Consider the following 68,823-nt stretch of genomic DNA (forward strand, 5'->3'; position numbering starts at 1 on the left):
GGGCATCCCTTTTCCCTTCCAGTATTTCTATAATATTTACACTAGAATCAATCAGTGCTGCTCAAACATTTCACTACCAAGAGTTGATGACAATGTGCTGGAGGGGGGCTCGCAAAATTTAAACTAAGCCAATTTAATTTAATGTAGTCTTTTCAGTCGCTCGATTTTTCTTTAATCTTCAACACATCTTTCAGTTGATTCTTGTTCTAACAAAGGACTTTTATGAAACCGTCTGTTTTCAATTACAGGCCAGAAAGAAACTGGGTTGTTAGACAAACCAAACAAATAAATGGTACGTTTTTCTCACTGTGACAGGATTATGCATAGTCTGTTTTTATTGCTAACAATCTCAGTATTAGACTGTTTTTTTTTTTATTATTATTTTATACGACCGAGTGATGAAAACACCTTTAAATAAGTTGAAATACCACAGACAATACAGTCCATGAGATTCGATTGAATGAACCTTGATGGTTATTTGCTGTACAGGGTGGTAGCTAACTACTGAGATTTCAGATGTATTTTCAATTCATTTTCATTACATATTAAGTTTCCATCCTTTGCATCTGATCTTACCATGTGGATTTAAAATAACTTATTACATAAATCACTGCATTTTTATAGAAACTGCAACTGATACAGATAAAGGTATGATTAACACTACAACAACATTAAAAATGCTGCAGCTCTTTTAGTTTTGCACATACAGTACAGTGCTCTTTTTCAAAGCAGCGTTCTGTGCCGTGCTGTGCTTTGACGATGCTCTACCGCACTATTGGTTTTTTTTGGAGCACAACATTTCCTATGGATCCAATTCAATATCTGCTGCTGGTCTGGCAGACTTAAGGTCTAAACTCAGGCTGCATTCCAGTGCAGGAAAGCCTGACCCTTCCCCGATCGGCACGGCCATCGAAATAAACGTCTGGGGTCGGTTACTCACGTGTAAACAAGACATCACAGCAGTGAGGCCTCAGTGCAGCCAGCAGACTGGAGGGGTCTGCCCTGGAGTACCCCCTCTGTCTCCAGGAGGGTCAAAGCAGTTTCAGTTCACTTCTCCTGTTTATTTAACCAGGGTGGACCCCGGGGAGGCGAGTCCCATTTCTAACGTCTGATCTGCCCAACTGTTTTGACAGAGATGTCTGAGGAGAACCCAGGAATCTGTAAACACCCCCCACCCCCCCGGCACCTGCAGGAACCGCAGTTACAGACACACCCCTTCACTGGGGATATGTAACCTCAGTGGGGGAGGGTCATTATAATTGTGAAACTGTACAAGATAAACCAGAACTGGAGATAGCCCTACTGCTGTGAGTCTGGGTCATTGTGCTGCACTCTGGAGATAGCTGTGGTGGATATAGCCATATATTTCTAGTTTGCTTTCAAAAGGTGATAAGCATGAAAGCCTCCGTTCTTCGGCAGCAAGCTTTTTAATCTTTACAAGTGGCAGACAATATCTCACCTGCAGACAAGCTGGGTCACACAGACGATACGAACCGTCTTCACTTCGAATTCATCGCCAGTCAGTTTGTAAGCCTTTGAGGTAAATGCTGTCTCTGTAGTCTCTTGATAAGTGGAAGTTTAAAACCATTTCAGATTTTTTGGGCGTGATATTATTTTTACAAATGGTATCGACCCCTTTTTCTTGCTTTTGATGAAAGTTCTGAGGTTTCTCAATGTTGTTAATAAACACTCTAAACAAGCTGATTTTTACAACAGCATTGCTCAGTTTGGTGTACAGCAGATTCCCAATAGCAGTTTAAGTTCACATTATGAACTGTGCAAATGGCTTTCTCTACAGCTGACTCTTGGACTAGATATATCTGTGTGCATGTAATGCTGATAAACGTGCTGCTATTTGTAAATGTGGCCAGCTCTTTCTTGACCATGATGAATGCTGAGGTTATACACAGAAAACAGTATCTGATCTTCCATGTAGGTTAAGCACTGCCTCTCTTTAAAAAAAATCACATCTTAAAATCAAAACCATGTTAAGAAACTGGAAATAAACACTGTTTATCTACCACATGGAATACTTATGGAAAGTCTTGAAACATATTTAATAAAGAATAAAACATCATAAAGGAATATTGAGTAAGCAGGGGAGTGAGTGAGGTGTGAAGAGTTGTGTTTCCCGTCACTGGACTGGAGCCAGGACACTGCTGCCAGTGTTTAGAGAGTCCCATTGATTGGATTGTCACAAACCTGGCTAGATCAATCTGTCATCATCCTCTCACACCGAACTGCCTGCTTCAGGTACAGACTTGGTGTTCAATGCCTGCCGGTTTACCAGGCTGGGGCTATTCTTATTCTCACACGCACAGAAAAACATTCAGGACAAAGCAACAAAGTGCCAAGCGACTCTGAAGCAATTCCCGGGCGATGGCAGGATGCTACTGAAAACAGCACGCATTGCTTGTTATTCAGTGTTTCAGGAAAAGAAATAAAGCGAGCAATGCTGGTGGCGAGCACAGGTCACAGGCATGTTTTCTCTTCATGGGAAATGAAAAGCGGGCAGTGTTGATGGATGGGCAGGTAACCTGCTCTCACCCCGTACACTGGCCCCAAAAGCAGGTGCCACTACCCCTAAATAAGACCCCCACTCCATGAGGGGCCTGCTGGCATGTGGGCTCACTCAGCACTCAGGATCAGAGCCCTATTAACCAGGCAGCCCCCAGCCTCTCCCTCATTAGTTCTGAAGAAGGCACGGTACAAAGGCTTGATTGTAAAGAGGGGCAGAGATCAAGGTAACTGGAGAGTGGTTCTAATTAGCCTGGTTATTAACCACTTGATTTAGAACGATAATAGACATACTGTGGCTCTCTTAAATGGCTCTGAGACCAGTGTGAGAGCTGGCCTAGATTTATGACTGATTTTTTCTGCAATGCTTTTTGCAAGTTACAGTAAAAAGTTTTGTCAGTGTTGTGTGACTCCTCCGTTAGACTGACATTGCAATTGTGTGTTCAAGTTCCACATACATGTCAAGTATGTTTTCTAAAGACATTACATTGGTAGCTACTGGCTCCAACACATAGAATATTGGTTCAATATTGGTTATTAGGTTTTGGAATAATGCATAGTACTTACTGCATTCCTAGTGACTGTTTATTAACATGTAACATAACTTCAATTAATGGATAATTAAATATAAATACCTACTTATGCCACGCAAAATAAAGCATTACCACAGAATGGTATTGTACAGATATGGGGAGATTCATTTTTAAATAAAGAGAGAGTGACAGCAGATAAAGAGGGAAAGAGAGCTACCCAGTGCAAATGTGCTGACATGCAGGCCTTGGAATTAAGAAGACCCTGTAGGTCTATTGAAACAGGGCCCTGGCCCCCAGTGGGAGAGAGAGAATGAGCACAGAGGAGAGAGAGAATAACAATCCATCAGAGGGGAACTGGGAAAGAGAGAACTGGCAGAAAAGAATGAGATTCACCCCTGCTGGAGCATCACAAAGGTATGTGTAAGTGGAGGAAGAGGGCAATTGTGTGACAACGTCCCCGGTCACCGGGCCCTTCAGAACTCCAGCCCAAGGCTATGCGGGCCAAGGCGATTTTGTGTTGGGTGAACTCAGATTGTTGGGGCAGACTCTCCCCTCAGCTCTCTGCTGGGAGTGGCCTGGGAGCAACCTGGATTTATTCTTCTCAATAACTCTTCCATCTTGTCTCATAAGCTAGTTTTTTTTTTCATTGCTTTTAATCCAAGATGGGGCCGTGATCTGAGAGTGCAGCTGAGATAAATTACAGGGCTGAGAACATTAATGTCAAGCTCCACAAACATCCACACAATGCTTTTGAAGCGAAGACCTTTTTAGTGCTGAAAGGGAAATAAAACTACAGCATCAATATTGAAAATCTATCAAGACTCAATGTTTATTTTTAACATTGTCCACTTGGCATAGTTTTAATGATCTTGTGTTTTGAAGTGTATTTTTAGTTGTGTAATTCCTTTACTTCCAGCGCTGGAGCAGTATAGTAAATTAGTCCCATTGTGTTTTGCTGGACAAGTCAATCCAGCCTCCTTGGTCGTGGAGCCATGACCTCCCACTGTACTGCGTTGAGAAGAGTGTAGCTTGGATCAGGTCGTGAAAGATAAGAAGGTTTATAGGAGAGCATGGAAAATTGTGATTTACGGGTGCTGTTGGTCTCGGCGATGAGAAAGACTCACTGTAGTCTACCAGGGCAAGCAGGTCCATTATTAATAGGCAGGGAATCTTGAAGACAAGCAGCTCCAAGGAGGGCAGCTTGATAGCGCACATGCAGACACAGCCAGAGACAGATTATAAATCTAGTAAAGGCCAAGGAGGGGTGGGGGGGCAGCAGGCTCACTCGGCACTCAACCAGGATTAGATCCTCATTAACTAGGTGGCCCCCCAGTGCAGTAAGTGGTTGTCAGTGGGAGGGAGAGAGGCCACTCACTGAAGTACATGCAAATATGTAGTAACTTGTTCCACAATGCATTTCCAGTATAGTTAGAATGTATTATTGTGTTGTTATTGAAGGAGTACAGGAACCTGCTCTACAGTGTCTCTCCCCAGGAAGGGGGCGCTGTGGAGCGCAGCAACAATCCCCTGGTTTCAAACAGAAAATCGCTATAGAAAACTTTCCTAAAAGAAATCCTGCAATTGAAAAACGCAATATATCTAGCTTTGGTCCACCTCTTCTCAAAACACAAACCCCTGCCTACGGCCAAAGCTAACAGAACGAACAGAGTGTTCTTCAAGAAGGTAGGTAAACGTGGGTACCTGCAGCTGAAGCTACCTTAAGAGAATGTAAGCAAGCTGAAAAGACAACAAGATCTGGCAACATAGGAGAATGAATATAGTACAGAGGCACCTAGGAATCATATTGAAGTATGACATTGAAGGTCATTGTGGGAAACATCTGTAACATGTAGAAGAAAGACATTCCAAGATTATCAGCAGGATTGTCTACAGCATAAAACAAAGAAATCCATCAAGATGTAAATATTCTTTTGAGCAATAAATGTGTGGTCCAATTTAAGGAGTATGACACGTGAATCCGGATTCCCTGAAAAGCAGATCATGATTTGTTTTAATCTGTAGACCCTAAATAAGCATATCTCTTCTGAAAAACAACAAGACGTTTTTAATGATCCTACACTAAATCAGGACATCTCTTTGACATAATTTTAATGGTGTGTATTTTCTGGTGATATCCTTAAACAAAGGCCTTTCTGTGAAAGATCTCTTGTGTATCTGATTGACGCATCCCAGAGACAGAGGAAAGATGAAGGCAAATCCCAGGCAGGTTTATACATCCCTCCCATTTCTAATTCCTTCTGGAAGAGAAGGAACAGAGGCTGAAATATGCAGTGCGGAATGCATCTTTTTTTGTTTTTTTGTACAACAAATCCAAACACAACAACTAAACTGCAACACGACAGATAGCTGACACTTGTCATTAAGCAATTCTTTCTAAAGGCTGGCATAGTAACCTTTCGATGACCAGTCTGTGATCAGCATTTGTTTTTCAAATCAATACAAATCCAACGTTAAAGGTAGACTGATGAAAAACAAAATGACTACTACTGCTATCACCCCTAAAACAAATAGAAATGTCATCCACCAGCTAGCAGTGATGGACAATAACAATCAAAACAGAAACAACAATCCCGCCAGAGCAAAATCTATTATTTCAAAAACTTTAGGAATAGTTAAAGAATAAAGTTTGTTTTAAGGTATATTCTTCTTTCAAGAGAGGGGAGACAGAAACTAAAGATCTCAGACCAAACCACTCCAATAAAATTACTTTCATGTCTGCTTAAAAGACAGCATACTGGCAAAGGTCACCCTTTTTTCAATTGCAATAACTATTGCAGATGCTCCTCAGAGGGCTATACTGCCTTTTACCTGCAGTCCTGCTCATGTTTGTGTTGAAACGAGCCAGTAATCCAGGTGGGACTACATATGAAACAGCATGTGATGTCATTCATATGAAAAATGCTGATTTGTTCTCCTGATTTAAGTCTTGAATCAACACTGATATAAAATGTGATCCCTTATACTGTAGATGGCTTGATCTGTAATTTATTTCAGCTGAAATGATAATGCATTTGTTAATCAACCAATTGGAACATCAGTGGTAGAGCCCTTTGGAACCCCCTATTTTACAGCTATTCAATGTCAGCCTTGACCCTTGTGTCACAGGAACATTTCATTAGGGATCCTTCACGAGGATGAAAGCCCCAAGGAGTACTGTATACCAGGCAGTGGGGATCCCATAGTTGTCCGGTGATTAAATACCATCTCCCCTCTCTAAACAGCGTGCCTTGACCCTTGACTATTTGAAGTTTGTAGACTTGACATCACATTTTTTGATCCTAAGATAAATGCCACAGGAAACCCTTACATCCAATAACCCATCCCAAACCAAAGAGGACTGCTTGCTTTATGGCTGTGTAATCCCATGTCCCATATAAAGTAAGATGAGCGAATTAGGAAGGGGTGGTATGAAGGATACAGCCTGACCTTTCTGCTCGTGTAACGCACACAATAAAGTAACCACACCAGAAACAAGCAACTCGGGAGTTCATTTCGGAGCGCACAAGTTTTTATTCAATTTTAGAGTTGTAATTTTTTTTTTTTTGGTTGGTCTTTTAGAAAACAAATGTGCTACTGAGGATTTGGAGTAAACAGCGTTGATAATCCAGACCAGTGTGCTTACTCTTAGGAAACCGAGTCCTATTTATTTATTTTTGTTACAGATGATGTTAACATTACTGACAGGTCCTGAGGGAGTCACCGGTCACTGAAAGTGGCACCTCCAGGATCGACACTGCCCTCTTTAAGTGTTGCAGAACAGTGTGCTGTTTGCCTTTCATAACAAACTCACTCCTGACTGTTGCCTCCTGTGTGGGCTGCTGTATTATTTTAAGTTCAGTGTTAAAATGAAACTGTGTTTGGGAGGTGTTTGTATGCAATACCCAGACCAGGCATGGACTTCACTCAGGATGTCTCTTGGTTGCTCTGGGATTGGTAAATTCATAAGTCTAGCACTGACACATCCGTATGAGCACAGCATATCAAGTGTTGTCTAAACAAACCAACCCATTCGCTGGAATCATTAGCAAGTCATTAACAAGCAAAGTAATGATCTGCATAACGACAGAGATATAAAAGATCCACCAAATACAGTTTGTTTTAATCTGTTCAGACCGACACACCATCATGACACAGGGTAGTTTATGCATTTAAGTCAGTGTTGTGCTTTGAAATATTGGGTCTTAATTACACATCGTTTACTCATGCTGGAATAGTTTAATGGTTATCAAAATGTGTTTAAACTCGTCAAATCAGACTTCTTTAAATAAAGAGTCACGCTTGCAATAAACCTGCAGTGCATACACCCAGGCCCTGATTAGCTGGAAGAAATTGTGCAACAATGCTTGTTCTTTGCTCACTTTGGCAACAGAGCTGATTTATTAATTCCTTTCTGCAGTGTTATTCTGTGGTGGAAAGCAGGTGATTTATCATCTCTGATGATATATAGTGCTGTCTCCACTGTGCCACTGTACATAGCCCTTTAAATTACATGATGTCTTAAACCACCGAGACCATCCACTGTGCCACTGTATACAGCCCATTAAATTACAGGATGTCTTAGACATTGCACTCCGAATCTCCAAGCTTCACTTTGGTTTGCTAAGCAATTGCATGAACTGCATGCATACAATGTGGAGTGGTTTTTGGCCAGGAAAAAATGAAAAAAAAAACACCCAATGAAGCCAGAAATAATCAACCCAAACGTTTGACTTAAGGGTTTGAAAATAATTTCAGATTTCAAAGAACTCTTTATAAACACTCTTCAAAAAGAACATTCCTTAAAAAACATTCCTTAACACAGTTTAGTGAATCTGGTCCATTGCACCCACACAGCACTGATACCCGGACCTCAACTGGAGTTGTCTGTTTCCACTAGTGCACCCAAGTATCTTTAAAACCAAGTGCAACTAATGCAAACTGTCATAAATGTATACAAGACCATGCAGAATGATGGGGTTTAATCATGTTGCTAGGTACTGGCCAGACCGCTATGACAAAAACGGCTGCAGGTTAAGGGGTTAATATTGCACCCCTGTCGAGAGCACACCATGGAGAATCAATTGTGTTTGCAAAAACTATCTTGGAATGTATTTCTCCTTGGCATTTTTTCTCCTGATCCATAAAGACTTAAAGCAGGTGTTGCAGATTTAAGTCTTCCACTTCTGATCCCCCCCCAAGGTCTCTTATTCGGGTTTACACACACCCTTCTGTCCCTCATTATCCAATCTTTGGTAACTTTTTTAACAGGAGCTCCAATTGTAGTTATGAAAACACGTCATGTGCACTCAGGACTTTACTCTCCCTGAAACTGAATGTGAAAAATAGTTTCCAGATTCCTTATGCTTTTTGGGGAATATCCGTATTAGGATAATAGCCACTGTGTTTTCCATGAAGATTAAAAACCTCATGTTGCGCTTTTTAACACGACTCCTGTCTCAAGAACAGTAACAACACTCTAATGATAGCAGGTCTAACAGGAAATCTGCAGCAGTAGCTGGCAACTAAACAGGTTTTCAGATGCCAATGATGTGATGCTGTGGTTCCAAACTGGAAGGCATGAACTAATAGGCATGAAGTGAAGCTACATGAAAGGGACATGTCAAAATGAGATGGGTATTGCATTGCATAGTTCTGCATTAGGTATACCTCTACAAACGTGAAACCATGTCGAAATGGTTCGTTATGGGAAGAGGTGAGGCCTTTTTTTGTTTTTTTGGTATAGAACCTCCACGTGCTATTGCTTACTTGTTTGAAACCAGCCCTGGTGTGTTGCTGCTAGGTTGCATGCTAAGAATGAAATAATGCAATATGAACATGGATTGAATATGGTTTGTTTAAAAAGCTTTTGTAAAATGACTTATAATCCATATGTGTGTCAAAGCCATCATGACCATCTATTGATTCATAGCGCAGGCAAATCATTTAAACCAGGGGATGTAATTCTACCCACAGACGAGACATCCAATGAGAATATTCCTTTGCCCACTATGTCAAAAACCGACCAATCAAACCGGAGCTAAATAACTTGATGGTTTCTGACACAATGCTGAGCTATCATCCCAATGCAAGTTCCCAATAACTGTTTGTTGTTATGAGGTTTAATCTTTTGCCTCCAGCTACATTTTGGATTGGTCTTAGTAATACAATAAATACTTTATTTATTTACGTTTTTCCCCTCAAGAGCGGATCTAGTATCCCTGTCCGGTTTAATCCTATTCAGAATACAATGACTCTTCTACACCTCGCTGTGATCCAGACAAATTCAACCCAAGCATTAGTTCTGAAATACTGGACCTCCAGTTTAAACCTAAGGGATTGAGGCATCAAGCCTTGAATATCTTTTAGTTACAGGGTTCCGTTTGCAGGGTCATTAGAAGTGAGTAGAGTAAAGCTAAACTGAGCGTGTCTCTATTCCCTATTGAAGCGTGTAAGACCCTACCACTATGTGCTCTAATAGAAACAAAGCGGGACTTTCTCTTTTATTTTTTCCATTTCCAAGATGCCTGGGATGCTTGATCAATCAACGACACGGAAAGGAGAGGCTGGCTGGCTGGGCTGAGGAGCTGCATTAAACCAGCTGTGAGATCGTGATTCCATTTTTAGGTTATTTTCTGATTATTACCCCCCTCCCCTGCTCTTAACTCCCAAGGATGATTCACTTTGTCTGTTTTTATAGTTTTCATACACAGTCAGCAGTTTGATCTCGAGGGGCTGTGGTCCATGCACATTGAGACGGGTGGGATCAGGGTCCCGTAATGAGACGTCCAGCTACCCTGCTGGTCAGACCAGCCTTCACTCCTAGGGTCATTCCAGTTTTTGAATTACATGTCCTTGTGTCCCACTTTGCATTCAGAGGTGTGTCTGTTTGTTTTCCAAACCCAGCCTGGATCACTCAATGTGAGGCTAAACTGGAGCAACACCTATTGCTCAACCCCCTGCTTGTCTCTCTCAATTTGGGGCTAACTGAACAACACCCCTTATAAATCCAGGCTGGGGCTATTATTCTGCACTCTAGACTCATAACCTAATATAGCATAATGAGGTTACTCTACCAGCAACACCTGTGCACCACCTGTTGTCAAACTTTCACTAGGATTCGGTAGAGACCAGAAGTTAATTGCCGAGATTTCGGTTTCTGATTGACTTGGAGTGTAAAAAAACAATGTAACATTCAGAAGGAAATTGAACTTCTAGTGTTAAGGTAATTATCTGCAGCTATTTGGGTACCAAACCTCCTTCTTGGTCTCTTAGAAACAAGTTACTGAGAAGATGCTATCAGCACTGCCATATGAGAGCCACGGCACAGGGAACTTAATCCTCCAGAGGCAGGCAGCGTGGCCGACCCTTCACCTCTGACCTTTCACCCCAGCTGACCAGCCAAGTGTGAAATTTCCATACCTGCCTGAAACTGGAAGAACAAATTCTTGAAGTCCTGTTGTCTCCTGTATTTCCAGGACACCTCACTTCAAAACAATTGAAAGCCTTATAACTACAAGGCACTTACCAGCTCAGCGGGCCCTATCTTAATTAAAACATGTAAGAGTTTAAACTTAGTAACAATATGGCAAACCAAACTGCTTTATAGAAACTCCACCACTGCAATACTGACAGCCTACACCCTTTACAGAAATATACCTTAAATTACTGCACAAGAAAAGCCACTAATAGTGCAACTGCCCTTAAAAGATTCCATTAAACATGAAAAAAAGTATAAAACATTGTCGTGCCTAGATTGCCGGTGGAGCTGTTTTTTGTTAACCGTTTCCCACTAAATTAGGAGAGTAATTATCTTAATGGCGAGATGTTTAAATATCTGGTAGAACTAAAGGCTAGTTTGGGATCTTCATTTACAGTGTCATAGAAACATCAGACAGCTGGCATTATGGGCAATTCCCAAGTAGAGTTAGCAAAGTTCCCATAGCTTCCCATCTGGGGAGAGGAGACTGGACCCCATGACAGTAAAAACTCAGGGCAGGGAGGGAATATGCACTCACAATTGTGAAGTTGTAGCAATACTATTCACAAAGCTTTAGCTTCAGCTTGCTGTCAATTTAATCCATCACTGGTCAGAACAGTTTACAGAATAATCAAACTATCAAGAGACAAGGCGCTGTGAAACTTTCACCTTCATATTGTGTAATTAAACAATCTTCAAATCAGTATAATCTCCATAGTTTTGACCTCTTTCACACATAACCAAGGGTGACCGTCTAAGGCAAGGTTTACTCGTGTGAGTCCTGTATAAGATAACAACAAGCAGAATGATGATACACACTTTGGAATTCATCAGTGAAGCGCTCCATCACCTGTGCAGGCCATTTACGTTTTGCCCTTGGGATGAATCATTGGAATGAGCTGAAACGCGGTTGATTTTTTAACCATTTCACCATCACACCTATTATTACAGGCTTTCACTATGATTTTACAATGCTTGTGTTAGAGAACATCAGAACATTTGTGAATGAAAGGAGGCCGTGCGGCCCATCAGTGCTTGTCCGGTTCCTAATAGGGGATTGATCCCCAGACGCATGCTGCCAGGTCTAAAAGGACCCCCGTGATTCAGCATTGCTAGCTTGGCTCCTCCTTCTCTGTCCTGAGTTTGTATTCTAAAACAGCTGCACCATTTCAACACATGGCCCGTCAAACATTCTGAACTGTAAACCTTATTTTTGTGTCAATATGCAGCACTTCTCTAAGATGGGTTACCTGCACTGGCTGTGCTGCGGGCTGGAGCCTCTCCAGAGCAGGTGACAGGCTCAGTGATGATTAATGAAGCAGCAGGAAGTGTATCTGGAGCAGAGCTTTCCTCGGATCCCTTTCCCAACTCAGCAGGGTTGTTTAGGTCGGGTCTCTTCACAATGGGATGGTGCACAAAGATGCAAGATTGATCACCACTGCACAATGAAGCCCCCTGCATATATAATTTTATCTATGCAGGTCATGAAGCATAGTTATATTTTCTGATACCCCTAATTCATATATGGATGCAAAACGTATCTGACAGTAAAGAAGTACAATACAACTACTGCACCATGATGATTCTATCAATCTGCAGTACGTATCTGTGGTGTCTGTCCGCCTGGTCTCTAGTACTGTAGCTCATTGTTTTCTATAGAAAATGTTCTAGTCACTGTTTTGCAGTTGTGTGTTTATCATTAGCAGCTGGGCTCCACAATAACTTGCGTCATACAGGCTCTCCAGTAGGCACCAGATGGGAGAGGGGAACTTGCTAAACAGACTCCGGGTTAGAAGTGGCGGCCAAGGGTTTGAATGTATTAGTTTTCAAATGGTTTACACAGGATGAGCTTGCTGGGAAAAAGCATGCAGCGAAGGTGGGAGGTTCTGGTACCGGCTGGGTCTTGACTTGGTTCCAATCGTTCCCAAGGCAACCCTGCCAAGGAGCAGGTCGGAGTTCACTCCCCACAGGGATAGCGTGGCACCTGGGTTTGATTGCCTGCTGGGCTGGCATGCTTTGGTAATCTGTGTGTACGTCATGGAGTTCAACATGGGACACAGCACTCCTCTCTGTGTTATTGTTGGAATCGACCAAGGTTACAACTGAGTCTTAAACAGTTTTTGATTATCAAATACCGCCTGAAGTTGGATGTTGACGTTCTTGAAAAAAAAAAAAAAAAAAAAAAAAAAAAAACATTTCTGCTTCACAGTAAATTAAGTTAAAAGTAAAGTATTACCTACAAATTCGAGAAAAATAAGAGCTTAGCAGAATGATATCTGTCTTTCTATCTACGTATGTCTTTCCACGGTGACATTCGAGCAATGTTCCAGAATGACAGTACAGGTCTGCATTCAATTAAGGGATTACTGCATGCTAACACAAGAGCATTTTTTCTAATGCAGCAGCATGTCTCAAGGGAAACAGCACGGGTTATAAAGCAGCTCTATATCTTTTTAATTGAAAGTGCACAGTATCTATAATAAACTACTCAGAAGTTTAGTTAGTTTCGGTGTGATTGAGTATTTACAGACACATTTAATATATCATTTTTTTGCCCCTGCGTGTCAACTGTGGAATGGCAACTGAGATCTGTGGCATGGGCCAGCAAGAAGAGAGAGGGTGTGAAAGTGTCTCGCTGATTGGGGAGGGCTGCGCTGTGTGATTAGAGTTGAGATCAGCTCTGCGACACATCAACACCCTTCCTGAATGCACTTCTCAGATTGCCCCCCCCCCCCCCTTTCCATCCTAAGCCCCCTCAGTGACACAGTGATTAACGGGCATCAGGAACAGGGGAAAAACAAACAAACAGGAGCGGGGAGTGGACTCCAGACGAGGAGGGGGTCACCTTGCCAGCGACGGAGTTCCTATGACGGATTGTGTGGAGGTCACGACCTGGTCTCATTGTGAACAGGCCTGATCAGTCAGGATGACGCTGATCGTTACCACACAGCTTCACTCTCCCTGTCTCCTGACCGGCCTGTTGTTTGCTTGTTTGTCTTTTAAATAATCATGCTAATTGTCTTTTTAATACAGACTGACCCTGGCTCAAGGTGAGGGATGAGATCCACCCTTCCATTCATTACAAAGCAGTTTAAGACATTTCCAGTTACTCCCTGGCTTGCTAGATCACATCGTAGGAGCCACAGGGTGCCCTGTTCACAAAGAGATTAGAAAGAGTTCATTGATTCCTCTCTCAGAGACACTGGTGATCTACAGGGATGCTCCCCCTCTCTGTGCTCCACGCGCTGGCTGCTTAGAGTTGAGTGTTTTGTGGTTTTGGCTCCCGTTCAGGGTGTAACAGTTTCAGCTAGAGGAATGAGAACTTTAACACAACACGCCCCTTCGTGCTACCACCTCACCAGGGCTGGGTGAAAATACTTAGCAGTTAAGCTTGTAAATCAGTAGCCAGAGAGCAGGAGAAAGTTTGCAAACTGCAAAAACAGCAAGACAGGCTTATTTACGATAACGTGCAATTTGTGAAAGGGAAACAATTCAAGCTGTTCATATTTTGTAATATTAACAATTTTATTTCCCCCATAACATAAGAAATAGGTTGAAGTGCACTATGTAACTTCATAGCAAACTAATGCAGTTTCACTTTGCCTTGAACTCCAGGGATGGTCATTAAAACAAATGATGATTCGGCCACACAGATACTGAATCAACAGACAAGCTGCAAGTACCGGTATATGCTTTCTATTTCCCACATCATGTACAAACCATGCCTGAATTACAATAAAGTGATATAGTGAATCCATCAGTGACAGTACGTTAAAAGCTCTGCTTTTTGAAAACCAGAGAAAAATGAGTTTTGAGAAGCAGTGACTGCATACGAGTAAGCTCCATGGAGTTACACATGAAGCTGTAATTCAATATCTTCTGTTCAATCTACTTACTTGCGAGATTTTGATAACTCAGTATGACTCACACTGATGGTTTCAATGAAACAGTATTTAAACCCCTGAGGTGTGGATTGAAGCAGAGATGTCCTGTACACAAGGCGCACTCATTCACCTCCAGGCCAGCTGCAAGCGCACACAGAAGTGCTGAAAGGCATCTTTGAACTTGGCATTTGAACCCAGGAACATTGGGGTTAAAAACCAAGTGCATTACTGCCAGTTTTCCACTTGGTAAATCAGGAGTTTATACTGGTGACACTTAATGAACACTTTACAATGCAGATGATTGTTAGTATTTAATAAGAGTAACATCTGGATAGAGTTTATACCTTTAAATGCATTTTATAGGGTATTATTCCAATGACATAAAAAATAGGTACTGCTTCATAATGAAACCTAATGGAACATCCTAGCAGTAACACAACATGTTTCTTTGGAACGCTCACTTCTACCTTTTATAGAATACATTCATTACAGATACCTTATCTTCCAATTTTAATTGATCTTATATGCCAACGTCGATTTCTAGAGGTGAATAAAAAAACGGTAAAAATGAAAATATAAGAATTTACCTATATGAAACTAGTAAGATACCACACAGAACAACAACTCAGCTGCTCCTTCCTGGTAATTTCTTTCTAGGTAGTTTTACACAGAAGAAATTGTTCTATTCCTTTCAGAAGATTCACCCTAGTCTTTGCACTTGCAGATACTGGAGACTAGATTTGGATCTCCAGCTTTGACATTTTGTTGTTGCTCATGAATTGGTGTTTAGATGGCTGTATGGACGTGTTCATGTTTTTCCAGTATTTTGTAAGGTAGCCTTCTGGCCAGGTTCCTCTTGTAAAAAGGAGATTGCAATTTCAAAGGGTTTTAATCTGGAAAAATAAAGATTTATTATTGCAACCTTAATTTGTTAATATGATATTAATGAAGGGCTATTAGACTTAAATTACTGAACCAACAGGAGCCTCGAGTGTCTGAAGAGGCCTGAGGTGGGGATTTAACCCAGGAATACTCCCAAAGCCCTCTTACTAACCACTGGGCCAAGCAGAAATCAGCTGAAACTGAATGCCCCTTGATAAAGGAAACAAAGGTGCTGTGAAATCAGAATTGATCAGCTCTCACCAAAGAGGAAGAACGTTTGTTTCTTCTGAAAAAATTCAGATAGGGTTTTAAGGAAAGTTTACAGTACATAGTTCTGAAATTTATTCCCTTACAAACCCTCAGGAAAAAAAAAATATATATATTTGTGATTTGTAGGTATTTCCTGTAACACTGCTAATATTATCATAAATAAATAATACATTACTTTCGCTTCCATGAAGTAGAGTGGAGCAGAAGGCATCAGAGCAGGGAACACTGTTCAGGAATGCTATTTCAATATGAAGTCCATTGTGAAACGCTGAAGTTTTAAAGATAGACTCAGGTGCCAGTGTCATCTGCTTGTTGTGCAGTAATGTTGAAAGATATTTCCTCATGCGGTCTCAACCATCTGTCTGTCTGTCTGTAGGTCTGTACATCTATTTTATATGGTACCTAGTCTATGGTTTTATTCAAAACGATGTACCTCCCCACATTTATCATGATAAGTGTTATCACCTTCTGCTTCAGGATAGCAGAAGGAAATCAAGGGCCTGAATCAATTGGCTTTTTAGATGGTTGCAATTAACGGGGGGAATTTGGAAACATATTTAAACATATTTATTTAAGACTCCATTGATGTGATGATATTGCTAATTAGATCTATTCCTCCACATTAGCTCTGTTACACAAGCTTGCGCATTCCCCTCCAGCTAAAAGGTTAAGTGAATTAGGGCATGGGGTCCCTCGAGAGGTATGGAAGGATGTGAATGGCTTTAAGATGTTCAAGTCATTAACTTGTCAGGGTCTCTTCTCAAGGCATAAAAGTGGTACAGAAACCCTGAAAGGATTCACAGAAATGCATGACTTCATCTTTGTGCCGTATTATGTTGATCAGTTAATGATACTGAGATCAGCATTGGACCACACTCGCTTCGACTACAGAGCCTGCTCTTCATTTGAATGGTAAGATGTTTATCTTTGAACCGTAATGTTTGCAGATCACGTCCATTCAATTTGTTGAGCTGAGATGCCAACTCATTACAACCCCATTGATATTAAGCGTAACAAAAACCCAAAACACTTGTTCCCCTTTTTTTGCAGCTTATAGCTAATTGAATTTGGGCCATAAACGTTTATGTACATAGATAGATAAAAATGTGGTGAACCAGACAGACAGACAGATCTTGTTTCTTCACTTCCTCACACTTTTTTCTCCTCCAAACATAAACTTATCCAGAATTGGGAGGCCCTCTTCTCCTTGAGGTTCTGAATTGAGCAAATTCACACAGTGCCGTCCACCAAGGGAGGGGCGTGGACTGGACCACTGAGTATCCAAAACACAGACACACACACTGACACACACTAAGACATAGAGAGACCCCTACCCCAATCCTGGATCCAACAACACCACCCCCATCCCTGTCACACACACATACACACACACTGACACACACTAAGACACACAGAGACCCCTACCCCAATCCTGGATCCAACATCACCACCCCCATCCCTGTCACACACACATACACACACACTGACCCCTACCCCAATCCTGGATCCAACAACACCGCCCCCATCCCTGTCACACACACATACACACACACTGACACACACTAAGACACACAGAGACCCCTACCCCAATCCTGGATCCAACATCACCACCCCCATCCCTGTCACACACACATACACACACACTGACCCCTACCCCAATCCTGGATCCAACAACACCGCCCCCATCCCTGTCACACACACTGAGACAGACACAGACACACACACACCTGCTCCGGCACCCTCCATAAGTCACCTGCAAAGACTTGCCTGTTTGGAATTCTTTATCTTGAAATCTGTCAAGTAGAGAGAAGCTCCCCTCTGCCCCCCTGTTCAGCTGTGATACGCACTGGTAAGCAAACTGAAGCAGTGATAGAAACTGGATTGCGTGCACTTCCTCCCCAAAGATCCCAGCACACAGAAACATCAGCCAGATTCCTCTAGTAGTTCAGTCTTTTAACATGCTGTTTAAACTGGAAACTTTTCAAATACAGTACTGTGTTTCTGCAGCTCTCGTGCTGGGCTCTGTGATCCCCACTTTCTGTGTCTCCTTCAGTCCATTCCAGTCCAAGATCTCGTTCCAACCATGCCCTAATTTACTGAATTGGGCTGTGCAGCGCATTGTTCTGAACAGAATGGTTTTTATTGAACCTTGGTTTTCATTCAGTTAAGTATTTAACCTTTTCATGCATGGAAACCATTACGTGGTTGAAAGGGTTAAAGGACCTGGTTGGGTCAAGTTCCTCATCTGGGATGGGCTGAAAGAGCCACCAGTAATCAGTAATAAGCGATACTTTTTGTTTGTTTATAAATCATTTCAGTTCACAGTTCTAGTGAGAAAAGGCAATTTCCACTGTGAAACCTGCTTAATTTGTTTCGCTGAAATGACTGGCTTGGAATTTACTATCATTCAGTAGCGGTGGTCTGAGAGGCACAGCCCCACTTATATCGTAATTTAAATTCAACATTAACCTAATGAAAGGGCAGAGAGGCCGGGGTCGTTAGCTGTTCTGACTGGACCCTCCATCAAACAGCCTGGAGGAACCTGTCTTCAGTCTGGATGGTAAATGCGTGCCAAACAATAAGCTACTATGGGTGAAAATCTGGAAGTAATTTGTGCTACCAAATCAGAGTTATCCAGCAGCAAAGCATTATTACCATTGACCTCTGAATGCTTAAATGACATTGACCTTTGAGGCACCAAACACAAGTACAGAGTATTTACTTTATCTAGTGCGATTCGAAATGACCAGAAACAGAACTGATGAACCCAGTGGCTCAGGCTTATTAACCCATTATGTGCCGTTGCCCTCATTTGAGGACAGGCTACTTTGTGTTTGTTTATTTTTTTTAACTGGAATATACTTGTTATTAAAAGGTTCTTTTTAACTATATTGTTATGATAATTTATTCTGATTTTGTTAACCACAAAATGTAATGCATCAAATTACATAAATTACACAGCTAGTGCTCTGCTTTTTCAAAGAAAAAGGAATTTGGAACTTGGTAAATCCACTTTAAACCTGTGTAGCTAGTGACTCTTGTGTCCCTCTGATAATATCAGATTCGAAGTAGGCCAGTGTTATTGAAAAATGTACTACCTATTACAGTATTATGGTGGATAATTCCTATGAATATTTCACTTGATTACATCCAGTGACGCTTGTTCATTTCCATCAACAGTGCGAGTCGGAGTTCTTGCTAGTTATATTGCCCAGCATGCTTTAATCCAAACTCTTAAACGCAAACAAGGAAACTGGTTATCCGCTGGCACTCCCGCGACTACTGTAAAACATACTCCACTCGAATCTCTTCAGTGTGGAACTCTACCCCTGCTTTCAGAGAGCTCTTTACATTTCAGGCAGAGGCACTGATAAAACTGCACCTCGAGCACTCACCCCTCCCCTGCCCTATTTTGGTCAAGTCAATGGACCCCCATATGCCCCCCTGCTGTGCCCGAACTACTTAACTGCACTCAGCTTTATTCTGTAGGTGAATGCATGTCAGCGTATTTCACATGAGATCAATGCAGAGCATCTGCTTATCTTACCTAACAATCCTGACCCCTTTTAATCCATTTCCACAAACTGGTTATAGCTGCAGTATATCACACGGCACTCCCACATTTCATACATGGTAAGCTTGTAGCTGCAGTACAGGAGAGTTTATTGGCTCTTTGAGTCTACTGGGTAATTGACAAGGGTAAGGCAACATGAGCTAGTCAGACTGATGCCTAGAGCTAGCGTGGTTACATGCACAAAAGAAGCACAGAAGTTTTATGATCTAATTTTATCAAAAACAGCTCTTGCAGAAAACCCTGAACTCCTGCACACTCCCCAGTGTCTTATCTAACCAGATAGAAGTATTGAACTGTAAAAATGATATTTTCATTGTCCTAAGATGCAGATGTCTCATACTGAGGGAGGGCTAACCATCTGCAGGTACAGTACTGAGTGATCCCCTGGCATCAGTAAATTTCAGCCACTAAGAGTCTGAATGAAAAGGACCTGAGTCTCTCAAGCAGTTATTGCAGAACACAGTCAATCAGTCCTTAACCTTTACCCTGGCACAGGTTCCAGGAGCTGTGAGTGCCAGGGTCAAACAGAGAGATTCTAACAAACAAGCCAGCATGCACGAAGACCTCTGCCACATGTAAAACCATGTTCAGTCTTACATGAAATCATGTGGTGCATAGAAGGGTGAATCACAGCAGATCAGGTTTACCATGGTTTAGCCTTCTGTGTTTTCTTCTTGTACAGAAGTTGTCCAATGAATTTACATTCCCAGGTAGTTTTACAAACTTTTTCTCCGCCTTGAACCTTGCTTGCACCTACCCGCCTCTCCAGTCTGTTTGAATGGTGCTTGCTCCCGCCTCTCCAGTCTGTTTGAATGGTGCTTGCTCCCGCCCCTCCAGTCTGTTTGCTCCACTGCAGCGTGCAGTTTGGTTTTTATAGGGATACTATTTGATGACACGTGTAGCACCAGAGATGACGTTTTATAGTAACAACCTTGTGTTGCAGATGGTTGATGCTATTTTATTTATTTATATTATTTTAAAATGTTAAGTTAAGCGACAACAGGTAACTGGAGGGGAGCGCTATCAAGAACAGGCACAGTGTTGTAATCTTTATGACTGTGTGCCTCCCTCTTGTCATGCACTCATTGTTTGTGTGTGGGTGTCCAAGCACAAAAGTCTATGAACCTCAAAGCAATTTCTAATTTTTTCTATAAACTTTTCACTCGACTGCTTTAAGAGACATTTTCTGGAGACAGCAATAATGGATACAATAATGCACTCGTACATGAGGCTTTTCCTGGACGTTTATCACACCCTGTGGTGCAGGGTAGTCTTGCTGTGATAGTAAAGTTGCTATTAGACCATCTACTATGGAACAATGTAACAGTAGCCTAAATTACATAGGAAACCTGCATATGTTTCTGGTGTACATTCTTAATATGATTATAATAACAATTTACATCAGAAGTTCATAGTTTTAAGATTCATAGTTTTACTAAAATACACCAAAAACCCCACTGCATATAATAAAACGAAATAAATAAGCGGGCAGCATTATGAAAGAAAGAATGTGCCCATAGTTGCTGAAACAATCTCTGGGAGCTGCAGATTACAATGTTATGCAAGACATTTCGTCCAACTACCCATTGTCGTGACTGATCCAGCTGTGGAATGCATTGTCGTAGGTATCCCATACCGTTCCAGTTTCAATGCTCCGATTCTAACAGTGCTGCTGTGAATGCACGAATAATCTATTATCATGTACATCTGTTTAGCATTCATTTGACTATGTCGCTGTTGTAATTGATTATCAAAAAAAAACAAAGATGTTCAGCAGATAAGATAAGTAATTAAAAGAAAAAAAGTTTCAGCATTCCGTTCCGCAGTGCGTATTGTGCGCGTTTTCCTAACCTCTATTCTAATTGAGACACTTGCTTGGAACTGAACTCTGGAAATGCGCTCGCGGGGGTCAGCGGGTCGGTTTAAATTGAAGATAAGTGAAAGGACTCGGTTTTCTCGAGGGAGGAATACGATTCAAAGAAAGCTTCGCAACATCCCTTTTGTAAGTACACAAGAAAGTATTCCTTGCTTCAAAGCTTGGTTGGAGGCGTGCCCGTCAGCTTCCTCAATCCGAGCGAGAGGAAAGCGGGGTGTGTCAGTCACTCAGTCTGGCTAAAACTAAGAAGCCACGCAGACCTCGCCGCAGACTGCCTCACGAGTGTTGGTTCTGGGGACACCCGGTCAGTCAATGCGCTCTGTCACCGGAGCCACTGCGGGAAACTTTCGTTCACTGTATGTGTATCCTGGGAACTGCGTGAATTAAAATATCACTATTTTGACACAGAAGCATACACTGACTGAGAAGTGCAAGGATATTATTTTTTAAATAGCATGTACTTTGGAAGAAATATGAAGGACTTACCTGCCTCCCAAACTCTTGTGGTGGCTGTTTTGATGATGCTTCACGTTTTAAAGACAGACTCTTCCAAGTTAAACGTGCCACGGCTGCGCCTCTCCTACAAAGGTACAGTATTATTATTATTGTTATTGTTATATTATTATTATTTTGTTTTATATTCATTATCTTTGGTATTGTTTGCAAATAGACTGTATACAAGACAAGAGTGTTTAAACAATTACATCTATATAGTAAGCTTTAAACTATATATATATATATATATATATATATATATATATATATATATATATATATATATATATATATATATAATGCTTAGATCGAAAACCGATCAGTGAAAATATATTCTGAAGAGTATTACGCAATATAAAATATGTCTATATTTCTCAACACGCCTTTTTACTGTTGGATTTTGTGTTCATTTTAGAGTCTTATTAATAAACTTACTGTAGCCTATTCATTACCAGAACCTGATGCAATAACAGTGTGTGCTAATTCAGCATAGAGAAAACAGTGTGCCTATCAAAGCAACGCAAACTAAACGAAGGAGCAAAAACCAATCAATATTCTATATCGATACAAAGTAAAAGCAGATGAAAATAAATAAACACGCACACACACACACCCACGCGCGCACGCCCACGCGCGCACACACACGCACGCACACACACACACACATATATATAGAGAGAGAGAGAGAGAGAGAGAGAGAGAGAGAGAGAGAGAGAGAGAGAGAGAGAGAGAGATGATCACATTTGCAAGCAGCACAGCACAGGCAGCAAATACATATAGGATACAAGGGTACAGAATATAAATAAGACACATCAAATAAAATGATTGCCTTATTTAAATCGTACCTGCTAAAAGTGCCTGGCTTGCCAGTACAGTGCGCATTGCTTCCGTCGCTTTAGGAAAGAAAATACAGTGTTGCTACAGACAATACCAGTTAAACAAACCAGCGCCGCAGGACAACCGGAACGCCTCTGTCTGTCATCCACTTCCAGCTGTTCACTCTTGTTCAAGCTTTAAATCAGGAGCTCTTTTAGGCTACAAAAATATCCATTGCGTCTGTTGCTCGTCTAGCACGCTATTATATTTACAAATAAGTTACAGCAGGGTTATAGGGGAAAAAATACTGTTGTGAACTGGTTGTTGAAATACATTATTATTATTATTATTATTATTATTATTATTATTATTATTATTATTATTATTTACAAAGTTGGACTATAAAATGCAACTATTTCTTTTGTTTGTACAGCACTCTGAATATTATTATTCTAATATTATAATAAATAAGGGTGTCTGTTAATACGACAAACCATGCCAATGTGCGCGCGCAAATGAGTATCATAAATCTCTTTAGTGTTTGGCTTTGTACTGGGGGCTGTTTGTTTAAAAACACTCGAGCTGTGTCTGATCTGTTCCATCCATTATGCATCCCTTTGCACATGTCATATCAATACAACAAGGCCTTCAGAAGTTACACACCTCACAAGCTTCCATAGAAATCTAAATGGACACTGTGCAGTACGCATATCAGTATATATATATATATATATATTACTATATATATATATATATATATATATATATATATATATATATATATATATATATATATATATATATGCAGGGAATATTATTTTAACAGGTTTACTGTAACAATTCGATTTTCCGAATTCATTTGGATGCTTGTTCTCTAATTCCCTGTCCAGTGATGTGGGTAGTGTTGTGCAGTGGGTGTTGTTAATCACATTATTCAATCGCTTGCACACCTACTGCACTTTCTGCCTTTATAGGGCTCTGACCCATAGTCAGCACCTATGGGACACCTAGTGGCTGCATTATTACATTACCTAATGACCAACTGGACACCAATTACATGTATATCCACCAACGCCACCTGCTAGATATTTTACATATTGCACTCCACTTTGAAATGAACTACTCCAAGGCCAATATCTCAAGGAGTGAACATTTCTGCAGGTAAAAATTATCCACACTGTTTAAAATAAATAACGTTAGTTACATATTTTTTGTATCCCTTCCAAGTATGTTCTGCTATAGAAATACTGCTGTAAGTGTGACACAATACCTTTACTATGGAGCTACCTTATACCTCTAATACTGTACATGGGCAGTCCTACTGCATTATACTGCATAGAAAAGTCACTCTGTTGCACAAATGAAATCGTATAGCTACTGCAATTTATTTAAAGTGTACTGCACTACTTTTTCTTGCACGCCGTAGTGTAACCAGTCACATCGCAGGATATAGTTAAAAACATCCCTTACTATTTCCTTCGAAAAACATCTTCAATACATCAAGAGTTTAAAAAAGATTGTGATCTAATTTGCCCTCGTTAAAAATGACAACACCTTGTCATTCTTCCTTTTTATTTATTTTTTACAAAGTGTCAAACTGAAATGGATGGTGCTTCTGGGAGATCCCCTTGTTTTTCATTGGAAGTGGGAAATGGCTCCTGAAGACATTATGGGCATTAAAAAAAGCCGTAAAAAGTAAAAAGTTTGAGGCCGCTTTGGTGCAGCAGGCAACCCAGTCCTGCTAGTCCTTCACTGGGCTTTGGAGCGTTTCCTGAACCCCCTCACCTCCTGTTGATTATTGCACGCTCCAAAGTGTGTAAATCAGGGAGAGACGTTTGCTAGTCCCACTTGAGGAGTAAGTGGTTTCACAGGTAGCGGTTTCTGAGGGATGTTTGCTGGTCCCACTTGAGGAGTGAGTGGTTTCACAGGTAGCGGTTTGTCAGTCGGTTTTTATACCCAGGGTCAGAGTGACTTGCACTGAATTTAATTTCAAAATAGATCAACAAGACGCCCTGTCCTTTGAAAATAATGACATACCGTCTTGCCCTGGTCTTTCATAGGCGCTTTAAAATGCTACTTGTAAAAACAAACAGACTGATTGTTTCAGTCTCCAGTGCCGCCAGTCTTTCACCTTTTACAGGCACCAAATTCACTCGTACGCTGCACTTGCCCTGCACTCAGCTCCTCATTCTTCATCCAAAGTGTGCAAGAGCTTTCACTGACACCCAAACGAATGCCTGCTTTTCCTGTCTTCATCATGGCTTTGGGATTTCTCCAGGGGAGGTGAGCAGACGGCGCAATAGTTTCAAGCTTATTTATGTTTCTCAGCTTCTAAATTATAAACATCATATTTCTCTCTCTCTCTCTCTCTCTTTCTGCTTCAGGCTGAGTCTTTCCTCATGGATTTCAATGCCACACCCTCTGCAAATTCAGTGCCCTAACAGATACATTTAGATTACATGCATTAAACTGAAACTCGTTGGAGGTCCCATCTCCATACTCTACTTCCTAAACACCTGGTGATACTGCCCTTCAAAAGGTCTAGTAGAGGACTAGTTTAGGATCAGGATGTCCGCCGTTTTACATTACATGCAGTGACTATTGCAGTTCCACCGTTTTCCAGCAGGGCTGCTGCAACTGGTTCTGTGTAAATTTCATTAAAAGAGACTCATAGCAAGTAATCCAATGAAGTTTAAAGCCTGCCCCAAACCACGCTAACACAAAGCTTCTAATCTTCCAGACCTGCAGAAGGATTAACAGATGGGGCTGGATGAGTCTCAGGATAGTTTGTTCAGTTACCCGATATAGTCACCTGTTTCTTCGAGAGGAAATGGCTTACTCTAGATGCTTGCACTGGTTTAAATCTACAGCTGTGGTCAAAAGGGTAATGTACATCACAAACACAGTCACAACAGGCACTGAAGCGCATGGCTTACAAAATTGTTTTCCAGTCTGCTTTTAAACCATACCTGTGTTCCTGACAAATAAAGCAATACTACAAGAAACTAAACACCTTTTTAAAGTTCATACTGTATTCATATTTCCTTATAAATGCCTCCACTGCATTCAGTGCTGTATAAACAGTTTGCTGCCGTCACCTATCTTTTATATTACAGTTTGTCTTTCATGCTGTCATGCTGTGTCAGAAAGGTCAGTCATTCAAGGACAACATGTTCATTTTACAGCGCAAAAGTAAAGCTGAAACAAGCTGCAGACAGTGCGTGGGATACAAGCTGTAACAGCTCAGGAGTTTATCCTGGCAAGCTTTAGATCTTAAATGAATAGGGAAAAAATAATCAAATCTGCGGGATATACAGCACATATGGTCCTTTTGCCATCCAGTTTGTTTAAACATAAGGTGAGTTTATGTAGAGTAATTGCAATTGAACTTAAAATCATGCTGCCTGTCCCATGTCCATAGTCTGGGCCACACTGCCTGAGAGTCACTTATCACACTGCCTACCAGTTCCTGAGGATTAGTGACTAGGCCACCTTGCTAATGAGTGTCTAGTATTCAGAACTCCAAGACTGGTACAGTCCCTTATTGCTCAGGTGCTCCTGTGTATTTTCCCCGTTTTTCAGGGCTGCCATGTGTTTTTGAAATGAAAAACCGACAGCTTCCCAGGCTGCTAGCTAATGCAGGCCTGCCTACCGCTGACAGGACTTGTTATCTCAGAAAACAGCTTTGTGTTTGGGCAGTGCAGAGCCCAGCTCCCTGTCTAAATACAGAGGAGACAGGATGCAGTGACAGACTTTTGAGACTCGGGTGGAGTTACTGGTTACACAATTTATTGTAATGGAGTCAGTTCATAGTGTGGGTGTTCCAGACTGTCTATATTAACAAGTGAGTAATAACATTTTGCATTCTTGAAACTTACCATTTTTGTAGTCTGGTAGCACCCATTTCCTCATGCAGAACATTTATGAGATGGAATATGTAGAGCAACTAACGGTCTTTCTGTGTACCCAGAAGAGGGTAGATGTAAAGTAGAGCTTGTAAATGATGCAGGAAGAAGCCTTCTGTCTGTCTGTCTTGATGCCTCTGTCCATTATTCTATTATTCGATGAAACCCTCTGTCTGTCTGTCTGTCAGGACGAATTTAATACCTATGTAAGGGGAGGGTTAGACAGGGCTGAAGACTAGAGCCCACCATGTATTCATTGTCAAAATAAAGAAGCAATATGGAACTCATTATGTGTAACCCTTTCAATGAGCTTACAGCAGAAGAATTGATTTGTCACAGTTCTGAGTTGCTGACAAAGCACGGCAAGGGAGACAGGGCTGGGAGGAGGACGTGATCTATTTATTAAAGTAAGAGCTGCCTTCTTAGAGCCGTGGGTTACCATTAGCCCAAATTGCCTTCCTGTCACAGTGTTTTAGTTATGGCCCCCGTGTTCACCAAGGTTAATTTAGACAACACCGAAAAAATGCATGCAACCGATGCTCTGGAGAGCAATTAAAAATCTGTGACGCCGAGGAGGGTCATAAAAGATAAGAAAACCAGCTGTTATAGGGGCAGGAGATATTTACTTGACCACTACAAGGTTTTTTTAATTAAGAAGGGTGTGTTAGAGCCGGGAGGCAGCGTGTTTCATTGCTTAGAGCTGAGGGTCTTCTATTGGTTATAGATGAACTCTGAGAGGCAGAGCAGTCCAGTCATGATATCCCAGGTCTGAAACAGTGCTTTCAGTATTGCATGTTTTATAAATTGCTTCTTTGAACATGGAATTGCATTTCTTCCCTGGTTGGGGAGTATTATCAACAAGCAAAGCAAAAAAAAAAAAAAAGCAAAAGGAAAGTAAACAACAAGCTTTACAAAATGTGTCAAGTTGGCTCCAGAGGAAAAAAAACTAAACAAATAAGACTAGAGAAACAATGAGTGTGCCTCCTGTTTACTGTTAGACTGCTGCCTCCTGTAGTTGCAGAAATCTCCTGGTAAGAGCGCTGGCCTGCAGCCTTCAGAGCTCATTTCTGAAGACCGTTGACAGCGGCTTCTATTCCCAAAGCTTCAAAACTCAGGATTTATTTCTGCTTTCGTGACTGAAATAAAGTTTGATATTCATCAAAGTGCTTCAGACTTTTGTTGTTGACCTCTTTATTGAACACTGATAAAGACTTCTCATCAAAATACTTTTTTTTCTTTTTTCTTCCTAGTTTTTTCTTTTTAGTGCCGTATTTCTTTTTTTAACTTCAGTGTTTGCTTTTCTTTGTTGAGGAACAAAAAAAAAAGTACATTCGCTTCGAGAATCTGGCATATTAAGTTTGCGTTTCATGAAAGAAGCCACAATAAAAAAAGGGCTTTAAAGTCATCAATCTTCTATACAGAGCGATTCCATTCCGATTCCTGGGGCGGATTCCATTTTAGCGATATCACCGGAAGGTTACATTTGCAATTATGGGTTAATATTGTATTTTTCACCAAATGCAAATCATGCCCTGAATTTTTTTAAACTGTAAACTACACCTGGTTGTATCACATTCACTGACATATTGTATTCCAAGGTGTCCCTTTTTAACTCAATTTGAATTGTTTTAAGTTATAGATGGAATGATCAATAATAACATAATAAATAACATGTCAAGCCAAACCTTTTCACTTTTTTGCTCCAGAATCCAGCTCTACTGTTAATAAGCTCCTGGCCTGCTCAGTTTAACTGACCTATACAAGTTTGTGAGTGGCAGGTCCTTTGAACTCTGGCTGGCCTTCGAGGGTGTATAAACAATGCCCTGACCTCATACCACGGGAAGGGAAGCAGTCGGGCGCAATAGAGCTGAAGGGGCTAATTGGCATCATTAGTCAGCCTGGCTTTCCACACTTAGTGAGGCTGGCCACCGCGGGGTGGGCAGTGAAATTGGCTGAGCGATGGGATGTGATCCCGGAGGCCGAGCACAGCAGGAGACACGCAAACAGCGCCGACACCATTCCCTCCAGCTCCCACGGACCCCTGGTTAACTAGCTTCGCTCTGAAGGAGAACCTCGATATCCCAAGTTTCTTAATTCATTAAATAATCAAATAAATAAATAAATCGTGTCCCGTTCCCAAAGTTGAAACACCAAAAACAAATACTCTGTTTCCATGGCAATTTCTATAGTCAGATACTGTATGGTGGCAAGTTTATTAGGTTGAATTTTATATAGTGCTTTGTAGCATATGTAAACGGAAGAGGTTGTGCCATTATAAAAGTTTACTGCAGTATAGCACAGAATACACATATTAAAAGTGTATTTAAGTATATTAGAAGGTGGCAGAGAGAGTGCATGTACAGTATTAGATTTATAAACCATCACATACTAAGATACTCAGCATCTAACAAACCCAGCAGATCCCAACAGTTACCATATCTTTGAGTTTCCGGGAAAATGTGAGACTTTTGTTTGACTTTCAATAGTTACATATGGTGGATAGGATATTGGACTTGGAAGAAGAAAGCAAGAGAGAGACACATTTTAGCAGAACCAGGAGGTAAAACTGAGGGAACACAAAGCCACTGTGTGGCTTTGAACTTGGTTTCAGGAGACTATGTTTCAGGCCACTGCACAGCACTCCACAGGAAACTTGGGTTTGACACAGCAAAGTTGTCTCAAACTAGGTCTCCCGGTCTCCTGGAACTAAGTTTCAAGCCTCAGTTCCTGAAAAAGTGGCTTTGTGTTCCCCCAGCTTAAAAGCTTAAACCTCAGTCTGAGTGCTCTCCTCAGTGTGAAAATGATGCGCGGAACCCCTGAATCTCTCTGTCACACAGGTCTCCAGTGGTGTGGGGAGCCAGTAGTTCACCTTGTCACCTGCCCTAATACTTCTTTATTTCCCCAGGCGTGAGTACCAGGCAGCTCTCACTGCCTCTGCAGTGGCCGCCGGTGTCAGAGTCTCGCTGAAACAATATTATCACAGGGCTCGGATTTCAGGGCATGGGGCGAGTGGGAGACAGAACCACACAAATTACTGGCTTACAGTGAATTAAAGAAGCAAAGAAAGCCAATTACAGCAGCCAGGGATCAGACTGAAGGGGAACTGAACTGTTGTACATGTAATCAGCTAGACAAATATACTGAGCATGGTGGCTCAGAACTGGGGAGTGGAAGACAGAAGGGTAGTATAGTTGCTAGAGGTAAGGGGCTGTGAGTAAGTGGCTAAGCAGTTAGTCAAGAGACGTGGGGACAGTGTTGCCTAGTGGTAAGAGCTGATGGACTGGGAGGTATAGTGGCATAGTGGTATAGCTGAGGGACTGGAAGTGGTTAGTTGAGAGACTGGTAAGCAGTGCAGTAGCCAGACTGGGAATTATACTTTTTCAATTGCCTCAAACAGATATTTGTGAAGAATTTTGCCTTTGAGTCCAATTTCAGGAAGCCGGGCTTGGCTTGGTGGTTAGAGATGAGGAACTGAGAAATCTGTCAGGACTCATAGTTATAGCTGAGAGACTGATAAGTAGTTTATCCAAGTGGGATCAAGAATCAGATTGCTCAACAAACTTTGGAGGTACAGTGATTTAATTATAAAAATAGACTAGCGGAAAAAGTTTCTGCCGGTCCACTTCCTTTCTGCTTTATCAGTTCCACACCCTTGCGCTCGCACAGTTGTGCTAACCAGCAAGAATCCAGGCAAGAAAAGGGCCATCTGCTATGTTTCTCCCCCTGACACGGGGATATAGAGATATAATTCAACCCTGACAAGCCTGCAGAGGGCGCACTCAAACAGCCTCATGCTTCACAGGCCTGAATGTCTGATTGGCCTCACATCGCTGATCACACTGAAATGCAAGACAGGAGTTGGAACAAGTCAGGGCCAAGAAGCTGGGCGTCAGGAACACGTGTGACAACTGCAGTTAGCTATAATAAGGGTTAGGCATTAATCGATTCCAGATGGACTGTAAAAAACCCTCAACTTCATGCCTCCATTCTCTGCGTTAGCAGTTCTATCTTTATTTTGTGTTGGAGGTGTAGCATATTAAGAGGAAGGCGAAGTATTGACAGAATCAGAAACCTCATTTATCAACAGCTGAGGGTGCTGTTGCCACCGGAGTTTGAAGTTCTCTGGCTGGCTGTCACTCTGTACTGCACTGGGGGTTTGCAGAATGTTTCCATTTTGGAGATGCTGTATCCTTTCGTTAAGGAATAAATATGATCCCCACCCCACCCCCACTGAAAGCATACCTTTCACTGAGCTCTCCTGAAATAAGATTAAGTTGCTAAATAAACTTAGCAAGCTTTGCGAGCATACTGTAGCTGACATTGGGAAAGAATACAATGGAACGTATAACGGGAACAGACTTTTTCCATGCTTAAGTCTATATCTTTAATTATTACCGTATAATTGTTTAAGCCTGTAAAAAGGCAAGACAACTTTGGAGACTATCTGCATACCTCAGTGATTTGGTCTCCAGTTTGTAGAGTACCTAGTCACCCCCTGTCCTCTACGCATCCCAGTTGAGGAATTCCTTGTCCAAGGAGGTCCATCAGCATTGCTTTTCCATGTTTCTGCACTCATTGGTCATTCAAAGGAAATGATGAGGACATGCTGTCCAGCACAATACAGATGAACTGCACTATAAATGACACAATCTGTTAAGAAGCTTGTGCACGAATAATGCAATAACATTCTTAACGGCAAGCACACGTTACCGGAATGGTAGCATAAACATCAGCGGGGTGCCTATGGTGTTGCAAACCTTCCACGAAAAGAATGCAGCATGAGGCAGCACTTTAATCTATAAGAGGTAGCCCTGTGACACGCATAGAGAAGCATTACATTGGTCCATCTCTAGATCTGGTGTGGCATCAGCGATCTACACATCAAGATTCAAACTCAGTTCCCGAGAAAACAAACGTGAAGGGCTGGGTGGAACATGACGCCGCTCTGCCTCCCCCCCACACACAGATTCTGGGTGGTTATTAACCCTCCTGGTTAGGTAAAGGGAGAAAACAAGTTATTTGTAATACCCAGTTAGCCACGGTAGCTCTGACTCTCAGAGTGAAACATGCAGAGGTCGTGACAGGTGTGGAGAGACAGAGAGGGGGGCTGCCTGGATGATGCGGGCAGGAGACATTGAGAGGTACTGCCGTCTTGACAAGGTTTCTCCGTGTCTGTCAGCACTGCCTAACAGCACAGCACGGTAGCCCTCTATAAATCAAAGGCTGAGTCTTTATTGACAGCGTGTCACTGTGTCTGTCAGTGCTGCACTGGAGAGCCAGAGGTAGTAGCCCCTCTGTGGGTTTGAGTGAATTTCTGGATTGAGTTCTACTGACATGTAAATGTCAGACTAGTCTCAATCTCTAACACTAGCTGCCTCTGTGAATGTTCTCGCACATATTTATACAGCAGAGTAGAAATGTAATATCTTCATTAGTGACTGGCCAGTAATCCATCTGTCTGTTTTTCTGAATCTTTCTGCTTTATGAAATTAAGTGACATCCATCTGTTTCATTTTCCTCTCACAGTTTTGAGCAGCAGCATCTCCCTTTTAGCAAGTTAGCTGGCAATTTTAAAATTACATCGGTCCAATCAGAACTAAACAAGAAATCCTAACGACACTTGAGAAATGTTCCTTTTTTAAAAATACTTTTCCTATTCTTGACACGGTTTGTCATTTCCACCTTAAATCCTTGGTTTCCCTGAAAGAACTTTCCCAAGCACATGATTGGCTGCTCGACAATTCCTGTCTGCGGGCAGTCCCCAGCAATCTGTCCTGACCACACTTCAAACAACATCAAGACCACACCATAATCACAACGTCCACAAAACAAACCCACACAAGGAGAGATTCCAGAACACTGAGTACTCATATAGGGGACTGAGCCTACCCTGCGAGGAGCCAGCTTCACTACAGTCCAGTGCTTAGGGCCATCACACTGCATCTGGGCTCTACCCTGATCCACTATTTCCAGAAGAACTGTAGTCAATAAACAGAACTAAACTCTGAGTATTTTTACTCATTGTCAGCCTGTCCACGGTCTTGTCAGCACTATTGACCCTTTTAAAAAAGACCTCACAAGATGATATGTGGAATTCCGTTTTTTTGTTTTTTGTTATCGGAAATTCGGCCATTCTGGAATAGATTTAGAGACTGGGTGAGGGAGAGGTGTGATTTTATTATTTACTTAAATTTCACTCAACACACCTTTGCATGCTGGGATTCAACGATGGCAGATGAGAATGGAGCGCACAAGCAGGCTGTATTCACATGCATTGTATACACAATGCTGCAATAAGCACTTTGTGAACAAAAAGGTTTTCATAGCCTGGGGTGACTCGCAATTGAACTGGAATGTGTACACTGTACACACGTTTTTCAGTATGCTCTTCAGCCATACACATTCTCCACTTAAGCACATCAAAAATATTATGCATTAATACATACAAAGTTACCACCTTCCATGCTGCAGACCAGCCCTTTCTCCATGCTCTGAGCTGCTCAACCCCACTACCTTCCACACTGCAAACTTACAATGTGTAGCTGTGACCAAACATTTTGCAACACCTAGAATTTTATGATTGAGACATAATTAAAAAAAAATAAAGAAATAAAAAAATACTAGATGAACATAATTTGTTTACTCTCATGAACTCAAAGAAACTACAAAATGATATCGCAAAAGTCTACCGGAAGCCATAATAGCAGTACTGTATTTCACGTTAGATTTTGAAATGTTATATATTTATTTTTTCTTTCAAGTGCTATGTAATTTAATATGTTAACATTATTTCATTTGACTTTGTTTAGGAAAATTAGTTAATTCTATAGTGTGTACAGCAGAATGGAATGACACTGCTCTGGGCTTTAGCTATTGGAGCTGTGCAGCAGCACTAGGTTCTGTTAGAATACAGAGTGTTATTGTTCTTGACATATTAATGGAGAGGAGGGGAAGATTCAGCAGAGATGGGCTAGAGATTAGGTAGGATGCATTTGACAGGCTTCCAATCAATGTTTTTGTGAAAAGGAAAGACATTTCTGACTTCCACTCTCTCTGACGTCCTTGCATTAAAAGTAAAGACACAGGACAGGTAGTCTCAGGTTATGAAATTAAGTCAAAGAACATTCTGATAGTGAAAACTAAACACCCAAAACACCCACTCAAATATTTAGTGAATAAAAAAAACAAAACAAAAAAAAAACAGCAACTCTGAAGTTGTTTTTCAGAATTCAGAATTTTAAGTTTTCTTAGGGACCAGTAAAGGGTGTTCCTCTCCTTTCAGAGAACAATTTAACAAAATTGTAGTTGGGAGGAAAGACTAGACATAAAATACACATTTTTTAGCAGTTACTTTTGGCAAACCTTTTTTTAATCACTACTGTAAGTAAACATTTTGCAATATTTTGAATAATTACAATCCTTTATATATTTTCCCGGAAAAAGTGCAATTTGTTCTTTTTTGAAAAACATACACATTTTAAAAAACATTAACTTTCGGTCAAGACCTATTTTTGGGGGGATCACGACAAAAAACAGTAAACAACAGCTCAAGGTCCTCCCAATGTTTCTCTGGACTCTATTCCCTCGAGAGACCTCGCAAAAGAAAAGCATTACTTTTTTCCTTTTGACTCAACCATCTTGCACCCAGTATCTTTCCAACCACAAACCTCAACAGCTACAGAGGATCATTTTACAACTTCAATCTCTATAAGATGAACAGCTGCATGAGTCAGCCTTCTGAAAAACAAGCTATACTTTAAAAATGACATCACACTTCAATCAAATCATCCAGATACTAGCCAGCCACGTATATTGCTAAGGCGTTTTTGTTATTTCGCTGCACTGTAGTACAATATGATACATGCAGTAGAACAATGTACTTATTCCCCAGGACCAATTTATTAAAATACCACATTGCTAATAGAGGGGGGGGGGGGGGGGGGGGTTTGGGGAGTCCAAAGACCTCACAAACCCACAGAAAAATTCACAGTGACATCACAATGCATATTACAGAATGCTCTTTGTGGGTGGAATGTATTTAGTATGGAACTGGTGCCTATAGAACATCCAAGAGCTCTTAGCATGCCCTGCCAAGATACTGCAGCTGAAACACTTTCTTTTTGTTCTTTCAGATCTCCTGGCCACAAACAGGTCATCCATATTCATTGGACATGGAGGCTTTCTCAATTTAAGCTCCATGTTTCTGGATGAATATCACGACCGGCTATTTATTGGAGGGAAGGATGTTCTGTACTCTCTACGCCTGGACCCCAACAACATTGACTCGAAAGAGGTACCGACCTTCCCCTGTTCTAGGCTGTAGCTAACCAGAAGGAAAACAATTGCGTCATGTACGCTACATGACCAACTGGATCTGTGTCAACCATAAAATAAACACGGCATGTTTCATGTGTAGTGAGCTTGCCATGAAGACATGATATCTGTGGTTACACAATTTAGTTCAGGGGCCATGTTTTCACATACAGGACATAAAGCGGCTTAGAGTCCAACATAAGTATAAGCAGGTGGCCCAACTGATATGACCCGATTTACTCTATGATGGCTCGGGTCAGACTTGTAAGTGTAAGAGCACTCTTACTTGCGAGAGCGTAGAGTCAGTAAATCAGAGCAAGGGACTCAAAACCACCACACAATTCATCTCAGCTTGAGAGGGACCCAGGACTCAATGGCATAGTGTGTTCTGGCCAGAACTGAGATGAGCTTGCAGAGCTGGGAGGGGAAGTTCTCATAGCACCTGGTGACAACATGCCTGACTGTATTTCTGAGTGTCTTCCATGAGCAATACATTTACAAATATATGCATTGTGTGATTCACTGCCATTAAGGATTCTGTTCCCAGATGGTGAGATGAGATGAGGTTAAAAGCTCTATAACCACGAATGCAAACAAGCCTGGCTCTTTGGCAACGTTAGTTTAGACACTTGTTTGCAGTGCGCTGGGTCGTCCATTTGCACCCAGCCTGCCCCTGTTACATAAACAAATGAAAAAAACACAAAACATTATTTTAAGCTATACCCTACAAAGGTCCTATCCTTTCATGCTTCGTCGAGTTCGATACTAAGCTTCTGTGTCAGCAAAAAAGGAAAACAAAACGTCAAGAAGCAGAAAAAACTAAACAAAAAAACGAAGAAATCAAAGACAAATGTATTATTGTATTTGCTATTGTATTTGCTTTAAGAAATAGCCAAATCTTCAGCCACTTAAACATGCTTACTGTATCTCAAACAAAACAATCCTCCAGCCTTACTCACTCCCTGAAAAAATTCTCAGGCTCAGTCTGGGGTAATGATGTCACCGTCTCTCTATGGGTTTGGACATTCCCAATTGTGAGCTTGTGCCGTCCTTCCAAATGGTCTGAAATTTGGGAATTAAAAACAAAAAAAACGAATTTAAAAATGGTTTAAGCCATTTACCTTTTTGGAATGGTCTTGAGCCTGAAACTCTCCATGCGTCTGCCTGTATCGTCAGTTTTCCAAAAAGTGTGCTGGACTACATTTCAGTCATCTGTGCAATACACACATCTGTGACTGTGCAGATGCACTGTTATTTCATTGTCTCTGGAAAGACAACCATGTAAACAAAATCATTGCAGGTTAAGGGTTTAAAACCTTGACGTAATTCTAGTTCTTTCCTCCTAGGCTGTGCGCTGGCCACATAGCTTTCCATCCAACGCCGCTCTCTGACTTGATGCTAATTGGCGTACGTCAAGCCTCAGTTTGACTTGTTTAAACACCTTCTTGGGTGGCAGGATGGAATAAGCAGCTGCTTCGGTTCAAGGTTTCGAGAAGCAGGTCTTAGAACTCCTAAGGGACCATGAGGCAGATTTACTTTAAAGCATCAGGGGTTTTCTAAACTAGCTGCTGTCACAATACTCTCAAACCGTCACGCCAGTACCCCTTACCCGCTGTGCTCTTATACTGAGACCATGCACATCCATTAATCATCCACTTATTTGCACCTGAAGTGTCATCGCTGACTGGCATGAGGTATTTCTGAGACCACAATGCCTCCTTGTTAAATCTCCTGATCATACTTAAACTCGGGGATCCGATTATAAAACATCTAGAAATGTGTTTCAACCATCATTATTATTAACAAGAAATAGCAGTTTTTCACAATATCGCTTCAATGACACATTGCTAGTGTAAATCTTAATCCACTTTCACACCAGCACACTCTATTTGGGTCGGACCTGGTGCGATGTGGGTCGGCTGCACGATTACAAACTGATTTTGATAAAGCAAGGTTGACCTCACCAACACGCGTACGCAATTCTGGGTTGAACCGTCAGAACAAATTTTGATTAGAGCAAATGTTTCTTCATCCCTACTGCAACAAACTACTGTCGCACCTGACCTTACTCACCTTCTAAAAGTTTATGACAATATATTTGCGTAGCAATTGTGCAGTTTAGCCATGTTTGTCCCACAGTTACATACATTATATATATATATACACACACACACACACATATATAATATATATTTTTTTTTTTAACCATAGTTCACCATGGTTTGTCTTGTTTTGTAATACACTTTACCACACCTTTTACTGTGTAAAACTGTTTTATGGATCTGCGTGAATGCAAAGGCCAGTGTGGGCCCCAAGCCAATATCGGATATTGCAACCAGGCTTGCATGACTCACTCTCCACTTTTATTAGGTGAGCCACTGGAGACGCCAGAACATGCATTGTTGATCGTTCTGTTTTGTGAGGTGAGAAGTGCAGTCTGTCTATAGCAGGAAGCCCAGTAAGGAAGGAAGAAGGCTCTTAATAGTAACACAGGAGAACAGTATAGGCCCTGGTACTTCCATTAACAATGTAGGGAAAAGAGGAATGCACAAACAGGGTGATTCACACTTGGACACACTACCTTGATCAAAGCTGACAATGGCATGCCATGGCAAAAGCATGCCAATGTATAGTAAAGCATTAAAAAAGCACAGTGAAAGTGTGTTGAAGTACAAACACCGTGCAAATACAAATACAATAAGTGGTAGAGACCATGGTAAAAGCATGGGCAAAATTACTGTGCAAACATACCTTCTGGAATTTGTTCATGTGTAGAGTTTTGGTTAAACTGAACAGTGAGGAGCATCTTATTTTTGAAGGTACATAGCTGTTAAAAATATTCTTTTTTAAATGACAGGGGACTGCATCACTCTGAATAAAAGCCTTCTTTCTCAGTAGGGATTCATCTCAAAAGATGAACTAATTGTCCAACCCTTTTAAGCTTAGGAGTTAATATAATAAATGGAATTCATTTGGAATCATGTTGATTTTGACTTCCAGCTCCATTAACATGTCCTTGATGAGGTGTAAATTCACTCTGTATTAAAAACAGGTCCACATCTGCTCCATTGCTGTTTCTGGTTAATCCTAACAAGCTTGGGCTTGTGAAAGAAATATATGGATAAGGTCGGGAGCTCCCTTGGTGGTGCGAATGATACAATTATTAATAGACACGTTGTGTCAGTGCATTGTTTGCAGCACACGCATGAACCTGCGAATGCGTTACAGCTACTGAGATAACCGGGGCGGAGCTGCGGCTTGGGAACATGAAACAGGATCGCTCAGAATTAATCCTAATTAAACAGGAGACACAAATGGAAAGCAATGCAAGAGACATAAGTGGAAAGCAGACAGATAGGACAAGGAGAACAGGAGATCTGCTACTTAAGAGACTGAAACAAAATCCAACACACACAAATACACACACAGGGCCGTTATTACAGGTTGGCATGCGCTGTAGATTACAGCAATGCAGACCATTGACTTATTTCACAGACACACCCAACCAGACATGGACAGGATAGGGGCTCTGTCTCTATAGCCGTATCCCTACTGACAAAACATACAGACAACTAACAAGTTACACTCACACAGAGATTGGTGAGAGTAGGGAATGGGCTGCCTAACTTGACAAAGTTTTGAGATCAATCAGCCACTAGAATCTGCGCAAGTTTAAATTATTCTTATGTTTCAAGGAGAAATTCCTGGATGGCCAACACATTGTCCACCAATCGCCAGTGTCTATATAATACCTTATCCACACTACACGTGCATTATATAGGTAATCTGAATAGGTTATAAAGGCCATGGAACACCAGGCCACTTCTTAAGGCAAATTGTTGAAGGACAAGCATTTTCAAGCATCTTCCCCAACGAGCTGCAGAAACCAAGAATGTTTGGATTGTGTTACTTGAGCTTTGCACAGGGTAAAAATTGCTTAAGAAAAATGTCACTTGCATTATGTTTTTGCCTAAGTTGCCTGAAAGAAAGAGTTGAGAAAGAAAGAATTGCCTTAAAGTTGTATGATGTTCTATAGCTTTAAGGTACTTTAATAATGCTAAATAAATACAACACTTGGCAATAGATAGGGTCAACTATCTAGCAGGTAATGCTGTTTACAAGTCATTCTATTCTTCTCTATCTTTAAACATGTACAGCAAATATGTATCTTTAAAAGCAGAACATCTTAAACAAACTGAAGTCCAGAACCTCTTCAGTGTGCCTCAAGCATGGGAAATGTATCCGAAATATTCCTTTGCATCTTGAACAGAGTGGAGCATTTAACGTGGCTGGTATTAATTCATCCACAACCACAACCACCCAATTTTGAAAATCCTTAGATAACTGTACACACTTTTTATTGGCAACATAAAAGGAAACATTTTGCAATGTGTTTTATTTTTCATACTGGTGGTTGAAAAAAGAAACAAGGACCAGGGGTCACAAATGGAGTTTAGACAAGGGGGCATTCAGAACAGAAAATAGGAGGCACTTTTTTACACAGAGAATTGTGAGGGTCTGGAATCAACTCCCCAGTAATGTTGTTGAAGCTGACACCCTGGGATCCTTCAAGAAGCTGCTTGATGAGATTTTGGGATCAATAAGCTACTAACAACCAAACGAGCAAGATGGGCCGAATGGCCTCCTCTCGTTTGTAAACTTTCTTATGTTCTTATGAATGGATGCCAGCAGTTTTATATCAGTCACCAGTTTTATTCGCACAGAGGTTTCAATTAAGAATTAGAATTCTGATCTGTGCCCGGTGTTCTACGGTAAAAACAGCTGTTGCAAAGAAACCTCAAAAACTGGAGCAGACATTTTTCATTAAATCAGTTCACTATTAAACATCGCAGCTGTCAGAACTGGAGTCAAAGGGATATTTATTTCATGTTAACTGATTTGGGATAAATGGGAGCATTACCTAATAAAAAAGACCCTCTGTCTTATTACCCTCATTTTAGATGTAAGGTATGGTTACTCTGCTGCAAAACTCTTACAGTCCATCGCCAGTGCATTTGACAGATAAGTTGGTCATTATTCTCTCACTGATACAGTAATGGTTTCTGTATTCACATTTCAGGATGCATCCTATTAAATCATTACAGTATGAAGTACATCAAGTTTCATGAGAACTTTAGACAAAGCATTCTGTCAGTAAAGCCAACAAGGGACAGCTGTTAAAAGCTTTCAGATAACTCAAAATGCCGTTACTGTTTAGATTTCAAAATATTTACACTTTAGATGAAAAAGCTTTGAAAAGCATCCCCTCTTATTCCCATCACTCTCATTCCCAAGCACAGTTAAAACATGTCAATGCTTGATATCAAATGGGAACATGTTGAATGACCTGGTATATTTCATTTGACAGATGCACAAAGGTGGTTGTGTGTGTCTGTGTGTGTTTCTGTGTCTGGCACTAACTCTGTCTTTCTCTCTCCTTGTCTCGCAGATTTACTGGCCCCCACTGCCAGGTGACAAAGAGGACTGTGTTCTCAAGGGCAAAGACCCTCTGGTGAGTGAAGGGTGGGCTTAGTCAGTTATTTTTTTAACAGGAACATATTTGACAAAACAATTAGATATCATGGGGAAAGATTTGATGAGTTTCAATCCAGTACTATACAGTACTTCACCAAACAGGACTTTGAATAATACCTTGAGCTAGATACCATTTTTAATCCAAGCAGAACCATCAGAAGACCACAGCATTATTGCAACATAATGGAATTTTGCAACATAATGGAATACATTTAGAACCACTAGTACATAGTGGTCCAGAGATAATTAACTGATTGTTATACTACAATGGAATACCAGTGTGTTTTGGTCCATACCATTGGGATATCATTTGTACTATTTAAAGACATATGAGAGTATCACCATTCTGCATCAAACTGTTGTAGTGTCAATGCATTCTTTAAAGATCCTTTGAGAAGTATTTTTTTTAGTTAGAACCCACCCTAGGAGACTTCAATAACAGCATTACAGATTCAAACCTATACATTACAGTGCATTCCTAGGTACTGTACAACCATCAATTAACAATGGTACTGAAGTTTCAGGAGCACAGTCGATAAAAAGACCCGAGGGCCTTGGCGTTCATTTAGCAAAAGTAGGCTTGTTATTTGGATTTAATTGTGCAAGTCCAAGGGAGGAGACTTTTCAATTGAAACATTTTGGAATCTAGGGTAATAATTGGGAAGATATTGAATTAACCCAACCGCTGAGATTAGGAGATCAAGGAAGGTGAATAACGTGAATGAAAGAGATGGCTCGGAGTTCGTCTTTGAAACATAAACTCAACAATCATATGAAGCCCTGTGATTTAAAAAAAAAAATGTTTTTAATAATGGACAAAAGAAGCCATCTGTTATCATTTACAATACATACTGTTTTTTAACTGAGAAATGTGAAACGGTTGTTCTGCCGTGCTCAATATCTGACAGCCTACTTGTGGAGATTTTAAAGTCCCAGCGCTGAATTGAAATGACGGGAGGGAGGCAACGGAGGTATTGAATTCTTTTGATGTGGCAGGTGAGGGAGAAACATAACAAAGACATACTTGAATGGGATACCTCTGTTTTAACAGAAGAATTCTGCTGGATAGTTAAAACAGGACTGAAATTCATAACTACGAGCCCATGCAATGATGAATTCTGTCAAGCGGTCAGGTCCTAAACTGTTGGTTCACTTTTTTTTTTTTTTTGTTCTGAATCATAAAAATACATTCCAGACTGAAATATTAATATTTTAGAGATTTAATCTGAAAACGCTTGAATTCAGTGTCCCTCTAATGGTTATTTGTAAATGTATTAAGCTTTGAAATACTATACCCCTATTACAGAGTGAGACAGTCTAATGGCTGTATCAAAGAGTGGGCAGACAGTGAAGCGATTACATACAAGGGTACATGGTGTAATGACTATTACACTGGACAGCAAGATGACTGTGTTACAGTTTGGACTGTGCAATGACGTCCACTAGCTCCAGAAGCAGGTAATAACACAAGGTGTGCAGCGAGTCTCTTACTGTTAGAAGAGGTGTCATCCAGTGCAGTTTGGTTAACAAAGCTGGGCTGCTCAAGCTGTGCAAAACGAATCTGGTTACAATAAGAGAGACCCAGCACATGGCCTATAAACTTATTACAGTTCACAAAAACAAAAGATTATACTCAGGAGCTGCTGTTAAACATAAAACGTTTTTTTTTTTTTTTTTAAACTTAAGAATTCTGTAATGTGTTCTATGCAAGGGATGACAACGTGAATACAAGATAACGGGACTCTGTCAAATCCTCAATGGTGATTGGTTGATTTCTCACACTGTTTTATAATGCACATTAAGTTCTGAAACAAAGGCTGAAAGAAGTGAAGCAATGGGCAGCACAATCCTCAAGGCATCTGAAGGCAAGCCAGGGACACTTTGTTCAATTATTCAGAGAAAACAGAATCACAGGAAATCAAGAGCCTGGAATTATAGATAAAGGGTACTGGCACTTGAGTTTAAAAACAACTCCAATCCAGCCATTTACACTAACCCAGAGATCTGAATTACTGCTACACACACAAGATAGCGCAGTATTCTTGGCATATAAAAGGAGCAAATGAAAATAAACTGGATTACTTTGAAAAACAAGCAGTAAACTGCTTGAGTTGCCCTAGTAGGTATAGCATACACCCATAAACACTCAATCATTTAAAACACACTTAAAATATGCTTTTTTATATAAACGTAGGTATTTCTCCTGTTGAAATTAATAATAGTTTTACACTTAAGTCCGTACGTCACTTTCCTATCCACTACTATCCAGCAGTGGTCTAATGGTCTCTCTCTCTCTCTAAGGGTAAAATAAAGTTGAGTGGAAATAGGAGAAGATGCTCTTTTTTTTTGGCTCTTAATTCAGATTTTCAAATGCTGGAACTGTGCTAATCAGATTCATCCTAGGGTCACACTAAGACCCAATGGACAATATTGATTCTGGAAAAGATAAACAAAAACGCAGATTGAAAGGATGCCAGATCCTGGAACGAGAACATGTTGATCAGCAGTGAACTCTTATCCAGATGGCAGTTTGATCGTGAACTATGGCCAGGGGGCAAAGCTATCCAGAACTGGCTTTCAGAAACACAATTCTAATGGTCAATGATTGTCCACCTGATTTCCATTCCTCTGTGAATGCCTTCATGCTGGGCTCTTCTTGCAACGGAAATGAGCAAGACGATCAAGCCAAGTAGCTTGAATGAGCTTACTGGGTCAGTAGCCATCGCTTGGAAGAGTGTTGAGATGAAGGTGTTTCAGAAGGTGCTGATGATGGAAAGATGACGAGAACAAAGGCTCCCAGTGTAATAAGCATTTTCACGTTTCAGTTTACGACCATGTCCCCAGCTGTCCATAACTTTAAACAATGAATACTACATGCTGGGGTAAAGCAACAAGATAACTAAAGCAAGCAATCCTTTTACCATGAAAATATTTAGAATCTAAACAAGACAGCTAGTTTAGATGCAACCCAGCCTTGGGCAAACACAGCCCCCCCCCCCCGTGCTTTATTAAGGGCCTAATGGAGGGTAACGACCGACTAATGAGAACTGGTCACTGGTCAGCTGCCCCCTCAATCTGTTTGCTTTACGATCTTTATCCTCGGAGGTCATTATTTTGCCCTAGACATTAATTTATCTTCTGGCTCTGTGTTATTGCTTTTCAAAAAACACCATGCCCCCCCCCCCCCCCCCCCCCCCCCCCCCCCTGCCCCCCCCCCCCCCCCTCCCCCCCCCCCCCGTACCGGTTCAGTGTCTCCTGGGGAGACTTGAGACCTCCCTGGTGGAATGCAGATACCCCTGTTAGTGAGAACCTCCAAGGGTCCTTCACTCACAGAGGCCTTGGTCATTGAAACACAATGTGTGAGCCACATTCAAACTGTGATTGTGAATTCGAAGACACGCCATTGTATTCAGTTAAAGCACAGGGAGCTGACCCTTAGTTAAGGCTTGCATTGGATAATGAATGTTTATTTACACAGAAATTCCGTCACGGGATAAAAGGAAAGAAAAGGTAGCTCGGGGCCAGTGTTTTAAGTATAAAGTGAAGGCTTTGGGAAAGTCCAAATATTTATGCCAGCTGATATTGGATATGCCCTTTGCAAATGTATATGTTACTTGTTTGTATAATGATACTTAAAACTAGCAACTTAGCTTTAACATTGTTTTAATTGGTACAGTGGCACAGTCCTATAGGTAGAATGTCATACCTTTTAGCTGAGATTCTATAGGTAGAATATCAGAATATCATAACTCTAAGATTAGGTGGTGTGCTCAGCGATGTCCCATTCATAGGAACCTGCTTGGTTGGGAATTCACTAAAGCATTTCTAAGCGTTTGCTTAGCTAAATCCCAAATCATCTTGGTTTTGCACAATGGTTTTACCTGGTGGCACTTGCAATCAAAAGAGACCACAGTTACTCAGAACCCAGTGAATGCCAATACAATTTACAGCCAGAAAGCATTCCTGTTTGCACACTCCTTTGTCTCGCCTACACTGTGCAGAATGCTACCAACTGCTTCCAGTTATGGAAGTTATGTACACAGAAAGCATGAAGTGCTCTTAAAATGATTTACCACTGTGGTACCGTTAATCACGACTATAAAAACATTTTAAAAACAAACAAAAACATTCCACATGTGGTTTGATATCTGTGATATCTCTCGATCAGCCAGCCTGTCTGCTGTGTCAGGGCTGAGTCTGTCATCCCCTCCTGTTTGGCCTTCGCTGTGCAGTAGAAACGTGTTGCCTGATATCCAGCTGACAGATATACGCTGTAGACCCCTGAACCTTTAGCCAGCCCTGCATGATATGCTGCTTTCTTTGGCCCCAACGACTTTAATTCCCCATTAAAAGATTATATCTGTCTGTTTAACTTGGACTTGCTGAGTTGTGAAGGAGCTATGGGATAATCCAGCTGTGAGATTCTGTAGGGGATTACACTGCCACGGGGAGCACCTATCTCCTCTTTCCAGCCAGGGGAGTTATAAGACCAAGCTGATAACTGCTATAGAGATAGTGCAAGCGATGTTTGTCTCCTCTATGGGAACTGAGCAAGTCTGAGTTTAATAAGGGTTGCCTTACAGCACAGAATCTAGTCTTCACATGGTAGGCTATTCCATACTAAAAGTGCTTCCTACCTCTAAACTTTCTTTTACTCTGCTTCCATGTACGCCCTCTAGTTCTTCTCTCAGTGCTGCATTTGAAGTAGCCTCTCAGGGAGTGTCTCTGATTTAAGAAAACAACAACAATCTGATTTTTAATCCTTTTAATGGCTGGTATTGTTCACTGTATATACCAGACTACTGTACACTCACCTGCAACCACCTGCCAATGGTGTGAAGAGTCATGTCAGGATAAATCTCATTGCTGTCTGCTCTGTGACAATCCCAGGAAATAATAGCAGCCCTTTGAGTAACTATAACCATGGAGCCAGCGAAGCAGACAAGTTTGACATCTTGGCCTAACTGAAGATAAAACTCCTGGCAATCTTCCGCTTGGCCAGCCAGACCTCCTGTTTCCTATAGTAGCAATGCCAGCAGAGGAAATGGCCCTTCCCTTCAGGTCCTGTAATACTCTTTCTTAGCAAGTTCCTGAATCGCTCCCCCAAGGACTCAGTGGTCACCAGCACAGACTTGTTTCTTGAGGTTTTTTTATGTTGTTTGTTTGTTTAAATAGACAGAGAGTTTTCATTTAAGGCAGGCAGTGTGTGATAAAAATGAATACTGTACACAAAATCTGTGAATGCAATAAAGTATCCAATACAGTATATGAACGCATATGAAAGTACAATGCAACCTCTTTATTTTGCTTTCTGACTTACACAAAAAAAAAAGTGAAATATCGAAAACAGTGAGTCAGTGAAGAGCTCTTAAACAAGAAATCACAGGACTTTTACAATGTACTGTCAACATGGCCTACCAGTGAGTTAAGAAAATGAGTGAATGATAGAACAGTGAAAACAGAAAGAGAGCAGTATGCAGTAGTATTATGTTACACTTTCTGTACATCACAGTATATACACTGGACCATATCCACCGAGCTTCAGGTTATTTAAAGAATGCTTTTTCCTAGTCTCTTTTAACAATGTCTCTGTTTCTCCCCCGGCAGAGCGAATGCGCTAACTATGTCCGGATGCTGCACCCTTACAACCGGACTCACCTGCTGTCCTGCGCTACCGGAGCCTTCCAGCCCATGTGTGCCTTCATCTACGTGGGTCACAGGGGAGAGGTGAGAGGCCACCACTGATTCAACACTTCTTCCACAGCTTAACCTTCTTTCTGATGTTAAAAGGTGTTTCTGTGGTGTTCTGTTACAAAGCTGTTTTAGCACCAGGTTACACTGTTAGTCTATTATTTTTGGTAATTGCTAACACAGGCAAAGTTAGGAAACGAAAGCCCTGTTGATTGTATGTAACCTTCTGGGCTTGGAATTCATTGCTCAGAGATTGCTGGCTCAGAGAACTGCGTATGTTAGGCGTTGAGGATAAGGACATTTCTACAAATGCAGAAATAAGTCAAACAAGCAGCATCCAGGTGTAAGCTGTAGGTGTTGATCAGCATTTTTTAACAGGAGCGTAGCGACAGTGCAATTCTAATGATAACCCACTGACTACAGGAAATAATTCACAGGAGACTTAACAGCAGCTGCTTTGTTAGACCTTTTTAAATTTGCACTAATAAAAAAGAAAAAACAATGCGGCTCGTTCCAAGATGGAGAGAAATGCTCTATTGAGCACAGAACTGGACCAGCAAGCACATCCACACTGTCAGACAACAGTCTTGGGCATAGGCCTGGGGGTCACATTCCTGACCTCTGAAGGATGCCCTTGTTCTGTTGAAGGACGACTCCCGCCAGGCTCCCCTCCGAATAGCATCTTTAATAAGCAGGGTCTTGGCAGGTCAAGTTACTAAGGGATCCCATCATATTCAACAGACCCAGTGAATAATCAGACAAGCCGCTCTCTGTTCGGTGCAACAAACGGATGCCTGTGTTTTAACCAGGCTCTGTCCAGCGCCTCTTGAAGGGTCCTGTGCTGCTGAAGTGTTTCTTCTTTACTGGGTGCCCATGGATTCAATAGAGCTTTGTGTTGAGAGCCTGGTGTTGGAGACTCATGCTTGCCAGAGACCTGCTAAGATCAGGCACAGGCGAGATATACCGTATGTTAGAACAGCCAATTCATTAAAGGGACACTGTGTCTGTGTCTTAATTTAAACTCTTACCTGCATAAGAATTCAGATAAACCTTGTTTACCTACTATGGACAATTTTTCCAGCCCTCGTTTTGTACAGGTGATGAAACATTTACTTAGTGTTTTTTTTTTATTTTCAAAGAATATATTACGAAATAGCCCTCAAAATCATAATGAATACAATCCTGTATTTTCAAACAGGCATCCGCTCCGCTTGTCCAGAGAGTTGAGATTAAATGACAGAAGTACCGCTCATCTGCAGAGGTGCATGCTGGGAGTCTGGAGGCTCGTTGCGTGCTGTGGCGAGACTCTATCCAGTCCTCAGGCGGCGCGAATGAGTCTTAAAAGGGTCCAGTGAAAGCTGTTCTGTTTGAGTTGGCAGGTTCCAAAGGGCCAAGAATTCAAAACGGCAACCCCCAGCACCCCCCCTCTAATCAATAGCAGGCTGCGTTTATTTCCTCTGTTAAATTGATAATGACTTATTCCAGGGAGGCTTTCCTTGGAATCAAAAGGAAAATGTTTGAACAAGAAAAATGTTCCCAGTGTTGGTGCAAGAAGAGAGAGGAAGTCACTGCTCCATGTCGGGCTGGAGAGCAGGAATACTAGTGGCATTTATAAAACTAATATTTCCTCTGTTATTTTAGTAGCCTTTTGCTCTGAGGGCTCTGCACAACAGTTCTGCCACATCTGGCGGTTTTATAAAGCGAGAGATTTGGAATTTACTGCCAGTTTTTTTTATTTTTTTATTTCTGCAGTTTCCCACCATGAGATTTAATGAACCTTTGCAAAGCAGTGCTGGAGCAGGTACAAGCTCAGCTACACCAGGCAACCAACCAAAATGATATTCCCACCCTCCTCCCTCTACCAGCACTCCAGTGCTGTGTGTGTGGGCAGTCAGCTGGGTTGAAGTGCTGGTCACTGTCCGCATGACTCCATTGATCTCACTGTACCTGCTCCGCTCCATTCCATTTGTTGTACATTTGTCTGAAAGATGCAGTTTTGAAAGAAAAACTCTTTATTTTTTCATTGCAAAACTCGGTCTCTGGTACTAGACTTGGTTAAAAGGAAGGTCTCAGTTTGATGCCTTGCTGCAAACTCGGGCAAGCAGCTGGTTGGGTAATGACAGGAAAGAAAGAGTTGAAGGGGACAATTTCAAACTCCAAGGAAGACTATGTAAGCAAGGCTTGCAAACCAAAGAAAAAACTCTGTGTAATTCCAGACGTCATGCTGTAAAATTGAAATATAAGCTTGTGATGAGTTTCTTTCAACACTGCATGCTTGAGCCTATATAAAGAATGGAAGGACACAACAGGTAAGATTAAAGGAATTATATTGTGGAATTATATAGCTGCAACCACTTTGAGGTGTAACACTGATCACCTATAGCAGTGGTTCCCAGCCCCAGTCCTGGGGACCCCCTGCGTCTGCTGGTTTTCATTCCAACTGAGTGATCAGTTACTTAACGAGGCCCTTCATTGAATTGATCATTCACTTAATTAGAGCTTTTTAATTTTTTTCACCTCTTAAACAGTTGCAGAGTTCAAGTTACTTATAAAATGTTATTGCAAACCATAAACTAAGGAAATTATCAATTCAATTAAGTAATTGAGAGCTCAGTTGGAATGAAGTCCAATAGACACGGGGTCCTCAGGAACGGGGTTGGGAGCCACTGATCTACACTACCAGGGTCACTGCAGTATGTGAGGGAGTGCGAAGATGTTGGATTTATGGATCTTGCCAGATTTATGGGACAAAAGTTAAACAGTGCTGGTCCTTGTGCAATCCCAGTCTTTTAGCAGGGCTGAACCCGTGGAACCCTTTTCTCATCTGCTGCCAGCAGTCAACTACACTGTATGAACTGCTTGGCTGAGTTGTGAAAGTAGAGCTGAGCAGGTTCTGAAACCCTCCAGCACGTTTACATCAACTCCACGTGGGCAGCCTGCAATGACGGGCTCGCCTCTTATTTAACAGCACTGCAGGTTAAAGCTAACTCCTCCTCCTCTCCGCTCTGTGTCTTGTTTTGTTTCACAGCATGTGTTCAGGATGGACCCTGCTAGCGTGGAGAACGGGCGGGGCAGGTGCCCTCATGATCCCGGCAAGCCCTTCGCAAGTACCTTCATCGGTGCGTGCCTTTCTTGAAATATAATACAATAGGAATTGTAGTTTTATCAAATCGGATTCTGACAAGAACCTTTCTGCTACATTTAAACATTCTGTATTCTATGCCTTTGTTTTTAGAACTTCTGTATTGCCCAGTATTTTGAGCCATTCCAGATGACATTACTTACGCCCAGCTGAGCTTTCCCTCTGTATGTTTTGCCTATTTCAGCTCAGTGCTATAAAATCTTAAATAGCACAAGCTGCTATGCTGTGAGAATATTACAGTACTCCCTGATGTTGTTATTGTCGGATTGGGTAAAGCTTAAGGTCTCTTTTTTGTTTTAGTTTTTAATTCCCTGCTTTATCAAATGATCATATCATGCCATCAGCGCATGTCATGCCTCATCTACCCAGCATCATGATGTCATGATGTGTGAGAATGCCACTGTGCAATCTGCATACACGCCATTACAGTGCACAACATTTGGACCTCCTTGAGAGTAACGGCAGGTTTCAAACTCCAGCTAAACACAGAGCCCTAGACAAATGCATCAAACACTGCTGAACACACAGAGCCTTATGCAAACGTATCAGACACTGCTGAACACACAGAGCCCTTTGCAAACGTATCAGACACTGCTGAACACACAGAGCCTTATGCAAACGCATCAGACACTGCTGAACACACAGAGCCCTATGCAAACGCATCAGACACTGCTGAACACACAGAGCCTTATGCAAACGTATCAGACACTGCTGAACACACAGAGCCCTATGCAAACGCATCAGACACTGCTGAACACACAGAGCCCTATGCAAACGCATCAGACACTGCTGAACACACAGAGCCCTATGCAAACGCATCCGACACTGCTGAACACACAGAGCCCTTTGCAAACGCATCAGACACTGCTGAACACACAGAGCCCTATGCAAACACATCCGACACTGCTGCCAACAAGGTCTCAGTCCTGGCTGCAAAATGCACTAGCATGTTCTTTTCAGAGTTAACGAAAATTCATTTGACTGGCTTCAAAGTTCAAGCATCCGAGCCAAACCTGCTACACCTTACAACACGGCACAAATCAAATGACACACAAGCCATGAGTAATGGTTGTAAAACAGTTGTAAGTACTGTATAAAGTTCAAAATATATATTTCTAATAAAACACTTGCCCGATGTTCTTCCTATCTTGTGTTCCGATTAATGCCAGCCCCTAACCGATAACATCTCACAAGGCATATAATAAAAGTGATCCTATTTCAACAAAGGAGTCAGTGACCAATCATCCCATTAATAGTATTCTGCCTGGCCGATCCCTGGGAAGATCTCAAATGTCTCCATTATCTTCCTTTGGGTCCAGCCATGAGTTATGGCGTAATCTGTCATAATTGGAATCTTCTATTCATGTTAATAAATGACACAAGGTAGTTTATAATCTCTTATGTGCTATTGAGACAGAGTAATCCATAATTAGCAGTGAACAGATCAGCCATACTAACAGTAGTGATATTAGGCCTGCTACTACAGAATTATCATTGATAACCCCCTTCCTGCTGCGTCAGAAGCCGATATCCAAGATTATACAACAAAGGCATACATACACAGACACTGAGCACAATGTCATTATACGATGCTTGACACAATATGATAAAAATGAATCGATACACAATTATTCAATTCACCCCAAGTGATTCCCTCACTTGGATCTTATTTAAATACAGCCGTGCTCTTTTTTTTTTTTTTTTTTTTTATACATGATCGGCACCCTCGGTGGGTTTAAAAAGTGGATATTATAAAACATTACCAATGCATTACCAGTGCCTGCCTGCCTGGTTGCTAACTCTGTCTCTCTGCCCCCCTCCCCCTGCAGGTGGTGAGCTCTACACAGGGCTGACGGCAGACTTCCTGGGGCGGGATTCAGTGATTTTCCGCAGTATGGGCTCCCGCTCCACCATGAGAACAGAGACTGACCAGCGGCTGTTGCACGGTTAGACCCTCCGACCCTGCCGAACCCTCCTGCACTTCCAGAGATTTAATTATTAGGGCTGCTGGATGCAAGTCAGTCTATATAAATAAATAAATAAATAAATAATTTTAGCAACAAGGCCATTTTCCATCAGGAAGCTTCTGGTGCAGATCTTGCTGATTTAACCTTCAGCTCTGTCTGAGAATTACAAAACAAACAAAGTCTTGGAAGCTGGTAAGAATTTAATAGACAGCAGCTAACCATGTGGGAGTTAAATTTAACTCTGATTTAAAACAGATTAATTAGTCTACACTTGAAGACTTCCCCTACTTTCTTTACCGAGCTGCTCGCTGTTGATTCATTGCCGTTTCATCAAATTTTCCAGGCAGTAAAACTTGGATATTAGTTTCCAGGAAAACATTGTTTGTTTAGCTTTAGTATATGTTAAACTGGGAACATTTTTGGTGACAGAAATTTTCCTCATGGTTCAAACAGTCTTGTCGGACTGGAATTCACGCAAGGATTTCTTCCTGTCTACAGATCCCAAGTTTGTGGCGGCTCACTTGATCCCGGACAATGACGATCGCGACAATGACAAGGTCTATTTCTTCTTCACCGAGAAGGCCATGGAAGCCGATGGCAAAAGTGGCGCCATCTACAGCCGCGTAGGGCGTGTGTGCGTGGTGAGTCTGTGGCATGGTTAATCGGAATTGCTAACTTCATAAATACAGTAAAACCAAGAGCAGCAGTTGGACTGTTGTAAAAGTTTTGATCACACACAAACTATTATCAATGGAGTCACTCATGAACATGTTATTGAACAGTTGGACTGGTTTTCTTCCTCAATCTTCTTGTTGAGTCGATCTCAATCCATTATTGTAGATTTAAAAACACAATGCCAATCATAACAGCTGGCTTGCAGTGTGCTTCATTCAGTCAGTAATTCAATCTCCGGCTTTCGGGGAAAAGTATGGAAGCCCACAAGCATTCAGTGACATGCTTCCCAAAACATGCTTCAATGCATATTATAATGCTCCATGGGCCAGCTTTAAAACTTTATGTGTCAGTGATGCATTAGAAGCATCAGTAAATAATACAGTGAGAAGTACTTGGGCCAAACCAAACAGATCTTGCTTCACAGCTGCACTGCGTTTGGTTCAGACTCAACAAATGCCTGAATAGCACTCGGGTAAAACTGCTCTCATCACTGATGATTCCTCACAGTCACCCTCAACACATGCCAGCATTTCAGCTCTGGTTTTAATCGCTACATACATGCAGCACATTGAAGTTGGCGTTTTGCTAGCGGCTATAATTTCTTGAAACCTGATAAGGTGCCGTTAAGCAGTCTGCCACAATCAGCTGTTCTGATTTAAACTGGTTTGGCCAAGCTTTTGTGTGCATGCATACAGATACAGACAGCTACTTTTTTTAAGAGCAGTACTATAATTACATCAGGCCTTTCCTAGACAGACTTGAACCTCCAGTGACTTTTCAGAAGTGCTAAAATCAACACCGATGTAAAGATTTGCTGTCGAGAGGCAATAACTAACCAGAGTCACTTCACACAGTGGCTGATCACAGGGCACCAAGAGATGCTTCAGGGGTTTCATTGCTTGGTGTGGATAAACTCCCTCAAGGGCGCTTTAGTGTTCCCTGTCTGCAGTCTCTCTGGCCCTGAAACAGGTTGCTGCTTGCATGCCCTCAACGGTACAGAAGGTTGCACGACATACCACGTATCGCAGGTGCTTAGCTAATTCCAGCATTGAAAAAAAAAAAAACATAATACCAGCATTCTATTATGTTGCCACATCCCTACAATTAAAGGTTTTTTCATGCCTCTCTTTGTCTATGTAGGGACTTGTTTTATTTTTATCAGCTAGTTTGTATCAACGTGCCATTTTCATAGTGGGCTTGAACAATTCTTCACTGAATGTCGGTATTTCGGTGTTATCCGAGAGCAGAAAGAGACTAATGAATTGCCCAGCCCCCATGAGTCCAGCTCTGTAAAGCAGCTCTCTCTCGCTGTGTTACAGAACGACGCGGGCGGTCAGAGAGTGCTGGTCAACAAGTGGAGCACCTTCATCAAGGCCAGGCTGGTGTGCTCCGTCCCCGGACCTCATGGGATAGACACGCACTTCGACGAGCTGGGTAAGATACATTATTGATCCGAGTACTTTCTTGTTAGGTTTTTTAATTTTTACTATTAAAACAATTGTATTTCTTTCTGACAATGAGTCTTTAAGCTTGCTTTTGACAGCCCTGTGCATATTATTCTGTAATCTTCACAGTGTTACAGCATGTATATCTAGTGGTGTGTTTGCATTGATATATGTGAGTTGGTGGGCGGGTTCTGGGGTTCAGGAGATGTCCTGATTGGAAGGCTGCCCTTTCCTATAACCCAGCCCCAAGGTACACGCAAGTTAATCCTTTGTGTCTGGTTCTCAGAGGATGTCTTTCTGCTGAGAACAAAGGATGAGAAAAACCCAGAGGTCTACGCAATATTCAGCACCATCAGGTGAGCCTCCAACTCCCCTTCCTCACATCTTCTCTCAGCTCTCTTCCACCTTCTCACTGAATAAAACCAGAATCTGTTATTTCACCAGTTAATTTTATTCCTTTTCAAAATCACTGTATTGTTCCCCCTAGGATAGTTGAATAGTTAATATAACTATAATGTTGTATTTGATTACCATTGTGATTCATATTATCTTATTATTTTAAACTGATACACTAAAGATGAAATCCCTTTCCGTATGCTTCAATAAGAACTCATGGATCTGTCTTCCTCTCTTCAGCAATGTGTTCCAGGGCTTTGCAGTGTGTGTCTATCGCATGGCGGACATCCGTGAGGCGTTCAACGGCCCTTTCGCCCACCAGGAGGGTCCTAACTACCAGTGGGGTGCCTTCGAGGGCAGAGTGCCCTACCCGCGGCCCGGCGTGGTAAGCCTCTTATCTCCATGATATGGAGTGAACTTAACCATGTGTCAGTCCCAGATCAGCAGAACGGTGCGGTGTGGTCTGCAGTGTTGTCTCTATACATTGTGGCTTCATTGTTTGCTTGGGAAAAAAAAATTGCCTGCATTTGAGCCAAGTTTTTTGTTTTTTTAACTGAAACTTTTAAAAGTTTACTACGATCAACCTTAGCAAAAGCGTACTAAAGCATAATAAAACTAGCAAATGCATGGCAAAGCACAGGCAAGCATAGTAAAGCATGGTAAAATAAAATTATGGGCTATACTATTTTTATGTTCCTTTTAAGCAATGTTTTCAATACCTGCCAGGTCAGTACATTATAACTCTGCTCTTCACGGCAACAGCAATTCAGTAATCTGGAAAATGAGAATGTGAATCATTCAGCAGAGCCAGTGCTGAAACATGAACTTCTTTGAAACAAAATCACCAACATCGATTCATACAGTGCGGCTTTCAGGAATCCTGCCGAAGCTGCGCCTTTCTGTTTCTGAAGAATGACACACACTCACACTCGAGGCTGGCAGCTCTCAGAGAGATGGGAGTCACACACACAGCCTTGTTGTTCGACTGTTGGTTCCTTCAGTTGAACCCCTTTATGTACCACACAACATAGCAAACAAAGGGAAAGCGTGTCTTGAAACAACATCTTCTGACGGGACGGGAACCTCTAGGGTTTCAGAATGTGCTTCGATCTATTTAACCTTACTTGTTTCGAACTGTCTGAAGTCTGTCATTAATATCAGACACAGAATGATGTTTGATGTAGATATCAAAGGTCATTTGCATGTGTCTGCTGCATTTCTGGGTGAATGCAGTGCTGCTTGTTGCTGTTTTTAATGTACCAATTGCTACTTATGTATTTAAGATCTTCAATTGGGCTTTTTGACCCCTTATAAAAGCTGAATGACTCCTGCAATGGTTAACACCTATGACAGAAAAAGCAAAGTGAGTGCATGGCTGAACACAAGCATTGCAAACCATAGGCCAGTATGGTAAATCCTGGTGACAAAGCATGATTAACGTTAGTAAAGCACATTCAATCTGTAGCATGAGCTTGGGTAAAAGCATGGGAAAACTGCAAAATTACAGGTTACCACAGTCAGGAGACAGCATTTAACATGAAGCGAATCTAATTCCAGAGTACAGAGGATGATATTTGGTTCCGCTACTATGGCGTGGTATTGCAGGCAGCTCAGTTAACCCCCAGATTAGACAATGGGAGCAATGTGGCTCTTGAAGACAAGACAGAAGTTTTTCCATTAAGCTTTTATTTATTCTCTCTCTCTCTTCTCCAGTGCCCGAGCAAGATCACAAACCAGCCGGGCCGGCAGTTTGGCAGCACCAAGGACTACCCAGACGGAGTGCTCCAGTTTGCCCGCAGTCACCCGCTCATGTCCCAGCCAGTGTATCCGGTCCTGCAGCAGCCTGTGCTGGTCAAGACCAACGTGGAGTACCGGCTGCGGCACATCGTGGTGGACCGTGTGGAGGCCGAGGATGGGCAGTACGACGTCATGTTCATCGGCACGGGTGAGACAGACAGCTCCTTTACCCACCCTGTTGGAGGATATAGGGATATATAACATCTTGTGGGATCAGGGTCTGATATATACAATGTCTGCTGGGATCAGGGTCTGATATATACAACGTCTGCTGGGATCAGGGTCTGATATATACAACGTCTGCTGGGATCAGGGTCTGATATATACAACGTCTGCTGGGATCAGGGTCTGATATATACAACGTCTGCTGGGATCAGGGTCTGATATATACAACGTCTCAGGGTATCAGGGTCTGATATATACAACGTCTCGTGGTATCAGGGTCTGATATATACAACCTCTTGTGGTATCAGGGTCTGATATATATAACCTCTTGTGGTATCAGGGTCTGATATATATAATGTCTGCTGGGATCAGGGTCTGATATATATAACGTCTCGTGGTATCAGGGTCTGATGGTTGCTGGCACTATGATTTGTTAAGCCCTTAATGACTCCCTGCCCTCTCCCCTTCTCCAGATGCTGGCTCCGTGCTCAAGGGGATCGTGTTGCGCAGCGGAAACTCTCTCCACACTGAAGAGGTAACCCTGGAAGAGCTGCAGGTCTTCAAGGTATGAACCTCGCACCTTATAAAGGTTTGTCATAGTATACAGATAGGAGCGTAAACTGGAATCACATTGAAAATCATGGTAAAGCACAGGAAGGCATTGCATATCACATACATGGTGAATCTATGGTAAACCATGGAAAACACATGTTATCAAAACTGCAAAATTACTTTAGTAAAGTTTAATAAGGACTGCCCTGATCTAAGGTAAGAAATCTTCTGAGTTAGAGACGCTCAGTGATTAGAGAGTTTTGGCTCCAACTGCAGTGTAATTGCACTTAAATTGCATGTGTGTGTTGGTTACATAGTAATTACATAGTACTGTAAGTACACAATCACATGTGTAAACACAGTGTAATTACAGGAGACACTAGCAACTGCCAAGATGTTTATATTTTTTAACTAGACATTCTGTTACACTGCAATACACAACCATGTGCAATTACTGTGTCATTACAGTATAATCACACGCTAGTTGGAGAAACTTAATGAAAGTGCCACAGATTGTGCTGTATAGCACGCTGGTGACAAATCAAGTGTTTCATTCTCCGTTTCCAATTTTCAGGTGCCAACACCCATTACCTCCATGAAGATTTCTGTCAAACGGGTAAGTCTTTTAGACACTGTACTGCATCTCTAACCAGAACTTTGGTCACTGCAGTGACTGGCGCACTGTATTATTAACCCCATCCCATTTCCTCTCCAGCAAATGCTGTACGTGGGCTCCCAGGTGGGAGTGGCGCAGGTGAGGCTGCATCGCTGCGAGACGTACGGAAAGGCGTGTGCAGAGTGCTGTCTGGCACGGGATCCCTACTGTGCCTGGGACGGGGTCTCCTGCACCCGCTACCAGCCCCACAACAAGAGGCGCTTCCGCAGGCAGGACATCCTCAATGGAAACCCAGTCCACCAGTGCCTGGACCAGAACCTCAGCGGTGAGCCACCTTCACTTTCTATTCCAGTGTGGAACAGAAATACAGTAGGTCCAGAACTATGAATCCACCTGGCAAAGAAGACCACCAGCCATTCAGCTTGGACCAGATCATCTCCATAATCTAATTAGCGCATCATTTTGAGAAAATCAGAAAGAAGTTCATTCGGAGATTTTGGAGCAACCTCTTCTGCTTTTGAGTACTTTTAGCACGGCCATTATACACCAGATGTAGGCGGATTCATAATTCTATACCCTACTGTTTATACATAATTATTATTATCAGGTTGTGTGACAAGCAGTTCTTGCCTCTCTGTTCTGTGGTTAAGGGGGAGAATGCTGTAGTTTTATCTTTTTTCCTGTCCGATTCCCTGCTTCTCTCTCCCACAGTGGAAGACCTGGACAGCGCAGAGGAGAAGGTGGTGTACGGGACAGAGAACAACAGCACCTTCCTGGAGTGCGTTCCCAAATCTCCCCAGGCCACCGTCACCTGGTTTGTGGAGAGAGATGACCGCAGAGATGAGGTCAGTGCTTTGAGGACTGATCAATCCCAGCATCTAGCGTCTGCCGATTTATTTAACATATCTTTAATTATTGCAATTATACAGTGCAGGTAAGTCAATAAGGTTAGAAGTGAGTTTTGTTTGTCCTTCTTCTGCACTGTAGCAGTATAACAAACAGCGATATTATAGTCACTAATGATAATGCAGTTTATTAATGGTGGCGGACTAGTTTTCAAGCAATTAATGAGACATTTTTGTCAACTATGCTTCCCCCAGGTGAAGACTGATGAGCGGATAATCTGGACGGAGCAGGGCCTGCTGTTCCGCAAGGTGTTCCGGCACGACGAGGGGGTGTATGTGTGCCAGTCGCGGGAGCACGGCTTTGCCCAGACGCTGCTGCGCATCTCCCTGGAGGTCCTGCGTGGGGAGACACTGGTGGAGCTCTTCAACAAGGAGGGCGGGGCTGGAGATGAATGGGCGGGGTACCGGCCCCTGCCTTGCCACACCCAGCGGGCCACGCCCCATGGACGCTCCTGGTTCAAGGACATCATGCAGCTGATTGGCCCATCCAATCTGCCGCGCATGGAGGAGTACTGCGAGCGCGTCTGGTGCAGCGATAAGCAGAGGCGCAAACACAAGGCCATGTTGAACAAGTACAAGCTGGCACAGGAGAGCGGGCGCAAGGCACGGAACAAGGGCTCGGGCGAGAGGCACAGGATCCCGCGATCGCTTAGAGACACGTAGGGCATTTCATCTCATGAACGCTGACCTGGCTCTGGGGCTGAGAGGGCAAGGACTTGGCAGGAGAGAATTTCTTCAGCTTGGTGAAAGACATTTCTAGGAGTCAGCAGCCTGCAGCTCTCAGCTCTTGGCCTAACTGAACTCTGTTTGAAACACCAGACCGTATCTCTCAGTTTGGGGTAACTAGTGGCCACTCCAAGGCAACTTGCATAAACTTTTTAAACACTTCTTTGTTTCTTGTAAAATACTGTAAATGGGTCTCCTTCGGACCGCACAGCTGTTTCGTTGTGTTGACAGTTTGATATCTCTTTCCACCCCATACCGTGGTTTGTTCACACGGTACTCACAAACACACACTCATTATCACTCGCTGGCCAGAGTTTCACAGCCTCATTCCCAGGGGTTATGGTTGCAGCCTGTGAAACTCTCTTGAGTATTTATTTTATATTTTAAATAAATCTGCTGTGAAGGTGTGGAGTCAAGAAAAACCATGGGGAATTTACTGCCGAACTTACGTGACGAAAGTTGGTCATTCAACTGAAAAGTTGCGACCATTTTACCAGCAAAAACTGACAACTCTATCAGCTACTGGTACGTTTACTGGCAAAAGTGGGTCATATTTATTGGCAGACCTGAGTCTGTTTCATTGTTAAAGCACCATCTGATATTTTTCTGGTAAAATCTAATCCTTTTACTAACAGAACACAAAGCTTTCACTCTGACATGCCTTTTCTCTTTCTCATTCTTCAGCAAACAAAAGCTGACAGTCCTGCTGTCTGCTGGGATATTTTTACTGGTAAAAGCTGGATCACTTTCCCTGACTCCCCATTTTTTCTGACATTATAATGAAGTTGGCCAAGCCTATTAATGTAATACATACTGATCATTTTTTACTATAGAAAAAAAGTTACGTACGTGTTTTAACCGACAGACGTTTATGAAAACGTTTTCTTACTTTACTTATCCGTCTTCCAAAATGATATTTATGTGATAAACTATACTTTGTGTACCATTTGCAGTTCATTTTTGTTGCCCTTGTTGAGTTACTGTAGATAACGTTTGCTGTACAGTAGACCCTCGTTCTGTTAGTAGTCCATTTAGTTTTAATGGTCTTGAATTTGGAAGTCGTCATGGCAAAAACAAAGACTTTGAGCAACTGATTAAACTATAGTATCAGTCATTTACTGTTGTGACTGGTATTGGCATATGAATGAAAATGCTACTTTGGTCCAGCCAATGCAGCTATCCATATGATAGTCCCTTGCATAGCAGTGGCAACACATTGCCATTGAAAACAATGACATCATAACAGAATGCTGAATCTAACGGTAGAACTGCAGGATCCTCTGTTTTTGCCTGGAAAGACTCCAGAATCCTGGTTTTTAATAGGTGGTTTATATATATATATATATATATATATATATATATATATATATATATATATATGAATATATATATATAAATATAATATCTAAGACCGAAATGACTTCACAAAGCCACAGAATTACACTGTTTACCTAAAGGATTGTTCAAATAAACTGTTCCTGACATTGTACAGGCCTTGCAAAATGACAGCAAGCATGAGCACACCAGAGAATGACCATTTCTGCTCTATACAGAACTGAGGAGACCACCCCTGGAAAAAGTGTGTGTAATTTAATGATGTATTTATATTCTATTTAAAGACCTCCCTCATGCATGTATCGGAGTGATTTTTTATTTTTTTATTTTTTTATTTTTTGTATTTTTTGGAGCACAGCATGAGTTTGTGTTTTTTATTGAATCTTTTCTATATACTTTTTCTTTAGTTTTTTCCCTTATAAAAGCTGTTGCCAAGGCAATAAAACTTGTGTCGGTTATGATGTGCATTTTGCTCACAGTGGGGGTTCATTACAAGCGACTGCTGCAGCCTCTGCAGATCGAAAACATGACTTGACTGGATATCGCTGCAAATGAAGGGAACACAGTACAGGGCTGCTGAGTTGTCTGGCATGTGATAGAGGCACAGCCAGCTAACTCTCTGCGGTACTCCAGGGGTGTCAAACGATGGACTCTGTAATTGTGCCCACTAACATTACATTCGCAGATAGATTCGATGCTCATTGCTTGCATTACTCCAGATCATCATTAGCATGTTTTTTTTTTAGACAGGGTTATAAACACAAAGTTATCAAACCAGAAATAAGCTTGTGTATTTAATTCAGGGGCTACGTACGTTAGTCAACAGTTGTTTCCTATTCGTTGCAGAATTGTACTGGAACTGGTGGCAAAAAACGATGCTGTTTTTCTGCAGTGATTTGCATGGTGGCTGCCCCCCATGGTTAGGTGTTATTAAGTGAGCTGACATACTACTTTTCACATAGAGGGAGATTGTTGGAGGTCTCAGATTTCGCTATGTGCAGCACAGCAAAGACTCCTACCAGCTTGGAGAGCGAGGGGAAGAGAGACACCTTGCACAGGAGGTGGCAAAACAATCATGGGCTTGCATACATATTTGGGATTCGTGTTTCAATAATACACCACAAATGTTTTTGGATGAAAATGTGTTGTGTATGGGTGTGAATGTGTTGCCTTCTTTCTACTCTCTGGAACCGGCTTTGGTCAGCTTGAAAAAAAATAAAAAAAATAAATGAAATGCAAAAAAACACATGACTTTAACTGCAGAGCATGTGCTGTCTTTCTGTGTTATCTTTGTTTGGATGTTTGCTTCTAGGAGAGCTTGTGACTCCTTAATGACTTATTAGATTCATTTGAAAATCTATGTAAAGCTTCGTAATGGTGGAGGAATGTAACACGCAAAATTGCAGACCGTAATAATGAGGTATTCCCCTAAAACACCCACCCCACCAGCTATTAACATACCTAGGAGCACAAGCCTTTCCAAGTGCATGCTGATTTGCACCTCTCAGTTGGAATGCATGTCAATGTCATTTATATTACTTACTAAACCAAACAAGCAAGCTGCACTTTTTGACCCCAACACACAGACACAGAGAACCCTGCTCACAGTGTGGCGGAATGCATTCCAGACAGATATTGATGAAAGTGCATGAGCCAAGCAGCTGGATTACATTTTCATTTCTTTCTCCCAGCGCAGCTCGACTCCCTCTCTCCCACGCCGCACCTGCTCTCCCCCGCCCTTCTTTCTATATAGGGACCTTGTCAAGGCAGATGAAATGTTGATGTTGAGCCTCAAAAAAGTATTAGCAAGCAAAGTGATCTTCAGCCTACTGTCATGTTTTAAGTGCAATACCATCGTGTAAATGATAAAAATACAACCACATTTAAATCATGACTGCTCGAAGGCGAGACAGTAAAAAGCACTATAAATCATGAAATGATTTGTGGCTTTAGAGCTTTTAACTTCATCTCATCTAACCGCCAGGGGACCCAATCTATAATGGTGGTGTACCACACAACGCTGCCTGTTACACAAGTTCTAGAACCAAGCCATTCCAGCCCATAACGCAATACAATACGATAAAAAGGGTCCTCTTCTCTCTAGATTAACTGGGGTTCATTTAGTGAGACTGTAGTAAATCTGCCCTTTCTTTATTTTAGTTTGAGATACTGTACTGCTTCAAAATACCTCTGGCATGACGACAGCATTCATTTACAACTCCCTTTCCTCTCAGAGCCTCTTGCAGCGTTCTGACAAAACCAGCTGAACAAAATATGTTTTTACTCCACAGGTCAGTTCTAGTATCAGCTAATAACTGTAATTGGTTGTTTAATTTCTTATTCCCCTGTTGAACACATGTTTTATTTTATTCTGTTCTTGTATTCATTACAATGCAACAAGCTGGGCTCTTGCTCCCTAGACGTATGACTTGTTGTCAGATGTCAGTAAACCTTTATACAAGCTGAACAAATACATGCAATATTAAACGGGTCAAGGTTAATAGCACTTGGATTGCAAGTGATTGACCTGACGTGCTATTATTTGCTTGTCCCTAAGTGAGAACTGTAGACTTTGCACTCAGGCACAGTGTGCACTCAAGATTCATATCGGCAGTGCTTCACACAACACTGCCCGTTACACTCGCAGACACTTTAAACAACCTGCTGATTGACTATCAAACGCATTTCTCCTCCTAAGTATATTTGCTAAAAGAATATTAAGGGAGCATGCCCCCAACAGTTTAGGGTTTAGGGCTTGTCCATCTTCAGGGAAGTAGGAAAAGGGGGTTTATGATACATCCCCAAAAATCTAAAGAATTCTCAACACCTCAAGAGACCGGGCCAGAGGTGAAAGACGTGGGCTGACAAAACCAGGATGGTGCTGACAACTATAAAACTATTAACCTCCCCACCAGCGCTAAGCGTAATCCTACCCAGAGAAACTCTTCCCTGCTTTTCAGGCTCGTCCTTCAGGTGTTTCCAATCTGCACCCTGCTAGCACTGATTATGTATATGTTAGGAAGGCCAAGCGTGTTCCTCTGCTGCCACTGGGCATGGGAGGCCATTCCTCTGGCTTTCTTCTCTGTGGCTGGTTAAGAGGATTGGTTTAATGCCTGGAATTAGAAGCAGCATGCTTCTGATCTTCCCATAAAACTGAATCGTCTTTGAACTTGAGTCACATTTTCAACACACCGACATTCCTTAATCCCAGCTAGGGGTTGACATCTGGCTGCTGTCCACACTTTGCCTTTAAACCAGATTAAAAATGCTAAATACAGTTAGCCTCTACACTACGCAGCGTATAATACCGTACTCGAGATCGCGTATAATACCGTACTCGAGATCGCGTATAATACCGTACTCGAGATCGCGTATAATACCGTACTCGAGATCGCCTCTGGGGGTACTCTCGAGTCCAGTTCTAAATCAGATCGCATCAGGTTGTGCGGTTTGTCAGAAGTGTGGATGCTGTAATACCCATCTACATACGCTGTGTATATGCCAGAATGCTTTCTGATATGTTTTGACACACGGATATTACAAATACAGCACTCAGAACAGGCGTCTGAAGGAGTTGAGAACGACAATGAATAGTGCTGTACCGTACACAATTTCTGAGGCTGTTGTAAAATAGTGGATCAGGGAGCGATGTGAGCAGGTGCTCAAATCAAGGCACACTGATACCTGGAGTGATGAAATTGGTCAAGGAGAACTTCAGAGTTCAAAACGAAACGCACACATTATGACAAAATGTACCTTGTGTTTTTAAGAAACAAAGCCATAACGTTCATGCTAAGAAGCGCTATGTCTTCCATTAGCACAGGCTCCATATTTGCCAGGTTGTAAACACAAAATAAAGTGCATGGTGGAATAATATCATATTAACTCACACTGCCCACTGTGCTTCTAGGAAACAGCATTGAGTTGCTTTTTGTTCACATAAATATTAAAACGGCAAACTGGAAAAAGCTGATAACCTATCCCACAAGAACACAGCTTCATTAAATTCATTATTTAAGCCCTGATGCTTTAAAAGAAATACTTGGTGTTCCTGCATGAATGCAGTTTTAAAACTGCAGATGTAACAATGCCTCAATTACTCTATGTGACAGGGTTAGGGTTACCAGATTTCAGAGTGAAAAATAGGGGATTTCTTTTTTTTCAATTCATTGAAGCTGTAGCAACTCCGAAGCAGTCCAAATAAATATTTAATAAAACTGTCATGATTTAATAAAATAGACATGGGATGTATATCTATATTTTAAACCAGTTGTATAAATAGCTGTGTTAATCAAAACACAATAGGGACTAACTTAAAAGGTTAACCTGTCTGGATGCGCTTCCAAGAGAAGCAAAAATAATAGTAAAATTGCCATGGTTTAATAAACCATTGCGCTGTCAGCTTGCTGAGCACGCTGCTACAGCTTCACGCTTATAAGCAATGTGACTACAAACAAGCAAAACAGGGATGCTTTAACAACTGTACTGTTTGTGACCAGAATGAAAAATGAAGGTTGAAAACTGGGAGAATTTTTGTCACACACATGTCTATGTGAAAAACATATACTTGGGTAACTGTGTAAAATGTACTGTATATGTAATGTTAATTATTGTAGTTTTTATAAGTACAGGTACACATAATTCATTGCCCATTCTTAATGAATGTATGCATCCCAATCAAATATATGCATAACAGCAACATAGTTACTTTGTGCTATATTGTTAGAAAGTAAAACGTGTGCATTGAAAAAGAAAAGAAAACAACGTACTTACTTTCATTTGTTCCTGTGTTTCTGTTTGTGTTTGGGAAGACCACGTGATCGCTCCTCATTTTTTGTATCAAAGAGGAAATGTTTGATACAAGATATCTTTGTAAATATATGTTAATCAGTCAATTTTCTTGTTGTTTCTTGTCATTAGATTACATTGTTAAAGGACTGAAAGAAGATTGTGGATGGATGGCATATTTTTAAGGTGACCACATGGCTGTGTTCAGAGGGATAATTTGGAACAGTTTAGGGTTTTAAACTCACAACCCAGTGCATTCTGGTAAGCGTAGTCCTGCTTCTCTTAAAGGTAAGAATGGTACCTGAGACAGGTAAAATGGACTAGAATGCATTGGGTTGTGAGTTGAAAACCCTAATCTGTCCCAAACTGTCCCACTGAACATGAAGCCATGTGATCACCTTACATATTTTGTTTTAGTTTGAATGTTTGATTTATTACATTCTTGATTTAAAAGCACTATTCTTTGTTTGTTTTCATTAATATAAAGATGTTTTATTTATATATTTGTAATGGTCATATGATACATGGTCAGGCATATCAGCAGGCAGAGTGGGGAACTGGGGAGAGTTGTGACCAGACTGGTAAAAAGCAAAGCTCTGTGTAAGAGGATGTTTGGGACATGCTTGTGAGTGAAATTGTTTAGATATCTGTTGGAATTGCAAACAATGGAGAATCAAGGAAGCATCCAACCAGGTTAATACTTTCATCCATAAAATATTGAAACTAGTTGGATTATAAAGCATGTGCATTGCTTTAATGGGGGTGGCGGGGTGGCATCCTCATTTGAGGCCATCATGCATTTATGTCTTCCACGTGTCCCCTCATAAAGACTAGCTTTTTAAAATGATATTTTTATCCATTCCCTAGCCGATTATACCCTTTCAAATTGCATTTGGAAATGATACAGACTGATTGTTATCAAGTCAACCGGAGTCCCATATTAAACAGATGCCCCTTAGTTTTCCCATCCTTTTCCCATGGTTTTACTGTGCATTCATAAAATTTTAACCTGGTTGCCAAGTTTTTTAATCACCTTTACCGTTGCATGTTCTGTGACGTGCTTTTACTATGGGGAAACTTTTAAAAGCACAAATTAATTAAGACTTTAATCCCGTGGCAAGTTTGCACCAGTATGGCATTTTATATATGCAATTCAGTGTCACATAACTGATAAACTTATTCATTCTCATTCAGAATAATGAGGTTATAATATTGTAGGACTGAAGACTAAAACCATCTTTGCAGAGAAAGTTTCTGAAAACTCTGGACCTTAGTTCCTCCAATTTAGCTTTCCTTGTTCCCTGACTGTTTCAGAAAATGATTGTTTAATGTTTTATATTAACCAGACAGTAACAAGCCAGAGTCATGAGCAGCAGTAATTATCATGGAAATGTTCAATAACCTGCCAGTTTCTGTTTCCTGTTATTACTTTGAATCAATTCACAACAAACCACAGTTCCTGCAGTAAAAGCAGTGACAGCGACGTCAAAGAGAAGCACAGGTAACCAAGGAAGATATCAGTAATGCTTTGTAAAAACCATGGAACAGCTGGTAAAAGCATGAAGAAATAACAGCAATCAACACAAACTCATCTTTGCAGATTAGGGTTAAGATTATTATTTTACATGCTAAATTGGATCATTTGGATTTGGAGAGTGATGGGGGCGGGGTGAAGCTTTTGTTGATACAGAAATTTCTTTGTTGGGCATACATAACAAACAAAATGGTCAATTGCATTGCTTTCAGAAGGCTAAAGACTATACAGTAAGAAGACACTCATTAATTCCATTGCAGTGTAACGGAATCCAAATGAAAGCCCGTTATTGGTCCGCTCTTTGAGGGTGGAGTCTGGCTGGCCCTTATTGTTCCCAGAGGAAGTGTCCATCACCAGGCTGCACCTGCTGTGTGCTCCTCCTTGCGTCTTGTTGTTGTTTTGAGGCACTGTGCAGCCAGGAAGCCCAGGCTGCTAGTTCTCAGAGCAGTGCCCTTTCCTCAAAGGTGGCGGCCATTGTCCTGCCATGATGAGATCTTCCTGTGTACTTGAGCTGTGGAAAATAGACTTGTGTGGTGTGCAGTGCTGCTGCAGTGCCAGAGTGGTAACTGAGTCTCTTAGCAGGTGGAACACACAGCATGCCATGCCATGCCATGCTATGCCATGCTATTTGAATTTATATAGCCTCGTTCACAGGGATCCCCAGGGCACTTTACAAAATAGAGCAAACTAAAAAGAACTCAAAACCATTCTTTTAATAAAAGACCACTTTGTTTGTTTTTAGAGGAGCGATTTGGGTCTCTAATGTTACCTTTGCCTTCTACTGTGTTTTGTGTGCAGAGTTCAGTATTTGTTTTCAGTAAAGTTTACACTCACACAAGGGGTTTCCTGCCACCCCTCACTACTGGAGATCCTGTCTCCTTTAAATCAACACGCCGCCTTGACCCCGGGGTTAATTTGCCCAAACGAGCTGCAGAAAATGAGCCTTGATTAGTGCAATTAATCATCAGACTTTGGTTTCGAGGACAGATTTCTGTCAACAGCACTTTAGAAGTTCAATTTGAGTTTGCAAGCAAGGGCATAATGATGAGAAACAGCAATGTAATCAGGCAGTCCTTTTTTTCTTTCTCAGAGTTATTTAAAGAATGATGATGACTGAACCGTTGAATGGGTTTCTTTCTTTCTCTGTGCTGGTAAAGGACTCCAGGTTGACCGTACTGACCCACTGGAATCAGAGCAGGGATGTTGGTTTGCCGCTCATGAGGGAAAATGCACTGAAGTCCCAGTCCAGGCTGGTGAAGGCCAAGTCAAGTCAAGCCTTTCAATTAATATATAATCACACTATGTTATACAGTTCTTGGAAATTGATCAGAACTTTATCACTTGCAACTTTTTTTTTTTTTTAAAGCTGGAATTCTTTTCTGTATAACACAGCATGACAAATGCTGCTTTTAATGGGATAATTCATTTTAAAATAAAAAGCAGTAAAAGGATATTTCATTGAAAAATAATAAACAAACTCCTGCTAAGGTTTTTTTTATTATAGTCGTATTTAAGTAATTTAAACAAACTGCTCAGTCCAAATCTGACTCTATGGTGTCTGATTCCAAGTGCACCAAAAAAATGGACTGGAGCCCAAGGCGGGTGCAGTGCTAGAGTCCTGCAACTTTCCAGAACGAGGAGAGGAGAGGAGAGCCCTGCAGTAGCACGGGAACATAAACAAATACATTTAAACAAACATCTACACACAATTAAAAGTTTGGAGATTCCCACAGTTTTAAAGAACTCAAAGCCATGTTGTGGCAGGTTTTCCTTGACTGGTAAAACAGGAAACCTGCTAATTGTGGCTGCAATTAGAGTAATCACATTGTGCCTGATCTGCAGAGGAAGTGCCTCGCTGCTCGAGAAGGTCCATTACATACTCCAGTTCTCAGATCCTCTCTCCACTTTCATCCCAGGGCCCGTCGCTCCGAGGCAGCCTGTCAGCGAGACGGGATCGGACAAGATGGGAATCATTACACTAGGCAGGGGACGGAATTCAGCCATCTGAAGACGTTTTAATCAGTGCAGTTCTTAGAGCACGCACACACATGCACTAATTTCTAAAAAGTCCCTTTCCCTAAGCTGAGCTCTTTTTAAAAAGACACATAAAGCAAGAGGTGCTTGGTAAGACTCCTCCCTGAATATTTATTTTAAATGTCAACAGTAGTTGTTTTACCTTTATACATGTTTCCCATAGTAAAAGCATAACAAAGTGTAAAACACAGTGAAAGCATGGTAAAGCATAGACAAGCATTGCAACGAATAGCGAGGTGTGGCAAAGTATATTAATAAACATGGCAAACCAGGTTAAATTACAATAAATGCATAGTATAACCATGGGAAACGAACAGGAAAACTGCAAAATACCGTGCACACACTTTTATAAGGGTAGTGGCACACTAAGAGTACTTGGTTTTAATAAATAGCAGGAGGCTTTTTTAAAATGATATATCCGCTGTGGAAAACAATCCAGTAGAGACTACACACATGCACACACATCTCAGGGGTGTAACTGCCTGTACCTGGGTGGGGAGACTCATTTAACTATAGTAAAGGCAGAACTATACAGTTTAATGGGATAATATCCTGTGAAGGGCCTCTAAGATTGGAGAAGCTCCATTTTTCATGTGACAGCACAGGAGGTCTGCCAATCCTAGATGACAGCCTTGAACAAAATCAAAACTCCAGCCATATTAAAATGGATGAATGTGGATTTTAAAATGCTGAGCTTCAGTCATGCGTCCAGAAAATAGATTTTGAAAGCATTGTTTTTCAAATTTCAGTCACAACTTGAGATCTTGATTGAAAAACTCCTTACCCAAGTAATGACTGTCTGACTGTTACTCCTTATTAAATTCTAAAAAAAGACTGAACATTCTACCCAAACTGTCCCTTATAAAAGCCGACCATGTTATTTTTGCGATTTTCCCCCATGCTCTTCCCATTGTTATACTGTGCATTTCCCCTGGTTTGCCATGTTTTTTAATATGCTTTACCGTACCTTGCTATGCT

The 68,823-nt window shown here is 41.5% G+C and overlaps 1 protein-coding gene across 1 annotated transcript; it reads left to right on the plus strand.

Annotated features, from left to right (window-relative positions):
• Positions 1 to 21,174: 21,174 nt before the first annotated feature.
• Positions 21,175 to 59,486, plus strand: LOC121328621 (semaphorin-3G-like). Its single transcript, XM_041273467.1, has 16 exons — positions 21,175 to 21,601; positions 34,362 to 34,522; positions 39,992 to 40,054; positions 45,685 to 45,804; positions 48,797 to 48,887; positions 50,740 to 50,856; positions 51,376 to 51,518; positions 52,872 to 52,986; positions 53,284 to 53,353; positions 53,634 to 53,778; positions 55,107 to 55,338; positions 55,829 to 55,920; positions 56,482 to 56,523; positions 56,623 to 56,848; positions 57,235 to 57,368; positions 57,624 to 59,486. Exons 1-16 carry the CDS (start codon positions 21,469 to 21,471, stop codon positions 58,089 to 58,091), a joined length of 2,352 nt encoding a protein of 783 aa, XP_041129401.1. The 5' UTR covers positions 21,175 to 21,468; the 3' UTR covers positions 58,092 to 59,486.
• The last annotated feature ends 9,337 nt before the right edge of the window (positions 59,487 to 68,823 follow it).

Source organism: Polyodon spathula, chromosome 16 (assembly GCF_017654505.1).
Source record: "Polyodon spathula isolate WHYD16114869_AA chromosome 16, ASM1765450v1, whole genome shotgun sequence".
Taxonomy (NCBI): Eukaryota; Metazoa; Chordata; class Actinopteri; order Acipenseriformes; family Polyodontidae; genus Polyodon; species Polyodon spathula.

What these genes read in the sequence shown, in the direction of transcription:
- LOC121328621 (XM_041273467.1), top strand. Translation starts at nt 21,469, where the DNA reads ATGTACTTTGGAAGAAATATGAAGGACTTACCTGCCTCCCAAACTCTT. An exon ending in TCAAGGGCAAAGACCCTCTG is followed by an intron (nt 40,055 to 45,684) that starts GTGAGTGAAGGG and finishes CTCCCCCGGCAG; the next exon opens with AGCGAATGCGCTAACTATGT. An exon ending in CGTCATGTTCATCGGCACGG is followed by an intron (nt 55,339 to 55,828) that starts GTGAGACAGACA and finishes CCCCTTCTCCAG; the next exon opens with ATGCTGGCTCCGTGCTCAAG.